Here is a 72,089-nt window from a genome sequence, read left to right as displayed (position 1 = left end):
GTCTGGTCCAGAGTCACATCTAAACAGGCAGCTGACACTGCGGAGGACAGGAAGGGACAGCTCAGGTCGCTCCAGGTAGAGTTACCAGTAAATAAAGATACAGGATGCCAGTTCAGTTTTAATTCCAGGTAAATAACAAGTCATGTTTAGCCTCTATAGGCCCCATGCTGGTGTGTCCTAAACACATGGGGGCCTGTGAGGAGGGGGATGGGCCAGGGGCCAGGGGCCGCCCCTTGTGATGCTCCCTGAGCCCTGAACGCAGACCACCTGAGTGGGGTGGGGGTGACCCAGTGCCAGGAGACCCTGGGAAGGAAAAGCACTTAGCTGACGCGTTAAAACATGCCGGTACTGCACTCCCCTCCCTGGAAGCTGCTCTGTGGGTGGAGAACAAAGAGGAGCTTGCAGTGAAGGGGTGAGTGAGGCAGAGAAATCCTGTCTTTCAGCTGGAAGCGCCTGGGGCAGGTGTCCCTGCTGAGGAGAAGCGGGAGAGAGGAGTAGGGGGAGAAGAGGGGAAGCGCAGGTCTCTGCAGGGCAGGAGAGGGGGGAGGCCGGGCCTCCATGAGCAATTCTTCTGAGTAGGAGGGAAGGTGATGGTGAGCAGACTTCTCTCTGGCATTCATATTATATGCGCAAAGGTCGTGTAACCTTGTATGTAAATGTATTAATGGATCTAATATTTAGCTCTTGAACAGAGAATTTGGGGTCAAAGTCTGTCGTTTTACCTTCTTGGCATCCATTTCCCAGCTGCTACTATTCTCAGAGAACCCATTGTTCTCTCCGGTGATCACAGGGTCCCCTTCCCGGGGGCAGGGCAGGTCACCCAGGGCCAGGCAGCTGTGCGTCTTGTCCTCTTGTAACGGGAAAGTGCTGGCTGGTTTAAGCCGGTGTGGGGCCTGCCCCCGCTGCCCCCCCTGACTGCTCTGGGGGACAAATGTGTGTGTTGAGGGCACCGGCGTGCAGTCAAGGGCAGGAAGCTGCTATGCTCGGGGATCAGAGGCAGCTGCTGACAAGCCCAGGGCCCTGAAATCAGCAAATGCTGTAATGGGTAACATTCACCCCAGGCGGCCCCCAGCCCCCAACCTCTTCGCTGGCCCTCAGGAGCAGGAGGAAGGTCCGCAGCCACAAACCGACTGCTGAAAGCACTGATGAGGTGTGCGAGCACAGCGGGGGTTCCAAACACGGGTCTCTCCATCCACAGGGACGATACCCCCAGACCTAGTTACAGGGGGTGACCCAGAGTGGGAGGGGGGTGTCTGCTCACAGCCACCACCAACAGTGTGCTTAGCAGAGTGCCCACCAGGGAGGCCAACCCAAGCTCACCCTGTGAACACCCATCCCTTCCTCTGGGGCCTGGGGTGGCTCCCATCTGCCTCCCGACACTGAGGGGGCAGAAGTCTCGTCACTGCCTTCCTGTTTGTCCTCGGGGCTTCCCCAGGCGGTGTGCAGCGGATGTGAATGACTGACCACACACTGGGTTTGAGGACAGACACCGCGGTTCTGGTCTAGCCTCTCCCTTGGCCTCGCTGTGAGCATGGGTGAGGCTCACCCTTCTCTGGGCCTCGGTGTCTTCATCTGTAAAATGAAGAAATTGCACTCGTTCTTGGTGTCCAGACCTCATTATCCACTTCCTGCCTTCCACGTTCCCCACGCGTTATGTATTCAGTATTTTTGTCATCTCACTTTTCAAATTAAATTCACGTAGAGAGGAGACTTCATTTCACTACTGTCAGCAGAAAACCATTCTCACCTGCCGTAAACAGCAGGCAGCTGGAACAATAAGGGAAGACAGAACAGTGTTATTGGCAACTAGCGAAAGCCGCTACCTGTCCAAGGCTGGGAGGCTGAAGTCCTCACACAGGGATAAAAGTTCAAACGCCCCGTGGGTCAGGAAGTGACATGAGGAGTGATGGGGTCCTTCCCATATCAATCATGTGATGATGACGATGGTGAGCTTTGTGCGTCTCTGAACTCACTCAGCCCTTCCCAGAGCCCTAAGAGGTAGGTGCTGTCATCATCCCTTTGTGCAGACGAGGAAACCGAGGGTCAGAGACCACAGCCACCTGCTCAAGTCACAGTGCGGGTGCAGCCAGGATGGGAGCCCAAGCACACTGGCGCTCAGAGTTGGTTGTTTTAACCGTGACATTTCCACAAACATGTGACAGTGTCCTCTCCAGGAGTTTGCGGGACACAGCCCTCTTGTTCTATTTTGTTTTCCCACTTCCAGTAAAAGCATGAACACAAACACACTGCCCTTTCCTCCTTAGTTTGTTCAAAGGAAGACTCAGCTCAAGTATGACAACAAACAGTAAGTGGCATCAGCCCCAGCATGGGGAGCAGTAGGGGGTGGTGGGGACTGTGGTGCCAGGAGACTGCAGGCCCTCCTGAGGGGAGCCACTGCCCCATCCACAGACGCTGCCCGCAAGAGCACGGGCCCAGCACAGGCTGACCGCCCCCTTGGTCGACAAAGCCGGGGTGCAGCTTGAGTGTGAGCCCAAGAGGGGATCCACATGTGGGCAGGGTCTTTGTTTCGTTCCTTCTGTGTCCCCAGCACCCAGCAGTGCCTGGTTCATTGTGAGGGCTCAATAAATACAAATGGAAGCACAAAATCTCCCAATTTTTAAATTGGGATTAATTTATTGGCAATTAATTCCACTTTTTAAAACCCAGGCTGGGCAGCGTTGCGCGGCCCTCCAGGTTTTGTCCTCTGCCGGGAACTGGAGGAGGTTGAGAGGTCAGCAGGGGTTTCTGGGCACTCCTCGCAGGCTCTGGCATTTGTCCTCTCACCTGGGCTCACGTGCACTTGGGTTTCCTGTGTGTAATTCAGCGGAGCAGTCAGTCCACGGTTTCATGGGAAAACCTGTCACTTCATCAGGTGCACAATAAGCCACAGGCATTAGATGGAGCCAACAGCTGAGCTTCCTAAATTCCCTGAAAATGAGTTTTCTTGGCAACGAGCAAATCAAACTCTGTGTTTTTCAGAATGTCTCAAGTCTCTGTTCTTCCCAGCTGAGATCCAGACAAGTGAAGGAGAGAGGGAGACACGGGCTGGAGATTTGAGAAGGTTAATTAAAGTCTCAAGATCAGAGTGACTCATCGCCTGAGGTCCTGGCTGCCCAAACTTCTGTGAGCTCCCGGGGCACTGCCGTACAAGGAGGCGGGCTGAGGCTGGGGGACTTCTGTGGTCGCCTGCCCTCCCTTCCTTGGGTCCCAGCAGGGGATTCTGCTTGGAGCCCACACCTTCCTTGTTAGATGCAGTTTTGATGAAGCCGCTCCTGCGTGTCTAGCCCTCCCTGACCAAGGGGCAGGCAGGTGACAAGCTGCCCAGTCAGTGCTCTCTCACTTGACTTTGACACTGGCAGTGTGGTAGAGTCTCCAGAGGTGGCCACCCAAACTCCCTGTCCCCCTGTGTACACATGCCACCCCTCCCCCTATCCAGAGGTGGAGTCTGTCTCCTTCCCGTGGGTTGACCTGGTGACTTTCTGTGGCCAACAGAATGCAGAGGAAGAGATATACAGGGACGTTCATGCCCGGAACTTAGGGCAACGGGAGCCTCCCCTTTCCGCCTCCTGGAAGCTCGCTGCCATGTCACAGGGCAACGGTGAGACCTCCGTGCCTGAGGAGCCCAAGGAGTGCCTGAAGAAGCCACATGGAGAGGCATGCGGAGGGGGCACACGGGAGCCTTCCTGAACCTCCCAGCTCAGCCTGCCAGCAGCTGGTTGCTGCTGAGGGAGTGACCCCAGCCAAGGCCACGGGGAGCTGAGGAGCCCCAGCTGGGCCCTGCCTGAAATACCACCCCAGGACTGCGGGAAATAATGAATCCCTGGTGTTTTCAGCCACGGCACTTTTGGATGGGTTGTTGTGCAACAAGAGATAACTGAGTCAGGGAGAGTGGCACGGACTGGAGAGGCTGGAGTCTGATCAGCCGGGAGAGCCCCCGACACGGCTGTCCACGGTCCCTGGACCCGGATCCCTGCCCCTGCAGTTCTAAGTCACAGGTCCTGTCATTTAGTGCAGCCCGACCCCGTGCACCTGCCGCCCTCTGCATTAGGCTCCTGATCCCCTCCTGGCAGGTCACTCTTTGGTTCCTATTCAGCTTTCATGAGTCCCCCTAACCGTGCTGGTGACAAGTACAGATTAATTTCTCGGCCTGACTTGGATGGTTTTCGTCTTCGATTCCTCCGTATCCCCAGGGCAGCTCCAGGCATGTTGGTGTCTTAATTCATCATCTGTGATTTTACAAAGGGATCCCCCAGCGTGGGGACACTTCCACGTCACACATCTCACGGCACAGGCCACCTGAGACATCTCCCTGCACTGTCCACACTGACCTAGGATGTCTCCCTAGTTCCCCTGCTGTGTCTACACTGATCCCAGTTGTCTCCTTTTTTCCCCTGTTTTTACGGACCTGGGATGGCTCGCTGCTTCCCCACATGTGTGCACACAGACCTGGTGGTCTCCCCAGTTACCCTGTTGTGTCTACACTGAGCCTGTGGTGTCTCCCTAGCCACCCCTGGCCCTACACTGGCCACATGAGCACAGTCATGTCTTGCTAGAGAAACAGCCTGCAGCAGGTGCTCAGCGCCCTCCCTGCCCATGAGCCCACTGTGCTCAGGCGGGAGCACCTGCTCCAGGTCTTGAGGCATCAATCCAGGACCCTTTCCTGCCTGTGAATCTATTTCAGACAAAACCTCTTACATCAGCAGCGTAATGAGCCACCCCTGCTCCAGGATCAAGCCCTCCAGGTGATGTTGACGCTGCTGTTCTCAGTTCAGCTTGTGGAGGGAGCGCAAGGCTGCCTGGGCCTGGAGCATGGCCGGTGGGGGCACTGAGCTGAGGGAGGAGGCCGAGCTCTTCTTCCAGGACCTGGAGAACAACCCCCTTTCTCCACGAAGGAACCTCAGTGCCCACGTCCAGGTGAACCCTGGAGACCGGCCCACATTGAAGAGGAGCGAGTGGGGCCAATGGTCACAGAGAAAGGCCTGCCGGAGTCTCAGACACTCCGCCCTGCATCTCAGGCTGCAGCCAGGAGAGGTTCAGGCACCTCCCACAGTCGAGGCCTCTGAGGCCCCCAGGTGAGGCCCCCCATGAGCTGTCCTCTGGGGTCAGAGCCCAAGGACTTGGTGCGGGGGCAGGCCTGGGCCGCGGGGCCAGCTGGCAGGGGGTCTGCAGTGTCCCCTGCTCTCCCCTCAGCCTGCTCCCTGCCTGTGGGAGGGGGCTGCACCTGCTCCTGCACCAACAATCAGAACCTGTCCTCTGTCCCCTGGGGAACTCAGGGCTGATGTGGGGCAGGGAGCACGCTCCGTCCATGGTTCACACTGCACGACTCACCAGGGGAGCGGCTTTGCAGTAAGTGCACCTGAGTGTGGCAGAGCCGCCCAGGGCTGCCCACACCTGCTGTGTGTCACCTGCAGCTCAGCCCCAGGAGGAAGGAAGGTGGGTTTGCTCTGCTCTGTGGCTGTAACTTCAGGTCTGAGCTACAGAAGGAGGAGAGAGGACATCAGGAAGGAGGAACTGAGCTTCTGTGGGAGAGGCTCAGAGGTTTCCAGATGCAGAGCAGGCCTCTGCCTCAGAGCAGAACCTGAGGTTGGAACCACAGGTGATTGGCTTCCTAAGTGCCAGCCCTGCGGGGGCTCCAGTTGAGGAGCAGCAGAGCCCCGACTGCAGGGGTTGCAGTCCTTTCTTGCACAGCAGATGCTGGTGCAGAGCTGGAGGCTGTGAGCGTACAAACAGCAAATACAGCATCTAAGGGAATCTCCCTGCACCTCAGTGGCTCCTATCTGAGCTGTCATATGGAGCCCTGACCCCTCACCTGAGCGGGCTGTGGGTGTCTCCTCTGCCCCGAGGCTGCAGTAGGGAAGTGAGGGGAGGTCTGATGGGTAGCAGCTGGAGCAGGAGTCCTGGGCACCTACCTGCTCAGGGGCCAGAGGGGCTGCGGGAGCAGGGGCAGCTGGGGGGAGGGGACAGGGGCTCAGCTGGGAAGGAGGACTCTCAGGAAGGCAGGAACCCTGCGGGGAGGTGGGCGTGCTGTCTGCAGAGCTGGGCTGAGGGGAGCGCTGGGGAGGCTGAGCTGGGCCAGCAGGGGAGCTGCCTCTCACAGTCCCATGGAAGGGCTGCTTCACAGGGTGGTGAGCTCCCCGTCACTGGAGGGTTCCGGCAGAGGTGGGGTGACGGAGGTGCAGTCAGGGAGCTCCCTCCTCGGGTCAGGTTCTCTGATGGTCAGTGTTTAAAATGGCATCTGGGGAGAGCTAACATTCAGGGCTGGCCCTCCCCACAGAGTCTGACTCAGGGTCTGGGGGGCCCAAAAACCCTCTGCCCCTTGCAGCAGCTTCCAGCTCTGAGAGTCGTGACTCATGGGGTCTGCGGGCCCCAGGCCTGGACCGGCCTCGCGTCCTGCTCCTTGTAGGTGGGGCTCCAGGAGGGCGGGGGTCTCCCGCCTCAATTCTCCACGGGATCCCAGCGCCTGGAAAGGCTCCCAGCTCCAGGTGGACTCTCACGGAGGGCCTGTTGACACAGTGAATGAACAGGGAGGTCTGCCCTTCCCTCTCCCAGCCCCTGGGCTAGGAGATGAGGAGCCCTAACCCGGGGCCTCGAAGGTCCAGCCTGTGGGGTGAGCCCTGGACGGTGACAACCCCAGCGCAGGAAGCCCCTGCAAGGAGCCTGGCCCGCAGCCCAGGGTGTCGTCCCTCAGGAGGGCTCTCCCCACTGTGGCTACTAAGGACACACTGTCCAAGTCCCTCCCTCCCTGGGCAGTTGGCCGATGGTCAGTGTTCTGAAATCAAACTCAAGCTGGGAGCAGCTGTCGGCACAGGGTGCTGTGTTTGATGACTGTTGTCAGGCACGAGGTTTGTTTCCGGTCGGGACTCATGTGGCCCCTGAGCCCCTAGTCCCTGTGTGCACACATGGGGGCCGGCAGAGGAGGAAGTCCAGGGAGTCCTGTCCACAGGGCAGCCCCCTGGGCATCAGCCCTCTGTCAGGATGGGGCCTGAGGGATGGTATTTGGGGGAGCAGGCACTCACGTTGGAGCAGGGTCCCCCTCAGGAAGCTGACACTGCTCCTCGTGCTGGGCCACTGGGAAGGATACAGAGATAGCAGAACGTGGTCCAATCCTCTGGGAGGGGTCCTAGCAGGACCCTGCAGCCTCCCTGGGAGCAGGCCAGCTCGCTGCACTCGGGAAGCTGTGCTGGATCCTCCAGATCCCACAGGAAGTGATCCTGGAGCTTGCTCTCTGCTGGTCACGGTGATGTCAGGGCAGGTGCGGAGGAGCGATGGCCCACGGGCTCCATTGACCAGGCCAGGTTTTCTCCCCTGTAATTATCCCATGGTGGGGATCAGGGAGCCTGGGGGTCGGTTCCTTCTGAGGTGAGATTCCCAGAACCCTCAGCGCCTGACTGAGCCCCAGGCAGGTGGTGACCCTGACCCCTGAGGTGTGCTTGAGCTCGGCGTCCTAGGAGCTGACTCTCCCAGGGGGTGAGAGCCACCCCACCAGCTGCTGCCCAGGGCTGCCCCAAGAGTCTCTGCCTGGGTGGTGAGCTGCACCTGCTGTTTGTGGACAGGACCCCAGGGCGCTGCTCTGGCCTGACTAGGAGCCAGGACTCAGCCCCAAACACCCCTCCTGGCACTTCAGTAAGCTCTGGGTGCTCCAAGGGCAGACACCCTCCGAGACCCCGCCTGGGCCCACGTGGGGTCCCCGCAGACCCTCCAGTCGGGAAAAGCTGCTGTGACTTGTGTCAGAACTTTGCTGAATCATCCCAAAGCTGCTTAAAAATATGGTCTTCCCAGAGTTTGCTGAACTTTCAGCAAAACAGGAAGATCGTGGGTTTTGTGTAAAAATTTAATATTAAAAAAGGAATGCAAGAATTGCTAAACTTAATATTTCCTGACAACTGAGTAATGCTAACTTAAATAATTCAGCAGGAAGCATGGAAATCAAGGTGGAGATATTTCTGCTTAGGACAACACCTATGGATCATTTATTCCTTTAATTTCCCCTCCAGTGCAACTGTAAACCCATATTCGATTTTTAATGAATATTAACTTCTTAAAGAAAATATGGAGAAGTTCTGATTTTTTTTTTTCTCCAGGTTGTTGAGATACAGGCAGCACAGGCCATTGGGTAAGTTTAAGATGTACAAAGTGATGATTTGATGCGAGTATGTACTGTGACATGATTACCACAGCTGGGCGGTTAACACTGCCATCACCTCGCATAATTACGTTTTTGAGGTGAGAATATTTAAGATCCCTCTCTTAGCAACTTTCAAGTATACAGTAAGGTATTGTTAACTATAGTCACCATGCTGTACTTAGATCCCAGAACTTGTTCATCTTGTAAATGAAGGTCTGTGCCCTTTGACCAACAGCTCCCCATTTCCCCCAGCCCACAGCTCCTGACAACCAGCACTCTGCTCTGAGTTTGGCTTTTTCACATCCCGCATAGAAGTGAGGTCACACCGTACTTGTCTTTCTCTGTCTGCCTTATCGCACATAGCATAATGCCCTCAAAGTGCATCTATGTTGTCAAAAATAGCAGGATTTCCTTCTTTCTCATGGCTGAATAATATTCCATTGTGTGAATAGTTACTACATATTCACAACTTCTTTATCCATTCTTCTGTGGCTGGACACTTAGGTTGTTTCCATATCTTGGCTATTGTGAATGATGCTCCAATGAAAATGGGAGTGCAGATGTCTCTTCAGGATCCTGTTTCATTTCCTCTGGATATATACCCAGAAGTCGGATTGCTGCACCATATGCTAGTTCTATTAACTTTTAGAGGAAACTCTGTACTGTTTTCGATAGTGGTTGCACCAATTTACCTTTCCACCTACACGGTAGGGTTCCCTTTTCTCCACATCCTCCCTGACACTTACTTTTTGTCTTTTTTATAATAGCCATTCTAACAGGTGTAGGTGATATCTCATTGTGGTTTTGATTTGCGTTTCCTTGATAATTAGTGAAGTTGAGCATCTTTTCATGTACGTGTTGGCCATTTGCATGTCTTCTTCACAAAAATGTCTATTCAGCTCTCTGCCCATTTTTTAATCAGATTGCTTGGTTTTTTGCTGTTGAGTTGTATGAGTTCTTTTATGGATATTAATCCCTTACCAGATAGATGGTTTGCAAATATTTTATCCCATTCTGTAAGTTGCTTTTTCATTTAGTTGATGGTTTCTTTTACTGTGCAGAAGCCTCTTAGTTTAATGTAGTCCCACTTTTATTTATTTATTTTTTTTACATTTGTTGTAGTAGGTATATGCATGGGTTAGTTTCTGGGCTCTCAATTCTGTTTCATTGGTCTAGGTGTCTGTTTTTATGCTAGCACCACACTGTTTTGATGACTATAGCTTTAATGTAGTTTGAAAGCAGGAAGTATGATGCTGCCAGCTGTGTTCTTTTTTCTCAGGATTGCTTTAGCTATCCGGGGTCTTTTGTGATTCCATACGAATTTTACAATTCTTTTTTCTATTTCTGTGAAAAATGCCGTTGGAATTTTGATAGGAATTGCATTGACTCTATAGATAACTTTGGGTAGGACACATTTTGATAATATTCTTCCAGTCCATGAACACAAGATATCTTCCCATTTGGTTGTGTCTTCTCGGTTTCTTTCATCAAAGTCTTGTAGTTTTCAGTATACAGATCTTTCATTTTCTTGGTTAAATTTATTCACAAGTATTTTATTGTTTTTGATGCTATTGTGATTTTTTTAAATTTCTTTTCCAGATGTTTCATTGTTTGTGTAGAGAAAGGCAGCTGATTACTGTATGCTGATTTTGTGTCTTGCAATTTCACTGAATTTGTTGATTAGTTCTAACAGTTTTGGGGTTGATTCTTTAGGATTTTCTACATATAAGACCGTATCATCTGCGAACAGAGACAAGTTTGCTTCTTCCTTTATGAATTGGATGCCTTTTATTTCTTCATCTTGCCTCCTGGCTCTGGCTAAGACTTCCAGTACTGTGTTGAATGGGAGTGGTGAGAGTGGGCACACATGTTGTTTCGGACCTTAGCAGGAGAGCTCGCGACATTTCACTGTTAAGTATTACGTTAGCTGTGGGCTTGTTGGGTATGTCCTTTATTGTGTTGAGGTATGTTCCTTCTATATCCAATTTATTGAGATTTTTTATCATGAAAGGATGTTGTATTTTTTCAAATGCTTTTTTGAATCTAGCGAAATGATGATTTTTATTTTTCATTCTATTAGTGTAGTGTCACATTCATGGATTTGCATAGATGGAGCTATCTGTGCCTCCCAGGAATAAATCCCACTTGATCGTGGTGTATGATCTTTTTAATGTAATGTTGAATTCAGCTTACTGATATTTTTTTGAGAGCTTTTGCATCTATATTCATCAGGAATATTGGTCTGCAGTTTTCTTGTAGTGTCCTTATCTGGCTTTGGTATCAGGGTAATGCTGGCCTCAGAAAAAGAGTTTGGAGTTTTCCCTCCTCTTCAATTTTTGGAAGAGTTTGAGAAAGACTGGCATTAGTTGTCCTTTAAATGTTTGGTAGAATTCACCAGGGAATCATCTGGTCCTGGGCTTTTCTTCGTTGGGAGGTTTGTGATTACTGATTCAAACTGCTTACTCATTATTGGTCTGTTCATATTTTCTGTTTTTTCCTGGTTCAATCTTGGTAAGTTGTGTGTTTTTAGGAATTTATCCATTTCTTCTAGGTTATCTAACTTGTTGGCTTATCCAGTTGTCCACAGCAGTCTCCTGTGGCCCTTTGTATTTCTGTGCTATCACTTGTAGTGTCTCCTCTTTCATTTCTGATTTAGTTATTTGAGTCTTCTTTTTTCTTTAGCTGGTTTGTCCAGCTAAAGTTTTGTCAATTTTGTTTATCTTTTAAAAAAATCAGTTCTTAGTGTCATTGATCTTTTCTATTGTTTTTCTGATCTCTATTTCTTTTATTTCTGCTCTGATCTCTGTTATTTATTTTCTTCTGATAAATTTGAGCTTAGTTTGTTCTTCTTTTCCTAGTTCCTTGAGGTGTAAAGTGTGGTTGTTTGAGATATTTCTATTATTTCTACTATTTCTATTAATATATGCATTTATCGCTATAACCTTCCCTCTCAGAAATGCTTTTGCAGCGTCCCATAGGTTTTGTATGTTGTGTTTCCATTTTCAGTGGTTTCAAGACTTTTTAAATTTCCTTTCGATTTCTTGTTTGACTCATTGGTTGTTCAAAATGTGTTCTTTGGTTTCCACATGTTTGTAAATTTTCCACCTTTCCTCCTGTTACTGATTTCTAGTTTCATACCACTGTGGTTGAAAAAGATACTTAGTATGATTTTGATCTTCTTAAATTTGCTAAGGCTTGCTTTGCAGCCTAGCATATGCTCAATCCTGAAGAATGTTCCATGTGTGCTTGATAAGAATGGTATTCTGCTGCTGTGAATGGAAGGTTCTATAAATATCTGTTAGGTCCATTTGGCCTTAGATGTGGTTCAAGTCCAACGTTTTTTGTTGACTTTCTGTCTGGATAATCTATCCATTGTTAAAGTGGGGTAATGAAGTCTCTTACTATTATTGTGGTTTTTTGTTTTTCTCTGTTAAGATCTGTTAGTATTTGCTTAATATATTTAGATGCTCTGATGTGGGTGTGTTTATATTTACAGTTATTGTATCTTCTTGATGAACTGACCCCCTTATCATTATATAATGACTTATATAATGACTTTCTTTGTTTTCTCCTTACCATTTTTGTCTTAAAGTCTATTTTTCTGATGTCACTATAGCTACCCCTGCTCTCTTTTGGTTTCCACTTGCATGGAATATCTTATTCCATCCCTTCACTTTGAGCCTGCATGTGTCCTTAAACAAGAGAAATGAGTCTCTTGTAGGCAGCATATAGTTGGGTCTTTTTTTTTTAATCCATCTAGCCACTCTGTGCCTTTTGATTGGAGAATTCAAATTATTTACATTTAGTTAATGGTTGATAGGTGAGAACTTACTAATGCTATCTTATTGATTGCTTTCTGATTCTTTTGTAGCTCCCTTGTTCTTTTCTTCCTCTCTTGATGCCTCCCTTTGTGGGCTGTGGTATTCCATAGTAGTATGCTCTGATTCCTTTCTCTTTATATTTGTAATCTACTCTAGGTTTTCGCTTTGTGGTACCATGAGGCTTACATAAAACACCTTATAGCTCTAACAGTCTATTTTACACTGATAGCAACTTAACTTCAATCATATACAAAACTCTACCCTTTTACTCCCTCTTTTTGTGTTTTTAATGTCACAATTTACCTCTTTTTATATTGTGTGTATATTAACAAATTATAGTAAGTATAGTTATTTTTAATACTCTTTTCCTTTCTTATGCTTTGGTTAACACGTTAGCACACCATCATATTACAGAATTAGAGTTTTCTTCATCTGACTGTATATTTACCTTTTCCAGTGCATTATATATGTTTGCATGTCTTCACGTCACTGATCAGCATCTTTTCACTTCAGCTTGGAAAACTCCTTTCACATTTCTGGTCGGGCAAGTCCAGTGGTGATGAACTCTGCCAGCTTTTGTTTGTCTAGGAAAGTCTTTATTTCTCCTTTCTTTCTGGAGGATAACTTTGCTGGATAGTGTATTCTTGGCTGGCAGGGTTTTTTTTTTTTCAGCACTTTAAATACATCATCTCTCTCCTAGCCTGTCAGGTTTCTGCTGAGAAATCCACTGATAGCTAATGTGGGTTCCTTTATAGATCACAATTTTTTTTTCTCTTGCTGCTTTCATGATTCTATGCCTTTTATTTTTGACAGTTTCATTATAATGTGTCTTGGAGAAGATTGTCTTGGTTTGAAATAATGATGTGATCTATTAGCTTCGTGAACTTGGCTGTCCAAGTCTCTCCCCCAATTTGGGAAATTCTCAGTCATTATATCTTTAAATAAACTTTCTGCCCCCTTATCCCTCTCTTCTCCTTCTGGAACTCCAATAATTCTGATATTGGTTCTTTTGATGGTATTCTATAGATGATGTAGGCTTTCTTAGCTCTTTTTCATTCACTTTTCTTTTTCTCTTCTGATGGGATTATTTCAACGTTCCTATCCTCTAACTCACTGATTCTTTCTTCTTTCTGATCTATTCTGATGTTGATGCTCTCTGTTGCAGTCTTCACTTCATTTGTTGAATCCTTCAGCTTCAGATTTCTGTTTAGTTCTTTTTTTATGATTTCTATTTCTTTGTTAAATTTATCATTTTGTTTGTGTGTTTTTTTCCAATTTTGTTGAATGGTCTCTGTGTTTTCTTATAGCTCACTGAGATTCCTCAAAACAGCTATTTTGAATTCTTTACCAGATAAGCCACAGATCTCCATGTCTGAGTTCGGTTACTGGAAGACTATTGTGATCTTTTCGTGATGTCCTGTTTCCTTGATTCTTCATCTTCCGTGGAGTTTTGTGTTGCTGTTTCACATTTGATGTATCAGTCACATTCTCCAGGCTTTACCAGCCGCCTTCAGGTGAGAGATGCTTCCTATTGGTTCTGCTCTATACTCTGTGGCTTTCTCTGACCTTGTATGGATATACCTGCCCATGCTTCCTTCTCCCTCTTGTGGCAGAATTCTTAAGCTTCTATGTTTTCTCTTGATCTTACAACACACCAAGCCAACTGTTGGAAACCTCTCTTTTGTTTTCCTGAAGGTGGTGCTAGAGCTCGAGATTGTGGTTTCTCCCTTGCTCGCAGACCCTGGTCTGTTTTCTGTGCCTGCTCCCTGTCTACCTGCTCTTGCTCTCGCTGCTGCCCACAGGGACACGCACAAGGAGCTGACTGCAGAGTTGGGGGAGGTGTGAGTTTGGCACTCAGGGCATTGGGGATGCACAGTCCGGTTGGAGGGATCCTTGGGTGAGATTTTCCCAGTGGCTTGTGGGTGGGCTTCCTGCTGGAGTCCAGAATGCAGTCAGCAGGAACTGCATCCCTTTAGTGCCCTCTGATATTCTTATATGCCTCTTGCCCTCCTTCAGTCATGGAGCTCGTACTTTAATACTCTGGGTGCTGTGAGAGAGAAGTGGGTTTCTTTATCAGAGTCCTGCACAGCTGGGGAAGCCAGGCCCTCACCACTCTTCCTTTTCCCTGTAGGAGAGACCACCATCTCCTGCAGCTCTAAGCTGTACCACCTTGGGAGGAGGGTGATGCTGGCAGAGTTCCTCTTACCCATTCCAGTGCATTCATACTCATTTATTCTCCAGTGGAGTGCTAGAACTTCTCTGGAAACCTGGGTTTCTACAAAGAATCTCTCCAAGGGTGTCTACTAAAGTCATCATTCTCCAGGTGCTCCCTGATTGCAGCTGAGAGGGGCTGGACCTGGTTCATGGGATCCTGCCAGTTCCAAAGCCCATGCTGTGGTCTGTCTGCCTATTTCCCAAAGCACCAGTGGGCAAGACTCCTCCTGGGTCCCTTGGTACGTGGTCCTGGGTCCCACAACTCCCACAGAGGCACTTTTGTTCATGGATGGATGCCTAATTTTAGTCGTTAAAGGGGACATAAAATGAGGGACATCTTATGCTGCCATGATGCTGAGATCATTCTATTGGATGTGTTCATTGACCTTGTGCTAATCGTTTTGCAACATATATGTGTATCACGTCATCATTGTACACCTTAAATCTATGCAAATTATATGTCAATTATATCTCAATAAAGTTGAGAAAAGAAAACTGAGCTGAGATACCTCTCTAATTCTCAGGTGTGTACATATGAGCTGGAAAATCTCTTTTATTCCCCAAGTCTTTCTACACTAATCTGTGATGCCACTCAAATTTTCTGGGTGTCTACTCTGATGTGAGATGTCTCCCTAATTCAAATAGTGGCTTTCCGACCTGGGAAGGATACCTGTTTTCTCAGGTGTGTCTCCTCTGACCAGGAATGTTTCCCTAATACTCTAGGCGTGCCTACCCTGAAGAGCAAAATCCCTCCAATTCCCCCGGTGTCTACTCTGATATACAAGTCTCACTAAATCCACAAGTGAGTCTCCATGGACCTGGGATGTCCCCTCCGAGCCAAAGTGATTCTCTACTGACATAGGATGCATCCCTAGTCCCAGTGACCTGAAATGTCTACCTATTTCCTGAGGTGTACACACCCACATGGAATGTTTCCCTAATTTCCCAGGTGTGTCTTCTCTGACCAGTTGTGTCCCAAATTCCCCAGGAGTATCTATTCTGACTTGGAACATCTTACTAGTTCACCAGGTGTGACAACCCTGACCTGGCAGACTTCTTTGTCTCCGAGGTATGTCTATTTGACCCTATGCATCCCTCGTGCCCTAGGTGTTTATACACTCCCCTGAGATATCTCCCTTTTTACCCAGGTTTGTATACCTTGATCTGGGATGTCATCCTAATTCCCCAAAGTGTTAGATTGACTTGAAATATCTGTTTAATTACCCAGGTGTGTCTACAGTGACCTGAAATGTTTCTCTGTTTCCCCAGATACGTCTACCATGAATTTGAATGCCTCTATAATTCTCCACGTGTCCACACTGACATGGGATGTCTCCCTAATTACCCAGGTCTGTCCACTCTGAAATGTGATGTTTCCTTAGTCCCTCAAGTGTCTCTACTATGACTGGGGATGTCTCTCTAATTTCTCAAATATATCTACTCTGACCTGAGCTGTCTCCCTTATTCCCCAGGTTTGTAATCTTGAACTAGGTTGTCTCCCTCTTTCCAGATGTATCTGCCCTGTACTGGATGTCTCCCTAATAACCCGTGTGTGTCCACACTGACGTGGGGTATCTCTCTAATTTCTCAGGCATTTCCACTCTGACCTGGGATGTCTGCTAGCTAATAAACCAGGTATATCTACACTATACTGGGATATCTATTTCCCCAAGTGAGTCTACCCAGATCTGAGATGTCCCCTAGCAAACCAGGTGTGTCTACAGTGGCCTCAGGTGGGTCTACACAGACCTGGGATCATTTCCTAATCCTGAGGTGTCCCTACTCTGAGCTGAAAGTCTAATTTGCCAGATGTGTCTATACCGACCTTATATAGCTCCCAATTCCCCAGGTTTATCCTCTCTCACCAGGAATGTCTCACTATTTCCAAAGTGTGTCTACTGTAACCTGAGATGTCTCCCTAATTCTCCAGTGTGTCTGAGTTGATCAGGGATGTGTCCTTAGATACCCAGATGTGTCTACACTGACAGAGTACATTTCTCTAATGTCACAGGTATTTCTACACTGGTATGGGATGTCCCCCTAATTATACAGAAGTGTATACACTGACCAAAAGTATGTCTTTCATTGCCTAGGCATGTCTACTCAATCCTGGGATATCTTACTAAATCCCCCAGTGTGACTAGCCTGACTTATGTCTTGCTAATTCCCCAGGTGTTTCTACTATGCCTTTGGATGCCTCCCTAATAAGCCAGTTTTACCTGTACTGACCTGATGTCTCACTAAATCCTCAGGTGTTTATACCCTGACCCCAGATGTCTTACTCCTTACATGTGTCACCTTGATCTGGAATGTCTCCCTATTTCTACAGATGTGTCTACTCTGCCCTAGATGTCTCCCTAATAACTCACATGTGTCTACACTGACCTAGATGTCTAATTCCACAGGTGTCTACATTGATCTTGAATGCCTCTCTAATTTCCTAGCAGTGTCTGCACTGACATGGGATTGCTCCCTAATACTCCAGGTGCGTTTACCATTACCTGGTATATCTGCCTAATTACCTGGATGTGTTTACACTGACCTAGGATATATTCTTAATTCCCCACTTGAATCTGCTGTGAACTGAGTTGTCTAGTTCCTGAAGTGTGACTACTCTGCCTTGAGTTGTTCCATAATTCCCCAGATGTGTTCACACTGCCCTAGGATGGCTCCCTAATTCCCCAGGTGTGTCTACTCTCACCTAGCTTGAATCTATAATTCCTTCCTTGTGTTTCCTGACCTGCAATTCCCAACCAGTGTCTACACTGACCTAGGAAGTCTCCCTATTTCCCCCAGGGTGTTTACCCTGACCTGGGATCTCACCTTATTTCCCCATTTGTGTTTATCTGAGCTGGCATGTCTCCCAAATTCCGCAAGTGTGTCTGTCCTGACCTGGGATACCTCCTGAATTCCCCCAAATTGTCGACCCTGTCCAGGGTGGTCTTCCTAATTCCCTAGAGGTGTCTACCTGACCTGGGTTGTCTCTGAATGACTCAGGTGTGTCTACACTGACCTGGGATGACTCTTTGATTCTCCAGGTTTTTCTACCCTGACTTTGGATAGCTCCCTGATTCCACTCATGTGTTCCCTGAACTGGAATGTCTCCCTAATTCCCAGTTGTTTATACACTAGCATGAGATATATCCAGTTCCAAGATGTGTCTGCCATGACCCATGTTTTCTCTAATTCCTCGAGTGTGTCTTCTTTGTCCTAGGCTCTATGCCTAATACCCCATGTGTCTATGTTGACCTTGGATGGCTCCCAAATTACCCAGTTGTGTCCATTCTGATCTGGGATGTTTTAGTTCCCAGGTGTATCTACTACGAACTAGGGTGTCGCTCTCATTCTCCAGGTGTCTCTAATGTGGGTTGCCTACTTCTCCGGGTGTGTTTACTCTGACGTGGGACATCTCCCTATTACGACAGAAGGGTCTAACCAACAGGGGCTGTCTCCCTGATTCCCAAAGAAGGTCCACACTGAGCTGTGATGTCTCCCTAATTCTCCAGATTTCTATCATAACCTGGGATGTCTCCCTAATTCCCCAGGTTTGTCTACTTTGACCTGGGATGTGTCCTTACTTCTCTAAGTGTGTCTACCCTAACCTGGGATGTCTCTCTATTTTCCCGAGTGTGTCTAACCAGACCTGGAAAGTCCCCTAATTCCCTATGTATGTTTATATTGACCAGTATTATCTCCCTAATTCTGCAGCTGTGTCCACGTTTATCCGGGATGTCTCCCTAATACCTCAAGTGCATCTAAAAGGACCTATGTTGTGTCCCTATTTACTCATTTGAGTTTACAGTGACCTGGGGTGATTCCCTTGTTCCCAGGTGTGTATACCCTGAACTGCAATGTCTCCTTTGTATCCATGTGTGGTTACACTGTCTCAGGATGTCTCCCTAATTATCTGAGTGTCTACTCTGACTGGGTGTCTCACTAATTACCTGTGTGTCTAGGTTTTCTCCGTAATTCCCCAGGTGTGACTACGCTGACCTAGGATGTCTCCCTAATTCCACAGGTTTGTCTACAGTGACCTGGGAGGTCTTAATATTTCCCCAAATGTGTCTACAGGGATGTTGGATGTCTACCACTTCTCCAGGTGTCTCCACTATAAACTAGGATATCATCCTAATTCAAGAGGTGTGTCTGCCTGACCTGGAATGACTCTATTGTTATGTAGGTGTGTGTGCTTTGACTCAGAATGTCTCCGTAATTACAGAGAATTTTCTCCTCTCCCCGGGATATCCCAATGTTCACCAGGGCTGTCTACTTCTTCGTAGTATGTCACCCTAATAACCCAAGTGTGTCCACATTGACCTGTGATGTCTCTCTAATTGCCCAGGTTAGTCTGCTCTGTTTTCCAATATCTCCCTAATTCCCCCAGTTTATGTACACTGACATGGGACATATCCATAGCTCTCCAGGTTTGTCTACCCTGACCTAGGCCTTCTCTCAGATTCACTTGTTGTGTCTATCTGCCCTGAGAAGTCTAATTCCCCAGATGTCTATCCTGATCTGAGATATTTCTTTAATTCCCTAGGTTTTATACTCTAACCTGCTATGTCTCTCTAGTATGCAGGTTTATCTACTCTGACATGGGAAGTCTCCCCAGTACCAAGATGTGCCTAATTGACCTGATGTGTCTCCCCAGTCTCCCAGGTGTGTCTACACCAACACTGTATGTCTCCCTAATTATCACAGTGTGTTTTCCCTGACCTGAGAGGTGTCCAGAGCTACCCTGACATGGCGACATGGGATGATTCTGTAGATCCCCATTGTGTCTACTCTGACATGGGACATCTCCTTAGATCCCTAGATGTGTTTAATTGACCTGGAATGTCTCACTATTTACCCAGGTTTGACTACCTTAGTCCTGGGTGTCTGCCTAATCCACCATGTTTGTCTATGCTGATCAGGGATTGCTCTCTAATGTCCAAGGTGTATCTATTCCGATCTGTCGCCCTGCTATTCTTGGTATGTCAACTCTGACATACCATTTCTAATTCACTAGTTGTGTCTAATCAGACCTGGGATGCTCCTTACTTACCCAGGTGTGTCTCCTTTGACCAGTGTTTCCCTAATTCCCAGCTGTGTCTATATTGACCCACGATGTCTCCCTAATTGCCCAGGAGTGTCTCCCTAGTTACCCAGGTTGTCTGCTTGGACCTGGGATGTCTCCTCAAAGGCTCCACTGTGTCTACGCTGACCTAAGATGTCTTCCTTATTCCCCAAGCGTGACTTCCTTGACCTGGGATGTCTCCCTAAGTGCTCAGGTGTGCCTATCCTGAAGTGAGATCTCCTCCTAAACACCCAGGTATGTCTACCCTGCCCTGTGATATCGAATTCCCCTGGTCTGTCTACTCCACCCTGAGCTGTCTGTGTCGTTCCCAGGTGTGTCTATACAGACATTGGATGTCTCCCTGATTCCCAGATGTGTCTCCACCCTCACCTTGGAAATCTCCCTACCAAAAACAGGCTTGTCTACCCTGACCTGGGATGACTCCATTGTTCTTCACATCTGTATACTGTGATTTAAGATATCTCCCTATTTCTATAGGATCCTCTCCTCTGAGATGTCCCCCTATTTTACCAGAGGTCTACCCTGACCATGTGTGTCTTCCTAATCAACCAAGTGTGTCCATATTGACCTGGGATGTCTCTCTAATTCTCCATGTGTATCTACCCTGATTTTGGATGTCTCCCTTATTCATCAGGGTGCGTGTTTTCTGATCTGGAATGTTGTCCTGATAACTTGGGTTTGTTTACATTGCTAAAAGAAAGTTTTTAACAGACAATTTACTGATCTTATTGGCTTTTTTTTTTTTTGAGGAAGATCAGCCCTGAGCCAACATCCGTGCCCATCTTCCTCTACTTTATATGTGGGATGCCCACCACAGCATAGCCTGCCAGGTGGTGCCATGTCCACACTCAGGATCCAAACTGGCAAACCCCGTACCACTGAAGTGGAATGAGCACACTTAACCACTGCCCCACCAGGCAGCCTTAATCTTGTTGGCTTTTATTTAGCAATTCATGAATTGGGCAGCATGTAATCTGGCAGATAGAAAGGAGCTCCACAGAGCAGTACAAGGTGAGAAATTTTTATAGACCAAAGTGAGCAGGAACAAGGAAGTTATACGGGGCATTTGCTGATTGGTTAGAGCAGGGTAACTGTCCTCACAGGGAGCAAAGGGAAGTTTTGGAGCCGAGTCAGGTAACTTATGCTGAGCAGGCAAGTGCTAGTTGGCCGACCTAGGCCGTCCTTTTTTGGGAGAGTCAACCATAGAAACTTAAGTTTTGGTTTGCTGATGTGGGGCTTAGCATGAGTGACTCCATCTTGGACCTAATCTGGTTACTTTAACACTTCCCCCTTTTGAGCAGACTCTCATCTTACTGAGAGGTGTGATCAAAATCTAAGGCTAAAGTGATACTCAGTCACCACTTTTGTCATCTATGTTGGGTCTCCATGTAATATTTGCAAGTCACATATTCTTGTAGATGACCATTTTCCTCCTTTTTCTTTTGGTGTTCCAATCTCAGTGAAGTCATCTGTCGGTGGGCCAGTGTTTGTGAACATATATTTGAGAGCTTTGAGAAATTATAACACATTGGGAAGACTACAGTGATGACTATGAGAAGAATAACACCCAAAGTTTGGAGCGCACTCTGAAGCCAAGGTCTTCATGTCCCAAATCAGCTGAAATCAAACAGGTTGAAGAATGATTCAGGGTTAAGTTTAACCTGCTTAAGGCAAGTGGCTTGTTTAACTATTTCATGCAATTGTGTCTTGATTCCCCAGAAGCGTTTATCTGATTACAAGAGGTATTGTCTATAGCATACCTACCTGCTCAGCAAGGAGATAGTCAAGAGCTGTTCTATAATCTAAGACAACTTTGGCAGGTGAGTCCAATGATCTATTCTGGGAAGCTATAGCTTTGGCAGAGGACCCTCTATTTCCCCTAAAGCAAGCAACAGATTTCTAATCATTGTTTTTTTGGCACCTACTTCCAACCAAGGCAGTAAGGACTGCCGAAGGAGGCAGAGCCTGAGCCACATACGCGTCCTGGTAATTCTAATGTGAGTCTGTAACTCAGGTTGAGAGGTGCAGCACAGTGTGAAGCCTCAGTCTGGTTGTGGACAGAGACATGACTAGGTAGCCCAGACCACAGCTTCTTACCGTCTTCCATCTATGTAGACGTTGAGTTACCTAGGGGCTTTGAGATTTTCCAGGGGCCCTCTGGGAAATATTCACAGAAGAGTGGCAGTCCTCTACAGATAAAGATGTATCTGGCAGGAGCACAGTTTATGCCACCAAAAGAGGTATTTCCCATAGTGAAGGCTGTCAGAATAGTGGAGTTCAGGGTGATCAGCCAAGGCTCCAGACTGAAAAGGTGACAGCCCTGGAGGCCAGTAAGATGTAGGGGCCTGTAGCCCTCACAGCTGTTTTATCCTGGTTCCCCTTGCCTTATGTCTCTTTCTTTTTACAGAGCCTAGAAGCAAGGTTCCCTAGGTTTGGCGTTGTTAACCAGAGACAGGGAAATTGACTCCCACGATTACGGAGTCTGGCACAATAGAGAGAGGGCTGAGTCTGCTCCAGAGAAACTGAGGCACTGGAAAGCAGGGAGAAGTTTGTGACGGGCAGAACTACAGGATCATCAGCCTCGTGACAAATCCAATGGTCAGTTGCATGACCTCCTTTGTGATGGTATGAAAGATGAGAACAATGTCATTATCTTTCCAGAACAGAGCAAGCAAAAAAGGTGGACAAAAGAATCATAAAGACCTTCATGATATATAAATTAAGGCAAGAATTAGGAAAAAGATAATCAAAGAGGGGAGGAGGAATGGAAACAAACTTTCTTGATCCAATGTCATTGGAGGAAGCAGTCTACCACGTGGTGTCAGCTGCTTCTCTTCCTGGTCAAGTTAGTTTTGATTCTCCGCCATCAATGCAGGACCAGAGGGCAGATCGTTCCACTTGTGAAACGTGCACCCAAGGTTTGACACCTTGTAACTTGGCAGTGGTGTCAGCATTCAAGAGCGCTTGGTAGAATCTTTCCATGAATCTCTTTGAAGACGAATCCCTTTTGCAAAAGCATCAAAGTAAATCAATAACTGTCTGTAAGTGACAAAACCTGATGAGAGTTCATTGATTAAGGAAATCTAGTCATTTCTGTGGCATAGGTTTTAACCTCATAACTGGGATTATGATAACATTCTACCTGGATATATGAGACTCCTAGGAATTTCATATAATTTCTGGAACATTTATATTAATAACATGTATCCATACAAATATAACCTAAGAAGCTTTGGCATCCCTTCTTATTTCACAATGCTTTCTATATAATTTAACATATCAAATAAATCTAATTAGTTTAACATCTTACCAGGTAAAAGACATATCCTTTGAGATTTTTCCAGGGGCCCACTGGAAAATCTCAAAGTTAGTTTGAAGTCAAAAAAGGCCTCCATTTAGAATTTGATCTTGACAAGTTGTGAAAAATGTCAAAACATTTGATTAAATTGGATCATGGATTATTATGAAATAATACTTAATTATCTATTTAACCAACGTGACAATAGAAGATTTTCAAGGCAAATAAAGAAGGTTACAGTTGTGAACAAAATTTAGCTCTTTTAATATTGAGAAGACTCAGCTCTCCCAAGTGATCAAAGACCTGATAAAGATAACATGAAGCACAAGAAATTCTGGTAAGATACAAAAATCTTTGCTTTCCAGATAGATTGCCCAAAAGGCAAAGAAAAACCTTTACAATTTCTTATCAAGGGCAGACCCATAGTCCAAGAAAATTTTGCCCTTTTCACAGAGAAAAAACCAAATTCTAGTTTTGCGTTAGTGTACTTTTGGTATTAAAACTCATTCTTTAAAAATTTCATTCCAATCTAAGCCAGCTTGACCACATATAAAATTCCTTTCCCAAAATTGCTTTTCCACAAACCTCCTACAACATTTCATATCCATTCAGGTTTTGTCCTATATTTTCTTCTTTCCAATTCTGGAACAACCAGTCCTTCTACTTTAGGATAAAAGTACTCTCTTTTTTCCTTAACAAAAAAACACGTCCTTCACCTTTCCTTATCCAAAAACACATTCTACTTTCCTTATCTACTTTTCATACACACTTGTTTCTTTTCATCTTTATTATTTCTAAGTAGTTTTAATTACATATATTGATTAGAATTCTTAACCTTAGAATCTTTAACTTCTAGTTAAAACTACAAAGTAAGCAATTCTGGACTGTTACACTAGCGTTCTGTGGACTGGCAAATTGATAAATATGTTTAATAATTTCTAGAAGTACAGTCTTCCTCAGAGTAAAATTTCAATAAGGCACAAAACACGTTTACTAATAGACCCAAATATTTTTAGTTCCTCTGTAATAAGCCAAAAGTAAATAAAACTGTGTTCAGTAATTAATGTTTCAGTATTTTTTCTTATTCATAAATCATCTAGATATTGAATGATATCCATCCTTTAACTCAATTCAGTATAACTTTAAGGTTTCAAGTTACTAAAAAGGTTTTGGAAACTATTTTTAAGTATACATTCCATAAATCATAATGATTGAAAAGTTCATTTATAAACTTTTCTTACTTACATCTATTTATTTGTTCTTAACCATTATGTTTAGCTTACTCATGAAAATTCCATGAGACATTAAACAGCTAACCATCTTTTTTGCTGACAAATTCTGTAACAGCGATAATGAGTTTATTTTTTTAGTAAACTTATGTAGAATAAAAGTTGTATGTCCACATTATATTTAATATTGATAACTCTGAAGACATGCCTGTTTTAATTAAACCAACAAACTTGAACTAGCTTTTATTTATGGAAGATTAGCCTCAATCACATGAACTTAAAAAACATTTGGATTAGTTTCCATATTTCTGAGAGTATACTTAATTTATACAAGCACTTATTTAAGCCAATTAAATAAATCTCTTTATAAATTAATTTTGGCAATACAATCCAGAAGTAGAAACATCACACATCTATAATATGCATATATATATAGAAATAAACAGATGCGAACAGAGATCTTATAGCTTTCATTTTAAAATTTTACCCATGAGACAGATACAATAATGCAAAACACACTAGTTTATAAAAGAACAGCTGGATACAGATTGTGTTTCTGGCAGATGGAATAAGTTAAGGTTACCTACTCAGACGGCTTAAACTTTTCACTAATATTTGTGGAGAAGACAATATTTTTCATAGGCCTAGCTTCCGAATAGCCTTTCTTTTCTCTTCTTTTTTTGGTCCTGATAAAACCTCCCTCCCTGAAGTTTGCATCTCAAAGAGATAGCTCTGGTTTCCTTCCCTCTAGGAGGAACATTTACATCTCAAAGCCGCAGAGAAACAATGAAAGTTTCTCCAAGAAGGACTTTTGTTTCCGAAGTCCAGATCTTTAGCAATATCTACAAGGCTTTTGATATGAATAGGGGAAGTTTCAGGATTGGTAAAGATGATATGTAGGTTTCAAATTGTTTCCAGAGCTACATTTCTGTCCTTGTAAAAACTCAATTTGTGGGGTGAGCCCCATGGCCTGGCGGTTAAGTTCAGCACAGTCTGCTTCGGTGGCCTGCATTCAGTTCCCAGGCACAAACCTACACCACTCATCAGCCGCCATGCTGTGGCAGCAACGCACATACAAAACAGAGAAAGACTGACACAAGATGTTAGCTCAGGGCAAATCTTCCTCAAGCGAAAAGAGGAAGATTGGCAAAAGATGTAAGCTCAGGGTGAATCTTCCTCAGGAAAAAAAACAAAAACAAAAACTCAATTTGTAAGACAAAGACAGTTATTTTTAATTCCTTAAAGAATTGGGTTGCAACCTGAATGCTGTCCAGGAGCTGATGCACCCATCCAACCACATTATCTTCAGTTTTCTATTTTATATCAGGGAGACTTTCAACTAAGATGGAAATCAAAAGATTCTTATGTTCTAGATTTAGAGCTGTGTGTCTTTGGAGTCTTTTAGTAAAGCCTTCCACAGTGACTTCAGAATGTTTTTCTTTCCCTCTGGGTACACAGTTTCATTTTAGTTTAGGAATTTTTTTAGACTTTCTCCCCTATCAGGCTCTTATATCAGCTTCCAATTTGGCCAACTTTTGACCATAGAGCTCATTTTGAAAAAATCCTTTCAAATATCTTCTTAACAGGTTTTCGCTGGGACAAACAATAAATATCCCTGGCGATACTGAACTCCCTTCTCTTCTTCTTTTAAACCGAAGGTATACCTATATATAAAGTGATTCAACCAAAACCAAAAGACTTTTGTGACATATCCGTGGACTCAAGATATGTCCCCTAAGAAGATGCAAAAGATGCACTCCTCCCAAGATTCAAGACCACTCCCAAAGATAGCCTAAAGAAAGACTTAGACAATTCCTCTGAGAGCTGGCAACAGTCGGTAGGACAATAGCCATAAATGGGGTATAACCCACATTTCTGTCCAGCCATACCCCCTCCTGAAAGCTGAGCTGCCCAACAACCTCTGTGCCCCAGGCAGGCAGAAGGCCAAGCCAAGTTCTCAGGACACAAAACAAGACAGACAAGAAAGCAATAGCTGCCCCAGGGAGGGAAAGGATTGATAACCAATGGGCACCCCAATACTAAATTCATAAGAGTCTGAATTTGGAAAGGGAGAGACAACGTGAAATTTTACCTTCCTCTCTCGACCAGGCACTACAGACTGACTGTAATATTGGTAAGTATTAATATTTATGTAATAAATATATAACATTTGGTCAGTATTCTTACCCTTTGCCAACTTCTGCCAGTTTTCCCTGGATCCTGTCTGCAGGCTCCAGAGCAAGTGGGGTGGGTATCCCAGCAGGTCCCATCTGGGTCACTGGGAACTGTAGAGGAGGAAAAAATTCTCCCTCCACCCTTTACAGTGAGTTCTTGGCCGAGACCCTTTTTCTCTAAGGCACCTTGTAAATAAATAAGCTTATCTAGGTTAAAAGTTTCCCACTGCGACCGCTGTAACTCAAGATTATCCTTAGTGAGATCTTGCCATTTTTGAAAATATATACAACTTCAGAACCATAGTTTTTAAACATATAAAGAGCTGGTGTACTGGAAGGTGGAGCACTCAATCCTTTAGAACCTGAGGATCCTATGTCTCCTCAGCTTCTGTTAGACAACTTTGTCACTCTTATCGTAGGTGCACACCACCAAAACCAGCAAATCCGAAAGTGAAAGTCTGGACTGAGCCAACAGAAGCCAACAAATTGGGCCTGTGGACTAACCAAGGCAAGGGACTCCAGGCCTCCAAATGGAACCGTCTGTTAGTTCAAGCTGACCTGCTAAGGCCTAGACTGGAACCTCAGACTAACCAAGGGTGAGGGACGCAAGTTCCAGGCAGAACTGTCTGCCCGCTCAAGCTGACCTACTAAGCCTGGACAGGAAAAGCCGTAGATCCGAGAGCTCAGATGCAGAAAGAACAGAGCTCGGATCTGAGAGGAACTTACCCATGGTCCTCGGAAATGGCGAGAAAGACAGAGAAGTCAAATGGTTCAGCAGATACTAACACCTGCATATCTTGTTGTCCCCAAAGTCATCAGCAATCTCCTTTGGATCCCATCCTTGTCCCCAAAGCTGTTAAAAGAAAATTTTCCATAATTTATTGATCTCGTTGTCTTTTATTTAGTGATTCATGAGTTGGGCAGCATCCAATCTAGCAATAGAAAGGAGCGCCGAAAAGCTGTCCAAGGCAAGAAATTTTTATAGACCAAGTGAGCGGGAACAAGGAAGTGACACTGGGCATTTGCTGAGTGGTTAGACAGGGTTACTTCCCATATATGGAGCAAAGGGAAGTCTTGGAGCCGGGTCAGGTAACTTGTCCAGAGCAGGCAAGCACTGGCTGGTTGACCTAGGCCTGCCTTTTCTGGGAAATCAGAGCATAGAAACTTAGGTTTTGGTTTGCTGACATGGGGCTCAGCATGAGTGACTTAGATCGTGGACCCAATCCGGCTACTTTAACAAAGCTGACATGAGATATATCCATAGTTCCCCACATGTCTGCCCTGATCTAAATTCTCTCTCAAAGTCCTCTGGTAAGTACACCTGAGCTCGGATTTCTCCCTAATACCCCAGATGTCTATTCTCAACTGGAATGTCTCCAGAGTTCCCTAGTTGTATCTAACCTTATCTGGATATACTGTGTATACTCTGACCTGGGATGTCTGATGTTTCGTGTCTCCCCAGTACAGAGATGTGTCTAAATGGCCAGGGACCTCCCCAGTTCCCAGGTGGGTCTACACTGACTTTGTGTGTCTCCCCACTTCCCCAGGTTTGACTGCCCTAATGTTGGAAGTCTTCCACTTTTCCCATGTGAGTCTACAGTAGTCAAGGATGTTTCCCTAAATCCCAAGAAGTGTCTACTCTGACCTGGGATGCGTCCCTAGTTCCACAGGTGTGTTAACCCTGAACTGGGATGTCTCTAATTCCCCAGGAGTGTCTTCCCTGAACAGGGATGTCTCCCTAGTTCCCCCAGTGTGTCTACTTTGATGTAGGATGTCTCCCAGGATATACGGATGTCTCTACACTGACATGGGACATCTCCCTAATAGCCTAGTTGTGTCTAATATGACATGGGATGTTCCCATAATTCCCCTGCTGTGTCTACGCTGACCTAGGATGTCTCCCTTAATCCTCTGTTCCGTCTCCATTGACCGGGATTGTCTCCCTAATTAGCCAGGTATGTCTGCCCTGTCCTGGGATATCTCCCCAGTCCAAGCATGTCTACCTTAAACTGGGGTGTATCCCTTGTTCTCCAGGTTTGTCTACACTGACCTAGGAAGTTTCCCCTTTTTCACAGGTGTTTCTACCCTGAATAGGATGTCTCTCTCATTCCCCAAGTGTGTCTACACTGACATGGGATAAATCCCTAATACAAACTTGTCTCCAGTATGGACTGGAATTTTTCTAATTCCCAATGTGTGTCTGCTCTGTCTTGGGTTGTCTCCCTACACTCCATTGTGTCTACACTTACCTGGGATATTTGTCTAGTTGCTCAGTGTGCATGCGCAGACCTGGAACGCTACCTAACTCCCCAGGTGTGTCTGCCCTAACCTGGTATGTCTCCCTAGTTCCCAGGTGTGTCAATTCTGAAATTGTTTGTCCCACTATTTATTCAAATGTCGCTTACAATGCCTCCCATTTTTTTTCTCTGACCTGGATTGACCCCTTCAATCCCAGTTGTGTCTGTCATAACCAGTGATCTCTCTCTAGTCCCCAGGTGTGTGTTCACTGACCTAGGATATCTCCCTAAGTGTCTCGCTAATTTCCCATGCGATGGTGCATTAATGTTAGATGTCCTATTTTCCCAGGTGTGTCTACCCTGACCTGAGATGTCTAATAACCCAGGTGTATCTACACTGGCCAGGGTTGTCTCCACAATTCCCCATATATGTCTGAGCTGACCAGGGATGTGTCCCTAATACTCCACGTTTGTTTACTCTGATCTGGCTTGTCCCTATAATTCCCAAGGTGTCTTCCCTGAACTTGGATGTCTCCATAATTCACCCTGTGTTTCTACACTGACTTGGAATGCCTCCCTATTTCCCCAGATGTGTCTACACTGACTTAGGATGTCTGTCTGCCTGTCTGCTCTGTGTGTCCCCAGTGTGTCTGCTGTGATTTGGATGTCTCTCGAATTCCTCAGGTATGTCTACAATGACCTGGGATGTCTCCGTAATAACTCAGGTGCATCTACTCTGGCCTGTGTTTCTACTTTGATGTGGGATGTCTGCACTAACCTGGAATTTCTCCTTAATTCCCCAGGTGTGTCTGCCCTTACTGGGATGTCTGTTTAATAACTCAAATGTGTCTAAACTGGCTGGAGATGTCCACTTTATTCCAAAATAAGTGCATCTATTTTGACCAGGGATTTCTCCCTAATAGCCCCAGTGTGTCTACTCCGACATAAGATGTTTCTTTGTTTCCCCAGGGGAAGCTACCATGACCTAGGATGTCACCTGGTTCTCCAAGTATTTCTACACTCACCTGGGAAGTCACTGTTAACTTGAATGTCTCTCTAATTCTGCAGCTCTGTCTACTCTCATCAGGGATGCCTGCCTACTAACCTTGATGTGTATAACCTGAACCTGGATGTCTCCTTAATAATCGGGTGTGCGTTCCTTTACCCGGAATGTCTTTTTTCCCAGGTGTGATTACTCTTACCTGGATTGTCTCTCTACCCAGGAGTGTCGATCCTGACCTGGGTTGTCACTCTAATTCCACAGGTGTGTCTCCATTCAACTGGATTGTCTAATTCCACAGGTGTCTGCATTTAATGGGGATGGCCACCTAATTTCCCAGGTGTGTCTACATTCACATGGGATGTCTCCATAATGCCCAACGTGAGTTTAATATAACCCAGGATGATCCCTACATCCCAGATATGTCTACCCTGACTAGAATTCTTCTCTAAACCCCAATATTACTACTTCTACCTGGGAAGTGTACCTTGTTCCCCTCGTGTGTCTACCTTGACCAATGATGAGTCTCTATAACACAGGCGTGTCCACTCGGACCTGGTATAGCTGCCTAATTCCCCACATGTATCTTGGTGACCGAGAGTCATGCTAACTAGTTGGCCACTCTCTCAGGTCAACTGAGAGAATGATCAAAAGGGAGGATGGTCAAAAAAAAATGAAAAGGAGGCCACAGTTTGAATAAACCCCTGGACCAAAGACTCAGTCATGTGACCAAAACTTAAAACTGTCCTGACTCCCAAAATTCTGACTCTGATTTTAAACAAAACTTAAGCTTTCCTCCTGTCAGCGTGACATGGCAGCTTCCAGACTAATCAGCCACAATCAAGGAGGCTAATGTGATGAAAAGGAATGTGAGTTTCTCGTAGCCGGTCAGGATAGAAAACAACGCGCTTGCACATCCATGCTCCGTACCCTCAGCTGGCCCTGCTGAGAGCCCAGTTCTTCACCACTTTCAGTTTGGATGTTCCTCTGTTCCCAAAAAGCTTGTTTCTCACTCAATAAAATATTCATATCACGTAAAACTCACTGAATTTTCTTTTCATAGTAGACACATCTGGGATTAGAGGGACATCCCCGGTTAGTACAGACACGCCAGGCGAGGCAGAGAGACGTGGGGAACCAAGGGGACACACCCTACAGTGATGTGGACATTCTTGGGGAACTAGGGAGACATCTCGGGTGAGAGGTGACAAGCCCATAGAATTAGATATTCAAGGTCAAGGTAGACACAGCTGGGGAGTAAGGAGACACCTCAGGTCAGAGTAGACACATCTGAGGAGTTAAGGAGCCATCCTAAGTCAGAGTTGACAAGCCTGGAGAATCAGCAAGACATCAAAGGTCAGAGTAGACACACCTGGGGAATTAGAACGACATCCCAGGTAAGGATAGAAACTCATGGAGAATAAAGGAGACATCCCACACCAGTGTAGACAAACCCTAGGAACTAAGAAGATATACAAGTTCAGTGCAGACCTACGTAGGAGACATCTCTGGTCGGAGTAGACACACCTGAGGAATTAGGTGAGACATCAGTGGTGATGCAACTAGGGAATGAGGGAGACCCCCCCCCAGGTTAGTGTAGACATACCTAGGGAATAGAGAGACATCTCTGGTAAGAGAAGAAATGTGGGGGACTAGGGAGACATCAAGGGTGAGAGTAGACACTCCTGGAGAAATGGAATGAAGTCCTGGGTCAGAACAGTCACAGCTGGTGAGGTAGGGACACATCTCGGATCAGCTTGTATTCATTAGGACATGAGGTATATACCCCAGGTCAGTGTTTCCACAACTGGGGCACTGTTGAGAAGGCCAAGTCGGGGAAGATGCACCTGGAGAATGTGGGAGACATCCCACGTGAGAACAGTAAACCCGAGCACTTAGACATCACAAGACAAGTTAGACACAGTGGGGAACTAAGGAGGCATCCCAGGGTAGACACATGGGGAATCACCTGGAGAATTAAGTGACATCTAGGTCAGAGTAGTCACACCAGCCTTAGACAAAGACCAGGTTAGTGTAGACAAAGCTGAGAAACGAGGGAGACATCCCTGGAAATGAGGGACTAAATCCCCTGTAGTCACACCAGGGGGAAAAGGGAGACATCTAAGGGCAGTGTAGACACAGTGGGAATTAGGGAGACTGCACAGGTCTGAGCAGACAGAGCTGGGGAATTAAGGAGACACCTTAGGCCATTGTAGATACTCCTAAGAATTTATGGTGACACCCCAGGTCTGTGTGCGTAGGCCTGGGGAATTAGGCAGATGAACAAGATCAAGGAAGACGCACTCAGGGAATTAGGGACATACTCTAGGTCATAGAAGATGCATGTGGGAACTTAGTGAGACTTCCAAGTGAGTGTGCTCTCACAAGCAGAATTCGTGAAATGTTCCAGTTCAGAGTAGACACACTTGGGGATTTAGGGAGACATTCCAGGTCCAGGTAGACATGCCTGGGAATTAGGAGACATCCCAAATCATAGTAGACACACCTGAAGATATATGAGACATCAAATGACAGTGTTGACACACCAGGGAATTAGGGAGCTATCGCAGGTAGTGTAGACACAACTGGGGAATTAGGGACACATGCTGGGTCAGAGTAAAATCACTTGGTATGTAGGAATCATCCCAAGTTTGAGAAGAATGTTTGGGCAATTAGGGAGATATCCCAGGTCAGTGTAGATACACTCGGGGACATGACCTCCCATGTCAGTGTAGACTGTGGAAATAGGAAACATCCCATGTCAGAGTGTCATATCTCAAGAATTAGAGAGACAGCCTAGGTCCGTGCAGACATACCTGGTTAATTAGACTTCCCAGGTTAGAATGACCCTTGTGGAAAAGTGAGAAAATAACCCATATCAGAATAGACACACCTGGGGTATTACTGAAACCTCCTAGGACAGTGTAGACACACCTGGGGTATTCTGGAGACATGGGTCATGAAGTAGACCCATGTTCCAAAGTCAGAGTAGACATCCATGGGGGAATTAGAGGGTAGTCCTAGCGTAGACACAACTATTTTATTAGGGAGACATCACAGGTAGTGTAGACACACATGGGGGACTTAGGGAGACAACCCATTTCAGTTTAGACATACCCGCACTATGAGGCAGTCATCCCAAGTCAGTGTAGACACACGTGGGGATATACAGAGGCATCACAGGTCAGGGTAGTCACTATTGTGGAATTAGGAAGACAAACCCTCACAGTGTCAACACATCTAAGAATTGGAGATCTATTCCAGCTCAGTTTAGACACACCTGAGATATTACAGATTTCAGGTCAGAGTAGAAAATCAGAATAGGGAGACATATGAGGTTTGCATAGACACGCCATTAGAATTAAGGAGATGTCTTGTGAAATACGTACCTGGATAATTAGGGAAACATCCCAAGGTGGTGTAGACAGACTGGGGATTTATGGAAACAAGCCAGTTAAGCATAAACGCACCTGGGGAAGTAGGTTGCTATCCCAGGCCAGGGTAGACACCCCTTGGATATTAGGGGCTATCCTGGATCAGGGTAGACACACCTTTACACACTTACACCTTTAGAGAAAAAACAGGTTAGAGCAGAAATACTTGGGGACCTATGTAGATATCCAAGTTCAGAAAAGAAACACGAAAGGAAACGGACAGACATCCCAGGTCAGTGTAGACTCGCCTGAGGAAGTAGGGAAACACCCAGGTCAGGGTAGAAACACCCGTGGATCTATGAAGATATGTCATGTCAGAGTAGACACACCTAGAAAATAATGGGACATCCTGGGCAGTGCAGACATATCTGGGAATAAGAGAGATGTCCTAGGTCACAAGTGACACACCTAGGAATTTAGGGAGATAACCCACGTCAGTATAGACATGCATGGAGAACTAGGGAGACAGCCTGGGTCAGGGTGGACACTCTTGGGGAATTGGAGAGACATCCTAGATCAGAGGAGACACATCCGGGGAACTAGGTAGACATCCCAGATTAGACACAGCTGGGGAGGTATGGAGACCACCCAGGTAGTGTACACACTCCTGGGGGAATTAAGAGACATCCTGTGTCACAATAGACTCACTGGAGAACTAGGAAGACAACCAATGTCAGAGTTAGACACACCTGGGGAATTAGTGTCTCATCCTAGTTCAGAGTAGACACGTTTCAGGAAAAAGAGAGACATCTCATGTCAGTGTAGACACTACTAGGAAATAGGAAGACACACTAGGTCAGAAAAGATGTACCTAATGAGTTTGGGACACGTATAATATCAGGGTTGACACACCTGGGGAATGAGGACCTCCCAAGTCAAGGTAGACCAAACTGGGGAATTAGAGAGAGATCCCAGGTAAGAGTAGACACATCTGGTTTGTTATGGAGACATACTTGGTCAGGGTAGACAAACTAGGATGTTAGGCAGACATCAATAGGCATGCCAGGGAAATACAGACACTCCCCAGGCATTCAAGAGTCATCCTAGTTCAGCATAGGCACAACTAGGGAATTAGGGAAACATCTCTGGTCAGTGTAGGTATTCCAGAGGTTTTAGGAAGACATTCCAGGTCAAGCAGACAGGCCTGGAGAACTAGAGAGACTGGCTGGTTCAGTGTAGACACACCTACACCTAGAAAATTAGGAGACATCCCAGGTCTGGGTAGACACACCTGGGGAATTAGGGAAACATCCAGGTCATAGTAGAAACACCTGAAAATTTAGAGAGACAGACATCATCAGGGTAGACAAAACTGGGGAATTATAGAGACATCCCAGGTCAGGTAGGAAATACTAGGGAATTAGGGAGACACACCTGGTCAATATAGACAAAACTAGGTTATTAGGGAGACAACCAATATCAGGGTAGACATAACCCAGGAAGTTGGGGAGATATCTTAGACCAGTTTGGACAAATCTGGGCAATTAGGGAGAAATCTCATGTCTGAGAAGAGAAACCTGGGAAAATAATGAGACATTGTAGGTCAAGGTACACCACCTTGGGGATGAGGGAGATAACCTCAGCTCAGAACAGACACACACTCTGGGTAATTAGGGACACTCCACTAGTCAGGATAGACACAGCTGGTGAATCAGGAAGACATCCCAGTTCAGCGGAGACACATATGGGAAATTTGAGAGACATCACTACTCAGGGTAGACGCAATTGGGGAACAAAGGACACATCTCAGGTTAGAAGAAACACACCTGTGGAATTAGGACTACAACCCAGGTCAGTTTAGACACACCTGGGGAATTAAAGCGAAAACGCAGGTCAGAGTAGACACACCTGGGGGAAAGGGAAACATCACAGGTAAGTGTGGAAACACCCATGGAATTAGGGAGACATCCAAGATCAAAGTAGACAATGAGAGAACTAGAGAGACATCCTAGGTAAGAGGAGACTTACCTGGGGAATTAGGGAGACATTGCAGGTCAGTATAGACACAGCTGGGGGATTTGGAAGATATCCCAGGTCAGTGTAGACACAACTGAGGAATTAGGCAGACATCCCAGCTCATGACTGACATACCTGGGGTTCTAGGGATTTGTCCCCATTCTGCACAGAAGTTCCTGTGAAATTAGGCAGACATCCTATGTCAAGCTAGGCACATGAATAATTAGAGATGCATTCCAGGTCAATGTAGACACATCTGTGGAATTAGGGAGCCATCCCAGGTCAAAGTAGACACATATGAAAAATGTGGTTGACATCACTGGTCAGGGTAGACACATATGGGGAAGACGGGATACAAGCCAGGTCAGAGTAATAACCTGAGGAATTAGAGACATCCCTCATCAGTGTAGACAAGCCCAGGGAATTAACACACAACCGGACTGTGTTAGACACATGTAGAAAATAGAGAAACAGCCCAGGTCAATGTAGATATAACTGAAGAATGATGGAGACATCCAAGGTGAGCGCTGACACACCTGGGTGATTAGGGCGACATCCCATGTTTGGGTGGAGACACCTGGCAATTAGGGAGGTATGCCAGGTCAGGGAAGACACACCTGAGGAACACTGGAGACAGCAGATTCTGGACACACCTGTATATTAGGGTGTGTAACCCATTCAGTGTAGACACATCCAGGGAGTTAGGGAGACATCACTGGTTAGTTTAGACAAAGTGAGGAGTCAGAAAAACATCCAAAATCAGGGTAGAAACCCTTGGGGCATTATAGAAATATACCAGTTCAGTGCAGAAACACCTGGGAATAAGGGAGATATACAAGATCAGTGTAGACAGACTCACCCCAGGGTATGGTAGAAACACCAGGGGGACTAGGGAGACATCTCAGGACAGGGAAGACACACTTGGGGAGGATGGGAGACACTCCAGGTTAGAGTAGACACTTGAAAATTATGGAGATAACCACGTCAGGTTAGACACAGCTCACAACGAGAGGGACTTCCAGTATAGACACTTGGGGAGTAAGAGAGCTATGCCAGGTCATAGTAGACACACCGGGAATAAAGACCACGCACGTCTCAGTCAGGGTAGGCACGCCTGGAACCAGGGAGACATCCCAAGTCAGTGACATCTGGGGAGTCACAAACACTTCTGGGGAACTAGGGAGACATGCAAGGGCAGGACAGATGTAGCTGGGGAAGTAGGGAACATCACAGATTCCGGTAGATACACCTGTGGAATTATACACGCACCCCAGTTCCCTGAAGACAAACCTGGGAAATGGGGAGACATATCAAGTCAGTGGAGACACACTTAGAGAATTAGGGAGACATCCCAGGTCGGTGTAGACACGCCTCGGGAACTAGGGAGGCATCGCAGAGGTGGACGAGTTGGGGAATCGGGGAGCCTTCCAGGTCAGAGTAGACTCTGCTGGGGAATTAGAGAGGCATCTCAGGTGAGCTTAGACGTGCTTGGACAACTTTGCAGAAATTCCCATTCAGGGGAGACAAAGGATGGTATTAGGGCAACATCCCAGGTCAGGGTAGACACGTGGGGGGATTATAAAGACATCCCACGTCAGGGTAGCCGCACTTCACATAAGGGAGACGTCCCAAGTCAGAGTAAACACACCTAGGCAATTAGGACGGTGTCCCAGGTCAGTGTCAACACACTCGTTCTGGTTCGTCCTGCACTGCTCCCTCTGCAAATAGGTTTTAAATTCTCCTCAAGTACATTGTCCTTTTTAAGGGTAACATCTGGTCATCTGGGATCTTTGAAACTTCTGGAAGTTTATAATGGCTGGAGAATCTAATTTTGAAAGACTAAAGTAGATAAAGCTTGCGGAAGACAGAGACCATAAGCTGCCCCTTCAGCTCCTTTATTCGTGGAACTCGCCTGTTACAATATGTACAGTGTCATGGTGACAGGGGGTGGGGACAAAAATCCTAAAAAGCTTGGAAAAGATAAATTTATAAGTTTGGACTCTTGGCTGCAAGTGACTTGAACCTGATTCTTGCTGGCTTGAGGAAACAGGGCTCTTCTTTTTTCTTCTTTTCCTTATTTTTTTTGCTTGCATGCTTGAAAAGGCCGTGAGAGCCCTGAGTCCAGGCACAGCTGCAGTCAGGGCTCAGCGGCATTGGGACCACAGTGTCTTTCTCAGGTGGCTCTGCCTTCTGAATTAAAGTCATTGTCAAGCTCCACATGGCTTCACCCGAAAGGCCCAAACTCAGATCCTCATTAGCATTAGCAGCCCAGACTTTAAACAAACATTTACCAGTCACTTTATGAAAATACCACAAAGCGAAAGTCCTGAAACAAGACGTTCGCTAAATCGGGGGTGTTGTCAAAAAGTTTATGAGGACGATACATTTAATCCAAGACCTGAAGATTAAATATCAACTGAACCAAAGAGATACGGGGAGAGCATTCCGGGCAGAGGGAGCTGCCAACGCATAGCTCTGGATCTGGAAAGATCCCGGCCCTTTGAAGAACTGATTCCAGGTCAGGGCAAGAAACGTACGTGACGAGCTTGGGTTGTCTGGTGTTTCACAAAGCAAGGCAGCTGCGAAGGGCTAGTGGAGTGATGTCAGCAGGACACAGGAACCAGCACGACGGGTTTCTCACTAGACAGGGAGGGGTTAATTCAAACATCAAAAAGAATCACGGCTGTAATGGATTAAAAGACATGGGGCATGTGAAAAAAATCAAGTCTACAAATCAGAAGTGAGAGTGTGAACATGACTACGTACCTCACAGAGATAAAAGGATTAAAAGAGAAACCGTGAACAACTGTACACCAACGATTAGATACCCCAGGGGAAGTGGACAAATTTCTAGAACACACAAACTACCACAACTGACCGAAGAAGAAAATCTGATCAGACCACAACAAGTGAAGAGATTGAACAATAACAAAAACCTCCCAGCAAAGGAAAGCCCAGGACCAGACGGCTTCACTGGTGAAGACTGTGAAACATTTCAAAAGTGACCACGGCGCCCAGTGACCTGTTTTACAGACAACCCCCGCGGCTTTCACCGCTGAGGAACCAGCAGCCAGCACAGCTGCCTCAGAACCCCTGCACATTTCACCAGCTTCCACACGGGTATTTGCATTTTCTGATGCTAGCTGCCTGAGTCCCTCTCTGCCCCTTTCCCATTCCACCCCTGCCAGAGCCCAGCCCTGGCAGCCATCCCACAGCTCTGCAGCCACACCAGTGCAAGACACAGCCTAGGTCCCGTGGCTGATGCCCACTGCTGTGTGTGCACTCAGGGCTAGCCTCTGCATCTGTGCACTTGCACACTGCCAGCCTGATGCCCTTCACGGGCCTCCACTGCCATGCACATGCCCGGGCGAGACTGTGTAGCCACAGGAGAGCATACTGACAGCCGGGAGCCCTCAGCTGTGAGAGCACCCACAGTTGTCCCTGTCCCTTGCTGCCTACCCCAGCCCCTACCACTACATATCTGTTTGCAACTGGCCCCTGCCACTGCACATGCCCTTGTAGCTACACCCAGCAACTGTGTGTGTGCACATCACAGGCTATGGCCACTACTACTGCTGCATCCCCTGGTCCCTAGCTGATGGACCTGGAGGTGCTGCTGGGGACCCTGACAGCCCTCGCAGCCTCTGTGGACCCCACACACATTTGCTAAGGACCACACAATTGTCAATACTGTGGACCCCACCAACATAAGTCAGTGAGTCACCACACCAGTCCAGAACCACTGCTGCCACACACACCCCTATCTGGTGCCCTGCACCACTTATGCACCACAGTATGCTCCCACTTGCAAGTGAAGGTCTTTCCATACTGAAGTCAGCCCATGAAGTCTGGAAGCGGTGACAGCTTCTTCAAATGTGCAGACACCACATAAAGCTACAGGGATCATGAAGAATCAGGGAAACATGACTCCACCAAAGGAGCATGGTAAATCTCGAATGGTTGGCCCCAAAGAAACGCACACCCAGGAAACGCCTGACAAGGATTTCAAAATAATTGTTCTAAAGATGCTCAGAGAGCTACAAAAGAACACAGAAATAATTTAACAGTATCAGGAAAACAATACAAGAACAAAATGAGAAGATCAACAAGGAGGTAGAAAACATAAAAAAGAACCAAACAGGGGCTGTCCCCATGACATAGTTCAAGTTCATGGGTTCAGATCCCAGGCATGGACCTACACCACTCATCAGCCATGCTGTGGCAGCAGCCCACATACAAAATAGAGGAAGACTGGCACAGATATTAGCTCACAGCTAATCTTCCCCAACAAAAAAAGAAGAAGAAAAGAACCAAACAGAAATTTTGGAGCTGAATAATACAGTGACTGAACTGAAGGAACTCAATAAAGAACTTCAACATCTAGACCAAGGAGAAAAAAGAATCAGGCAGAGGAGTAAAAAGAAAAAAAGGATGAAAAGGAATGAAGAAAGCCTACGAGTCTTATGGGACACTGTTACCAAAAGTTCACTCTCTGATCCTGATGCCAATTCAAATAATGAGAACAGAGTCTTGGGAGAAAAAGGAAAGGCTTTACTTTACCAGGCAGAGGGAGCAAAGCAAAGGGCCAGTGCCCCAAAAGTTGCTTGCTCCCTGTTAATAAATGGGTAGGGGTTCTTACTTTGGGTTTTAGGTAGGGGAGGGGGCCATAGCCTTCTCAGTCAGTGTTTTCCCATCAGCCTGTGTCTGGAGCTGCTTCCAGCAGAGGAGACAAAGGATTTCTCAGATGAGTGTCCTTAGCTGTGTATCTCCATGGTGGAAGGCAGACTCTGCCGTCAGGGAGCTGAGGAGTTGGGCCTGAGGAGCTTCGGTTTCTTGATATTCTCTGGACACTAGTTTCTCTGAGAAAGAACTTCAAGGTCCTGGGATCAGCCACAACTTTAGTGGGAGCCCAGAGTGAGGTCATCCGGACTTTAACAATTTGTGACTTCTATTTGGCTCTATAGCTCAGGGGGTCAGAGGTTAAAGAAACAAGCATCTACATTTGAGTGTGACTAAGGAACCAGGGACCTGGGAATGTGTGCTTTTAATTTTAACCCATATATGCTGGGTTCACTGTAGGGGAACCAATATCAGGTCTGATATTAACTAAGAGCCAGTAACACCACCATAAAGAAAAACAATCTACACAACCTTGGGGTCCCAGAAGGTGAAGAGAGGGAGAAGTGGGTAGAAAGCTTATTTAAAGAAATAATGACTGAAAATCTCCCAAACCTGGGGAGAGATTTGGACATCCAAGTTCATGAGGCTAGCAGGCTGCCCCAAAATTTATCTTCTCCAAGATATATGATAAGACAGCCTAAAATCAAACACAGAGAAAATTTTAAAAGCAGCAAGAGAAAAAATTCTCTCATACAAGGGAACCCCTATAAGGCAATCAGCAGATTTCTGAGAAGAGACTTTGCAGGCCAGGAGAGAATGAGACGATATATTCAAGTGCTGAAAGAAAGAAACTACCAATCAAGAAAACTTAACCCAGAAAAGTTGTCCTTCAGAAATGAAGGTAAGATAAAGACTTTCCCAAATAAACAAAAGCTTAAGGACTTCAGCAACTCCAGACCTGCCTAACAAGAAATGCTGAAAGAAGTTCATCAGATGAAATGAAAGGACACTAACCAGTAACACAAAAACATATAAAAAGAAACAACGCACTGGTAAAGGCAAGAACACAGTCAGATTCCAAATGCTCTAATACTGTAATATGGTAGTGGAGGCTAGCCATGTAACTCTAGTATACAGGTCAAAGGGCAAAAGTATTAAAAATAGCTATAGCTACAATAATGTGTTAAATGATACACAATATAAAAAGATGTAAAGTGTGACATCAAAACAAAATCAGGGGAAGAATAAAGAGGTAGAGTTTTTGTATGCTATTGATGTTGTTATCAGCATAAAACAGATTTATATCACACAAGATAAATAGAAGGGAATCAAATTATACCACTACAGAAAATCATCAATTCACAAAGGAAGAAAAGACAGCAAGAGAGAGAGAAAGGAACAAAGGAACTCCAAAACAGCCAGAAGACAGTTAACAAGATGGCAATAGTAAATACTTACCCATCAATGACTACATTAAATGTAAATGGATTAAATTCTATTCTCTAATGAAAAGGCATAGGTGGCTATATGGATTAAAAAACAAGACCCAATTATGCTGTCTGTGAGAGACTCACTTCAGCTTCGAGGACACTCATAGCCTCAAATTGAAGGGATGGAAAAAGATATTCCACACAAATGGAAGCCAAAGTGAGCAGGGGTAGCTATACTTACATGAGACAAGATAGACTTTAAGTTAAAAAAAGTAACAAGAGACAAAGACTGTTATTAAATAATGATAAAGGAGTCAATTCATCAAGAGGATTTAACAAATGTAAATATGTATGCACCCAACATCAAAGTACCTAATTATACTAAGCAAATACAGCTCTGAGGGAGTAATAGACAACGATACAATAATAGTAGGGGAATTCAATACACCACTTTCAACAATGGATAAATTTACAGATGGAAAATCAATAAGAAAATGCTAGACTTGAACTTTAGAACAAATGAACTAACAGACATATATAGAACACTCTAACAGCAGCAGAATGCATATTCTTCTCAAGTGCACATGGAAAATTCTCCAGGATAGATAGGTCATAAAATAAGTCTCAGCATATTTTTAAAAATTGAAATTATACCAACTACCTTTTCCAACCACAGTGGTATGAATCTGGAAATCAATAACAAAAGGAAAGCTGGAAAATTCACAAATATGTGAAAATGAAACTACAATGAAATCAAAAAAGGAAATAAAAAGTATATTAAACAAATGAAAATGGAAACATAACATATCAAAACTTATGGGGTGCAGCAAAAGCAATGCTAAGAAAGAATTTCATAGAGATAAAGGCCTACAGTAAGAAAAAAGAGAGATCTTAAATAAACAACCTAACTTTACACCTCAAGGAACTAGAAGAGTAAACTAAGCCCCAAGTTAGCAGAAGGAAGGAGACAACAAAGATCAGAAATGAATGAAGTAGAGAATAGAAAATCAATTGAAAAGATCAACAAAACTAAAAGTTTGTTTTTTAAAAGATAAACAAAGTTGACAAACATTAGCTAGACTGACCAAGAAAAAAAGAGGACCCAAATGAAAGTATAAAGACAAATGAGACATTACAATTGATACCACAGAAATACAAAGAATCATGAGACTTCTGTAAATATACACAAAAAAATTGGACAACCTAGAAGAAATGGATAAATTCCTAGAAATATACACCCTATCAAGTATGAATCATGAAGAAACAGAAAATTTCAATGGACCAGTAACAAGTAAGGAGATTAAATCACTAATCAAAAACCTCTCAACAAAATAAAGCTCAGGACCAGATGCCTTCACGGGTAAATTCTACCAAATATTTAAAGAAGAATTAACACCATTCTCCTCAAATTCTTCCAAAAAATTGAAAGGGAAGGAACGTTCCCAAACTCATTTTACAAGGCCATCATTACACTGATACAAAAGCCAGATAAGAATACTACAAGAAAAGAAAACTAGACTAATATTCCTATGAATATGGATGCAAAACTTCTCAACAAAATACCAGAAAACTGAATTCAACAGCACATAAAAGGATCATACACCATGATCAAGTGGGATGCAAGAATGGTTCAACATACAGAAATAAATAAATGTGATACACCACATTAATAAAATGAAAGACAAAAATCATATGATTATCTCAATAAATGCAGAAAAAGCATTTGACAAAATCCAACATCCTTTCATTATAAAAACTCTCAAGAAATGATATATAGAATGAACCTACCTTAAAATAATAGAGGCCGTATATGACAAATCCATAGCTAGTGTCATCCTCAATGACGAAAATTTAAAAAATTTCTCTCTAAAATCAGGAATGAGACAAGGGTGTGCATTCTCACCACTCCTATTCCACATAGTACTGGAAGTCATAGCCAAAGCAGTTAGGCAAGAACAAAAAAATAGACATCCAATTTGGAAAAGAAGTAAAATTGTCGTGTTTGCTGATGACGTGATCTTGTCTAATAGAAAATCCTAAAGACTCCAACAAAAACAAAATTTTAGACCTAATAAATGAATTCAGCAAAGTTTAAGGATACAAAAACCTACATATAAAAATCAGTGGCATTTCTATACACTAAGAATGAACTACCTGAAAAAGAGATGAAAGCAATTCCATTTTCAATAGCATCAAAAACAATAAAATACTTCGGGATAAATTTAACCAAGGAGGTGAGAGATCTATACACTGAAAACTGTAAGATATTGATGAAAGAAATTGAAGACAACAAAAATAAATGGAAAGGTATCCCATGTTCACGGATCTGCAGTTAATATTTTTTAAATGTCCATACTACCCAAAACCATCCACAGATTCAGTGCAATCCCTCTCAAAATTTCAACAGCACTTTTCACAAAAATAGAAAAACCAATCGTAAAATTAGTATGGAACCACAAAAGACCCCCAATAGCCAAAGTAATCCTGAGAAAGAAGAACAAAGCTGGAGCCATCACATCTCCTGATTTCTAACTACATTACAAAGCTATAGTAATCAAAACAGTACGGTATTGGTGTAAAAACCTGCAAACAGACCAACAGAACAGAATCAAGAGCCCCAACATAAACTCACAGATATACGGTCAACTAATATTTGACAATGGGAAAAGGATATTCAATGGGGGAAATGGAGGATATTCAATAAATAGGGTTGGGAAAACTGGATAACCACAAAAGAATGAAATTACACCCCTGTCTTAGAACACTCACTAAAATTAACTTGAAATGGGTTAGAGATTTTAACATAAGACCTGAAACTCTAAAACTCTTGGAAGAAAACATAGGGGAAAAGCTCTTTGACATTGTTCTTGCAAATGATTTTTTGGATATGATACCAAAAGCACAATCGACAAAAGCAAAAAGTCAACAAGTGGGACTACACCAGACTAAAAAGCTTCTGTGCAGCAAAAGAAACAATCAGCAAAATGAAAGGCAACCTACAGAATGGGAGAAAATATTTGCAAACCATGTATCTGAAAAGAGATTAATTTCAAAATACACAAGGAATCATATACCTCAACAGCAAGAAAGAAAATCTGATTAAAAAATGGACAGAAGACTTGAGCAGATATTTTTCCAAAGAAGACACAGAAAAAGCCAACAAGTACACGAAAAGGTGCTCCACATCATTAATCATCAGGGACATGCCAATCAAAACTACTATGAAATATCACCTCACCTCTTAGAGTGGCTATTATCAAAAAAGACAAGAGAAAACAAATGCTGGCAAGGACATCAAGAAAAGGGAACCTTTGTACACCGTTGGTGGTAATGTAAATTGGAACAACCAAAAAAACAGGAAAACAGTATGGAGGTTCAACTCTTCAAAAAATTAAAAATAGAGCTACCATATGATCCAGCAATCCCACTTCTGGGTATTCTGAAGAAAGTGAAATCACTATCTCAAAGACATGTCTGTACCCCCGTGTTCACTGAAGTATTAGTCACAATAGCCAAGATATGGAAACAACTGTGTCCATGGGCAGATGAATGGATAAAGAAAATGTGGTAGGTATATATAATGGAATATTATTGTCACAAAAAAGTAAATCTTGACATTTGTGACAGCACGGATGGACCCTGAGGGCATTATGCTAAGTGAAGTAAGTCAGAGAAAGACAAATACTGTATGATGTCACTTATACATGATAAAAACATCAAACACAGAAACAGAGAGTAGCATGGCAGTTGCCAGGTGCTGGGGGGTGAGAGAAATGGGAAGTTGTTGATCAAATGGTACAAACTTTCAGTTATAAGATGAACAAGTTCCGGGAGCTGACGTACAGCATGCTGACCATGGTTAAGAACACTGTACTGTACACTTGAAAGTTGCTGTGAAGCAGAGCTTTGACGTTCTCACCACCACAACAACAAAACGGTAATTATGTGAGGCAGAGGGTGTGTTAGCTAAGCTGACTGTGGTAAACACTTCACCGTATATATGTGTATCAAAGCAAACTTACACAATGTCATATGCCAATTCTATCTCAATAAAGCTGGAAAATAAAGAGAACTACAAACCAGTACCCCTTATGAACACTGATGCAAACATCCTCAAAAAAATACTATAAAACCTAACCAGCAGCATAGTAAAAGAATTCTGCACCACGTCCAAATGCTATTTACCCCAGGAATGTCAGGATGGTTAAACACACAAAAAATAATTCAATGCAAAACATGTAATTATTAGAATTTTAAAAATCATGATCACATCTATCAATGCAGAAAAAGCATCTGACATATTTTAACACACTTTCATGATTTAAAAAAATACTCAACAAACTAGGAATGAAAGGAAACTTTCTCAACTTGACAAAAGACATTTATGAAAAACTATTTCATTTAAGTGAGAGTAGTAATATTCACAGAGACAGAAAGTAAAATGGTGGCTGCCATGTGCTGTGGTAAGGGTTAATGAGGAGTTATTATTTAATGGGCATAGAATTTCAGTTTTGCAAGATGAAAAGAGTTCTAGAAATGGATCTGGTGACTATTACATAACAATATGAGTGTTCATAATATCACTGAATTGTACATTTAAAAATTAAGATGGTAAATTTTATGGTATATGTATTTTACCACAATAAAAAAAATCAATAATCTAAAAGAAAGCTATGGACAACAGCCTACTCAGTGGTTAAAGACTAGAAGTTTTTCCCCTAAATTCAGGAACAAAACAAAGACGTCTGCTTTTGCCCCTTCTATTGTACTGGAATTCCTAACCAGAAGATGTAGGGAAGAAAAAGAAATAAAAGACATATAAATCAGAAATGAAAAAGAAAAATTATTCCTATTTACAGGTGACTTGACCTTATATATAGAAAATCCTAAAGAACACACACAAATACACACACAAAATCTGTAAAAGTTAATGAAGGAATTCAGCAGTTGCTGGATGCAAGATCAACATCCCAAAATTAGTTGTATTTTTATACACTAGTAATGAACAATTCAAAAATTAAGAAAATAATTCCATTTACAATAGCATCAAAATAATAAAATAAAACACATAGGAATAAATTTAATCAAGGATGTGCAAGACTTGTACACTGAAAATAAGCAAATTGCTCAAAGAAATTTTAAAAGACCTAAATAAATGGAAATACATCCTCTGTTTGTTGATTAGGGATTTAGTACTGTTAAGAAGTCAAAACTATGCAAAGCAATCTACGGATTCAAGGCAATCGTCATCAAAATCCCAACGGTCTTTTTTTGCAAAAATGGTAAACCAGATCCCAAAATTCATATGGAATTGCAAGTTATCTCAAATAACCAAGACAATCTGGAACAAGAACAAAGTTGGAAGGTTCACACTTCCCTCTTTCCAAACTTATATAAAGATATGGTGACCAAAGGAGTGGCAGAATGACAGACATATAGACAAATGAGAACTGAGAGTTCAGAAATAAACCTGTATATCCATGGTCAATAAATTTTTGACAAAGATTCCAAGGTCATTCTATGGGAAAAGAATATTCTTTTCAACAAATGGTACAGGAACAGCTGGATAACCATATGCACAAGAATGAAGTTGGAACCCCATCTCACTCGACATACAAAAATTAACTAAAATGGGTTAGAGACCTAAAGTTAAGAGCTAAAACTATGTATTTCTTTGTCGAAAACTTAGGGGTAAATCTTCGTGACCTCGGATTTGGTAATGAATTCTTAGATATGACACCAAAAGCACAGGCAACAGAAGAAAAAATAAACTGAACTTTATCAAAATTAAAACCTTTTGTATATCAAACGACACTATCAGGAAAGTCAAAAGGCAACCTACACAATGGGAGGAAATACTTGCAAATTATAAATCTGATAAGGGTTTAGTATCCAGAATATATTAAGAACTCTTACGTCTCAACAACAAAAGACAACCCAATTAAAAATTGAGCAAAGGACTTGAATAGACATTTCTCCACAGAAGATACACAAATGGCCAAAAGCACATGAAAATATGCTCAACATTGGTAGTCATTAGGGAAAAGCAAATCAAAACTACTCAGAGATCCAGTTCACAGCCAGTAGGATGGCTATAATAATAATTTTTGAAAATGGAGGATAACATGTGTGGGCAAGGATGTGGAGAAAGTGAAAACCTCAGACATTGCTGATGGAAACGTAAAATGCTGCAGCTGCAGCTGCTGTGGAAAACAGCTGAGTATTTCCTCAAAATGTTCAATATAGAATTACCAAATGACCCAGCAATGCCACTCCTATGTATATACCCCAAAGAATGGAAAACATGTATTCAAAGAAATACTTGCACGTGAATGTTCATAGCAACACTATACTTAATAGCCAGAATTTGAAAGCAACCCAAATGTCTCTCATTCAATGAATGGATAAACAAAAGTGGTCTATCCATACAATGGGATCTTATTCAGCCACAAAAATGAGTTGAGCACTAACACACACTACAACATGGATGAACCTCAAAAACATTTTACTAACTGAAAGAAGTCAGAAACAAAAAGTCACATAGGGGCGTAGTGGTTAAGTTTGCACGCTCCACTTCAGCAGCCTGGGATTTGCCTGTTTGGATCGCAGGCGCAGACCTACGCACCGTTTGTCAAGCCATGCTGTGGCAGCATCCCACATACAAAAAAACAGAGGAACATTGGTATGGATGTTAGCTCAGGGACAATCTTCCTCACAAAAAAAAGTCACATATTATATGGTTCCATTTATATGAAACGTCAAGCAGCTGCAAATCTCTAGAGTTAGACAGTTGATTAATCATTGCCAGGAGCTGGGTTGGAAGAATGAGGGGTGATCAAAATGTTTTGGAACTGGACAGAAGCGATAGCTGCACAGTATCATAAATGTACTAAATGCCACTGAACTGCACACTTTAAAATGCTTAATTTTATGTTAAGTGAATTTCACCTCATTTAAAACAAAAGCCATGAGTACAATAAAGGATGTAGGGGGTAACAAAGACAAAAATACATACAAAATTCATCATACTCCACGAGAAGTTACTAGGATGCCAATTCATTACTCTGAAAATTGATAAATAAAGGGAAAAATTAAGCATTTATCCTGCCTTTCTAGTACGAATTGTACTTGATGGTAAATCCATAGTCCTGGTGGATGTGGAATAGCTCGTCTAAACAAAAGAACTCAAGCAAATAATTTCAGAAGAAGTGAGAGAACGAGAAGCTTCAACACCTTATTAAAAAAATCAATTCTGATAATTTCAGGGGGTGTTAAAACTAGTAGGTGGAAGATCGATGGGAAAATTTACACTGAGGGGTACAGTGTCACCATTTGAAGTCACTGATCCATCAGCACCATGAAAAGTGAGACGGGCAGTCACATGCGCCTCCTGATATGATACAGCATAAAGAGCTCAGCTTCGCCTTTGACATATTCATACACACTAACGAAATATAATCAGGCCTTGATTTCATTCCAAGCCTGCAGCAAGCTGGGAGACAGGAGAGCAGGCGAAGCAACAGCCAGGGAAGCAACTCAGCTAAAATCCAAATACAGGGCGTTCTAACAAAGACGTGTGACGCGGTTCTCCAAGTGGTCGACATGACAACGGAAACCCACAATGTGGGGGAGGGACGGGACCCACGCTGGACTCAGAGAGACTTAAGAGAGACAGCTTTCATACACAATCTGTAGCATTTTTTTGGATCTGAGTTCAAAGGAAACAACTATTAAAATATAGTTTTTTTAGACAGAATTTGCACATGGACTGGCGTTAAATTAAGGAATTGTTTGCTTAGTAAAGCGTAATAATAGCGTGGTATTTATGGGAGATGAGAGTATTAGGATGCATGTTGAAGTATTTAGGAGAGAAATGACATGACGCACAGAATTTGCTTTAAAATCCTGCAGTGCAGACGAAGGCTGTGCTGTCTCGTCTTTTCCTCCTCCAGACCCGCTCCCACTTCTCTCCCTGGCTCTGTGCCCAGGAGGCTGATCCCGATATCCTGCAATAAAGGGACCGCTTTCCTCTGGAGCGCTCTGGTTCAACCAAAAGGCAAGTGGGAGTGTTTAGAGCATTTCTTTCTGGGCTTCCTGGCTGCTAGGCTGGAGGTTGGCACTTGTCCCCCCTGCTCCCCTCCTCTTTGCTGCAGCCCTTGTCACACAGCCCATCCTGCAGAGACAGTCACGGCTCTTGTGGTTGGAGCAGCTACCCTCGCTGCCAGCTCGGGCTCAGAGGTCTGAGCTGCTCCCTGCTGGTGCTGATCCCAAAGTGCCTTGCCAGCCCTCACCGACTCCTGTCCCCCTGCCCGCTCCTGCGGAATCGGTCCCTGCAGGAACCTCTCTCCCGTTACCCTGTGTGGGTGGCATTTGTTACCGGTGGGGACTCTCGCTGCTTTTGGGGTGGCAGAGTGCTCACGGCTGTTGATGTTGGGCGATGGGTATCTGAGAGTTTTACGTCTCCTCCAACCTTGTGTATGTTTGTCAATTTTTTATACTAGGAAAGCAAATACAAATCCGTATGCATGTGTATACCCTATGTTTCCATTTTTAATATTATAAATTTACGTTTGTGCACAGAGGATGTTTGAGAAGGATAAACACCCGGGTTTAATGTGTGGCTACCTCTGAGAAATGGGATCAGGAGGCAATGGAGCAGGAGGGGACAGAGAGGAGAGGACTTACACTTTTACTTCATGCTCTTGGGTTTTTCACCCCCGGGCCCCTCTCACTATCCCAGTGCATCTTGTTCTGTGCTCCATTCTTCACCTGACACAAAGCCTTTGCAATGCTGTTCCACATTGCCAGAATGCTCCACCTTGCTCCCACTCACCTCCCCTCCGACCACCACCACATTCCACATGCAGTGAACTTGCATTCATGTTAGAGCACAACTCACCTCGTACTCCCTCCAGGAGACGGTGACCAGGGAGATGAGGTGGGGCGCCCTCTTGCACAGGCAATCCGTGCCGCACAGCTCACCTGCAGACAGCTCACCCCACACAGCTGTGCACATACCCGTGTGATATTTGTGGATTCACAGGGGTGGTCTCACATTTATTTTGCGAGTTTGTGAATTCCCAGCATTAATTTTACATTTACTTGTGTGATCATTTGAGCTCAAAGAGCCCCAACTTTTCACAATATTCCCAGCACAGCGGCAGGCGCATGAGAAGTCCTCAAAAATGTACTTTGCTGAATTCTTGAAAATTTATGCTAGAACGTATTAAATTTTTGTCATGTAAAATGAATTAATTTTAAAATCTATATACATTTTTGAGGAAAATTTAGTCTAGTAATCTAAAATCTTGAGGGTAAGGAAGGACTTTTTAAGCATAATGCAGACCAATAGGAAATAATAAACAAAAGATAGGTTAATAACAGATTTTAAAGTTTCTGAGTGTAAATAAGACATCATAATATAAGGCAAATAAACTGGATGAAAATATTCGAAGAAAATATGAAAACCAACAAGTTCACACCCTTACTATCTGAAGCGTGTACTCAGGTCAATAAAAAGGAGCTTCCTAGACGCAGAGGGAGGGCACGGAAAGGGCATCACAAAGACCCACACGTACACAACACGGCTGCCCAAGAAGCCAGCATCTCAGGTACCAAGGCCGTGCAAACGAGGAGAAAAGATTTTGGTTCACTGGGTTTAGCAAAGTGGAAAACGAGCAATAATAATTGACGCTGACGAGGGTCCAGGCACTGGTCACTCCAAGGCCCTTCTGGGCTGGGAAAGGGTCAGGTGCACAAACTTCCGGGGCCAGGGTGTGACACGTGTCCCAACCTGGCACATATCGGATCCACGAACGAGATCCTACAAGGACAAGCTCTCAGGGCGTGCGCACGGGGACACTCACCAACAGCATTTTACGCCAGAAGCTGTTGACAGCTAACCAGGCTCCCAGGAGAGAAGACGGCTTCACAGGTGGGGGAGCACCCACACAGGAAGCACCGGGCTCCTCTCTAGGAGACGGTGTCGACTGTACTCACCGGGACAAGGCCTGGTGTGATGAGAAATTAGAAAAGAATTTTTTGTACATAATGACCAAATTTTGTTTCAAAATATATGACATTAATATATGAAAAATTTAAAAGCTGAAAGAAAACCAACAGACGGCTCACTGGGTGGGGTGTGGAGGGCACCCTGACTTCCTCCTTCGTAGCTTCCTGTTTTATCCAAAACGCTTTACATTGTTTCACTTCTTTTTTTTAACAAGGGGCACATACCACTCTGACAAACAGCAAAGCAAAGCGTCAGTTCTGAGTTGGAGAGAGAAAACGGCCCTCCTCCTGGATGGCAGGCCCTTCTCTCAGGTGGAACAAGGCTCTGGAGCTGCCTGGGGACAACAACGTGCCCAGGAGGCACCCGCCACCCACCGGCCAGGGGACTCCCACGGCCCCCGCAGAGCCAGGAGCTGTCCGGGGTTTGCTGGCTGGGCCACATCTGGCGTCAGTGAGGGCCACAGCCTCAGCTGGCCTGGTGGTGTGGCCCAGCAGGAGTCCCCCGGTGGCTGCTTGGCGGGGGTTGATGCTTGGTCAGGTGACGGAGGATCGTAATGCTTTGCTTTTCTTTTCAAGCCTCCGTCAGTCCGGGTCCTGGGGACATAGAATTCCACGCAGAGGTTCAAATGAAGAAACTTAACTGAAGGGGCTCTTTACAGAGGGACAGACACAGAAGATGGGAAACTCAGGGAGGGTCAGTGGTGGGGAGTAGTTTCTGCCCCTGGCCTGAAGGGCAGGAAGGGAATGATGATGCTGGGGCTCCGTGACAGGGGCCATGGGCTGAGGATCACAGCTCCTGCCAGCCCCGAAGCCCCCAGAGGGAGGACATGAGGAGTAAACGCCCCAACCTCTCTCTCCACCTGCCCCCTGACCTCCTGGGAGCCTCCTGTTGGTGGAGCCCAAACAGAAGGCAGGAGGCGAGGGAGCCTGGGTGACACTGTCCCCCAGGTCATCTGGTGGGGATGGAACAGGGTGAAAGAGGGTGGGGCGTGGATCTGGAGGGCAACAGAGGTGTCCTGCACAAAAGCCACCTGTAGACATCAGGAGCTCGCACCTGAGGACACGGATACCTGGATGCCCTTGAACAATCGGAAGTTTGGTCCACACTGGACCCTCTGTCGCACCCAGCAGTGATCGGTGACCCCATTAGAGGGGGGGGATGCACTCCGGTGCCCAAGCCCCCACCTGGGTGCCCTCATTTACGTCTCCAGGCAGCCCACTGCCATCTGAGCCTGGACTTTCAATCCATCCTCTGTGTTATTAGCATGACGTTGATGAGCCACATGGCAGAGAGGTGGAAAATCAGATTCTCTGTCCCCTCAGACGGCTCAGGTTCCACTGCGACCAGCAATAAAGAGGAAAAGCAAAAATAAATCTGCCAGCAGAAAACTCATAAGAAATGGGGTTTCATGCCTTTGGCAAGCAATAATTTTTTTCCTCGAACATCATATCCACAGGCTCTTGTGAAGGACGTATCTGTTCAGGCCCCAAAATGAGCAATTATGAGAGACTGCTGTCTGAGTGAAAGCCTCTGGCAGAGGAATTTAATTCTGGAAAATGCGATGTGTCGAGACTTGGGGCGTGGCCGCTTCCCAGGGGCAGGAGGCTGGTGCACCAGGGAGAGACAGTTAGGGGAGGGGACCCTGCTGCAGAATTGACCCCAGGGGCGCAGTCCAGAGAGCACCGCAGGCTCACCCCATGTGGGTGCAGACGCCTTGGCCCTGGAGTGTCCCTGGGATTGGGGTGATGCCTGGGGAGACAGCACTGGGGCTGTTTCCACTTTTTGGCTGTTGTGAATAGTGCTGCCATGAACACTGCGTACAGATGCCTTTTAAACCCCTTGCTCTCTGTTCCTGTGGTGTACACCCAGGAGAGGAATTGCTGAATCACATGGTAATTCTATGCTGAATTCTTTCAGTAACTTCCACAGTGTTTCCACGCAGATGCCCCATTTTACATTCCCATCAGCAATGCACACAAATTCCAGTTTCTCCACATCCTTGCTAACATTAGTTATTTTCTGTTTTTTGATAATAGCGGTCCCAATGGGTGTGAAGTGGTATCTCATTGTGATTTTAATTTGCATTTAGCTAGTGAATTCTGAAGATGAATATCTTCATTTTTGTGTGTTTATCAGCCATTTGTGTATCTTCTTTGAAGAAATGTCTATTCCAGTCCTTTGTCCATTTTTTAATTGGATTATTTTCTTGCATTGAGTTGCAAGAGTTCTTTATATATTCTGGATATTAATCTCTTATCACATATATGGTTTGAAGATATTTTCTCTCATTCTGTGGGTTGTCTTTTAACTCCCTTGATAGATTCCTTTGATACCTAAAAGTTTTTAATTTTGTTGAAGTCCAATTTATCTATTTTTTCTTTAGTTGCCTCTGCTTTTGGTGTTATATCCAATAAATCATCAACAGATGCAATGGCATGAATCTTTTCTCCTATGTTTTCCTCTAAGAGTCTTATAGTCTAGCTCTTACATTTAGGAACTTGACCCAATTTTAGTTCATTTTTGTGTGTGGTGTGAGGTAGGGGTCGATCTTCCTTCTTTTGTATGTGGACATCAGTTTTCCCAGCACCATTTCTTGAAAAGACTGTCTCTTCCCCATTGAATGGTCTTGGCTCCCTTGTTGAAGATCACTTGACCACATACGTGAGGGTTATTTCTGGGCTCTCCCTTCCATCCCATTGGTCTGTACCTTTGTTTTTATGCCAGTGCAACATGATTTTGGTTACTGTATCTTTGCAGTAAATTTTGAAATCAAAAAGTTTGAGTCCTCCAACTTTGTTCTTTTTCAAGATTGCTTTGGATATTCTGGGTCCCTTGAAATTCTGTGTGAAATTTTGGATGTCTTTCTCTATTTCTACAAAAAAATGTCTTTGGGATTTTGAGAGTCATCACACTGAATCTGCAGATCACCTTGGGTAGTACTGACATCTTAGAAATATGAGGTCGTCCGATCCACAAACACAGGATGTCTTTCCAGGTACTGACACCTTCTTTATTTCCTATCAGCAACATTTCGTAGTTTTCAGCGTACAAAACTTTTGCCCCCTTGGTTAAGTTTATTCCAAAATATTCTATTCTTTCTGATGCCATTGTAAACGGAATTATTTTCTTGATCTCCTTGTTGGATTGCTTATTGTTAGCACATGGAAACGTATTTTTGTACGTTGATTTTGTATCCCGCCACTTTCCTGAGTTCATTAGCTCTAACAGTTGTTTTTGTTTTCAGAGTCCTTAGTTTTCTACGTAGAAGATCATGTCTGTGAACAGAAGTAACATTACTTGCTCCTTTCCAGTTTCTACACCTATTATTTCGTTCTCTTCTCTGCTGGCTCTGGCTGGAACTCGCACATTGTGTTGAATAGAAGAAGCTAGAGCAGGCGTCTTGTCTTGCTCCTGATCTTAGAGGAAAGCTTTCTCTCTTCACCACTGAGTGTGATGTTGGTTGTGGGTCTTTGATATACGACCTTTATTGTATTGAGAAGTTTCCTTCCATTCCAAGTTTCTTAAGTGTTTTTATCATGAAACAGTGTTGCATTTTGTCAAAGGCTTTTCTGCACCAGTTGAGATTATCATGGTTTTCTTTTTCCTTCATTCCATTAATGTAATGTATTACACTGATTTTTGTATGTTGAAGCATCCTTGAATTCTCTTTACCGACTCCTCCTCTTTGGGGAGTGCTCCCCGACACAAGGCCTCTGATAAAGGCTAGAGCGGGGTCCTGTCCCCAGGGCTGACCTACATCTCTTAGTTAACCCCCTTAGATGTGCCATTGGCTCCCTCCGGATAGTGGGAAGGGTCCTGGTGAGTGTCCTGTTACACACCCTTCTGAGGATAAAATATCAGACAGCATGTTTGAGTTTTGTAGTTTCCAAAGAAGTGACAGTCGTGTTTAATGCAGTGGGGCTAGGACGGGAATCCACACCGTCTAACCCTGAGCCTCCCGTCTCTGTCCCTTTACAGGAGCAATGAAGCATGTGAAGCGATTTCTCCAGGTCTCCATTCCTTCTCTGAGGCTCTTAGGATCCAGGCCCTGGGTCTGGTGCTAATGTGCTCGCTGGCTGAGCTGTGCTCACCTGCCCGGCTGCCACTGAGTTCAAGGTCAGATGTAGTGAAGATGATAAAGGGGCCCCATGAAGTCATTCTATGAACAGATGGAAGGAGTGTGCACAGCACCTAATATTTCTGTTCTTACCATGTGCCCAGGCAGCTTCTCTGGGCCTGACTTCAGGACAGTGCTTCTCCCCTCCCCACCTCCCTTTGCCAGAACCCAAAGCTGAAAACTCGGGTTGGAGGGTGGATGGGATGATCTGCCCCCGTCCCACCTTCAATCACGGGCTCCAAACGCGAATATAAACTTTTAAGGAACCTTCGCACAGATGCCTAAACAACTCACCAGCCCCTAGAATGTTCCCATGGATAACCCTGATTTCCTGTCACTTGCTCAGCTGTTCATTAAACGTCCAGATGTCTTCAGGGCCAAGGAATCGGTCAGGAGGAAGGCAAATTGCCCATTTTCCAGGCCCTGCCTCCCTTTGACCATCAGTTTGTCTACTGGATGCCAGGCAGCAAACCAACAGGCCATCAAACAGCAGTGCCCATCATAGCAGTACCCATCACCCCTGTGCCCACCACAGCAATGCCCACCACAGCAGTACCAACCACAGCAGTGCCCACCAGAGCAGTGCCAACCACAGCAGTGTCCACCACAGCAGTACCAACCACAGCAATGCCCACCACAGCAGTGCCCACCACAGCAGTGCCCACCATACCAGTGCCCACTACAGCGGGGCTCGATTGTCACTGGTCATGGAATCTGAATTAATGAGGATAAGTTAGGGACCAACCTCCTGATCTGTGTGAGAGGACAGGACATGGCAGATGAGAGAGAGGGCAGGGACCCCAGGGAGACAGGAGAGAGCAGCGTTGGGAACCATCCTGGGTTCAGATGCCTCCTTCACTGTAAGAACGAGAGGCCTGGGGATGCGCAGATGGAGGCAGACGTGGGCGCCAGGGTCCAGTGTGGCTCTGAAGGGTGCACCTCACCCAACAGAATCAGTGCTGTGAGTGAAATCTCTGTACCTCCAGGGGCACCTGAGTGGGCCCTCAGCCACCCAGGGTCCCAGAGGTAGATGTGGGAAGACGGAGCCTCGCCCAGGAGACTGCTGCCTAAGCAAAGTGCCTCTGCTGAGACTCTGAGACTCCAGTACCCGCCCTCTCTGAATCTGTGGGGGGAGGAGATTCTACTTAGGTCGGCCAAAGTGACCACCTGGTTTGGTCGGCAGTTGTGTTTCACACTGTAAGTTAGCAATCGGGGGCTCTGCTCCGACAGGCAGGACGTGTAGTGGTCGAGGGCACGGATCCTGGAGACAGCAGCTGGGTCCTACCCCCGCTCTGTGGTCTATGGCCGTGGGCAGTGGGGAAGCTGCTGACTCTGGGTCTCCACTTCCTCACCTGCAGAGCGGGCGTTTGTGTGGACTCAGTGTGAACAGTGCTGGCACAGTGTGTGCCCCGTGTTATTATCACGTTTCCGTCCTTGAACACGGAGCTCACAGACGTCTCCTTCACAAATGCGTCATTTCTGCCGAGAAGCTCTTCCTGTGCCTAACCCCTTGGCGTGAGTTTCCACGCGCGACCCCAGAACTATGGAGGGTTCCCTCAGGCAGTGGGTCCCTGAAAAACACTTCACACTCTTTTAACGGAACAGGGCAGTCACATCTTCTTCCGAAGCGAAGTTCTACAGTCAGTACCTAGGATGAAATTATGAACAGCCAAAATCGCCCTTGACAGCAGACCTTTCCTGGCCCCTGAGTTACAGCGTAAGGACGTGGCATTCTCGGTGCACCCCCACCCCCCACCCCCATGGGCGGCTTGTCCTGCAGCGATGGACCAGATCCCTGTTTCTCCAGCTGAGCAGCAGACGAGGGAGGCAGCTGCACTTAGGGGCCGTGTTGTATGAAAGACACAGATCTCCATGCTACCAGCACGCTCAGCAGAGCGCAGTATCCACACTGTGAGCCACCCGCACGGCGAGGACCAGAGACGGAGCAGGGTGAGCAGGCTCATTTCTGCATCTCACACAGTTTGCTGCTGAGTCTCCCAGCGCTTCCCTGTGATGGACCGATCGTCTGGCTCTCTCCTGATCACCAGCGTAATCACCTCCCTTCCCGCGTGACCTGTGCTGCCCTCACTGAGCTGGGGGCCCGGGACTGCCCTCCCGCAGGACCCCACACGAGCTCCCGTCCTCACACAGTCTGCTGAGCACGGCCACGGTCCTGATACCACTTTCCACTTTTTGAGGCAACAGAGTGCAATTTGTATTCCAGAGGTTTTCCTTAGACGTACTCACTGTGCTCAAAAATGGACTGTGGTTTGCATTTTTCTTTCCAGTCTTTCTGGTCACAAATTGTCTGAGCTCACCACTGTCCACTGGAATTCAGGGCTTTCCTTGCGGATTGAGTGTGAACTGGGACAGACCCTGAATTCCCTGAGGAGGCCACTGAAACGTCTGTTTGTATTCTCTGCAAAGGTGCAAAACAACGCACCCGCAGGAATCTGGGACACACTGTCCTGTCCCCGCAGAGATTCAGCGCACAAGTCATGAGGCAACACTTCGGTTTACCTCCCACAAAACACACCTCAGACGATGCTGCCCGAGACCACCTGTGTCCTGCACCAGGACAAACCCCCCGAAGGGGGACCTGATGGAGCAGAAGCACCCAGTGCTGGGACAAAAGGACAGCAACCGAGGAGGGGGCTGCATTTAGCATAAGTGCTGCATGTTTCCACGGAAACAACACAAAATCTGACCCAGGAAATGGATGCTGAATGTAAAGTGTTTGTTTAATTTTAATGTGAGCAGACGTTAAGCTGTTTATTCCCAATGCTGTTGAAATGTTCACATCGTAACAGTAATTGCCTTTAATCTCTTTTGGTTTTTAATTGGTTTTTCTGGCAGGCTGATTCCTTCTGAATAAAGGGGGACATGAAGCAACGGAGACAAAGCCCAAATCACAAAGAATGAAGGGCCGATGGAGATGGGGCTCCAGTGGGTTTGTAATTAGCACCAACCGCCTCAGGTGCGGACCCACAGACGCCCTGCAACAGGTCGAAGCTGTCACTTTCCGTTGTATGTGTCCGATTGACCAGTAGTTTCTCCAGTTAACCTGCCATCGGCTGGATGTCAGAGAGAGGAGCGAGGGCAGGAGGGTCCTCTGCTCCCCTGGCCAGGCCGTCTCCTGGTTGAGCGCACGTTACCCGGGTGTGTTCACCTCATGAAATCTGCTGGGCTGTGTACCCGCAATTTGTAAATTAAACTCAAGAAAAGGAAAAAATAGGGCATCCCCTGAGGCCACCAAGGACACTCTCCTTTAAGAAAGGGACTGTGCTGGGTCCCACTGTCTTCAGCAGCTTCTCATCCCTGGGAGAGGACCACGCATTCCCCACCCGCCCAACCCAGGAGTGCTCAAGGGCTAGTGAACTGGCTTTGGCCAAATAAGTGCGGGAGGGAGTTCCGTGTGTCACTTCCGACCAGAGCTTTAGGGGCCCTCTCTCCCTCCATTTCTCTCCCTCCTCACTCCCTCCCTGTCTCTTCCTCCTCCTCTGGCTGGTCCTTTGGTTGGTGGTGTCTTTGACCTGTGCCACTGGATGGCATCCCATGGGGAAGGGGCAAAGGGGAGAGACAACAGCAATGGGGTGTGTTAGAGAGGGCCTGGACCAACAGGGCAGGGGGAGGAGGAGGGGAGAAGGACAAGGAGGAGGAGGAGGGAGATGGGAGAAGTAGGGGTGAGGAGGGAGGAGGGAGGCAGGAGGAGAAGGGAGGAGGAGGGAGATGGGAGAAGGAGGGGTGAGGAGGAAGGAGGGAGGCAGGAGGAGAAGGGAGGAGGAGGGAGATGGGAGAAGGAGGGGTGAGGAGGAAGGAGGGAGGCAGGAGGAGAAGGGAGGAGGAGGGGGAGGAGGAGGAGGTGGAGGGAAGAGGGAGGTGGGAAGAGGGAGGGAGCCAGAGCGACACAGTGAGGAGCTGGGGCTCCTGCTGGGCGGGAGAGCCTGGGAGTGAGGGAGTCGGGAGGAGGCGGGTCAGTGAGGTGATGGACTAGTTAGGGATGTGCTCACCACATGGATGTGTCCAGCGCACTCGACAGGTGGCTGGGGTGGGATGAGACGATTGCACATCTGCATCCTCCTCAAAGTCAGACCAGCCTCCCACTTGCATACCATCCCTCATGACTGCCTTTGCTAATACTTTCTTTTCACTTTTCATAGAAATGACTCACTTTTAACAAGTGGAATTTGAAACACAATATCAGTTACATTAGCAACCAAAAAGTGGAATATTTGGGTATAAATCTAACAAAATATGTACAACATATATATGAAGAAAACTATAAAACTCTGACAAATGAAATCAAAGAAGAACTAAATAAATGGAGAGATGTTCCATGTTCATGAACAGGGAGACTCAACATGGTCAAGATGTCAGTTCTTCCCAGACTGATCTATAGATTCAGTGAAAACCCCAGAAAGTTATTTTGTGGATATTAACAAACTGACTCTAGAGTTTATATGGAGAGGCAAAACACCCAGAATAGTCAACATGGTACTGAAGGAAAAGAACAAAGTTGGAGGACTGATGATACTCGACTTCAAGCTACCGCATTAAGACAGTGCGACCTTGGTGAAAGAACAGACGAGTAGATCAATGGAACAGAGCAGAGAGCCCAGACACAGGTCCACATAAATACAGTCAACTGACCTTCGACACAGGAGCAAAGGCGATACAATGGAGCAAAGATGGTCTATTCAACAAACGGTGCTGGAACAACTGGACATCCACATGCAAAAAACTGAATCTAACACAGACCTTACACATTTCACAAAAATTAACTCAAAATGGATCATAAGCCTAAGTATAAAATGCAAAACTCTAAAACTCCTAGAAGACAACGTAGGAGAAAACCTAGCTGAACTTGGGTATGGCGATGACTTTTTAGATATGACACCAAAGGCACGGCCCATGAAGGAAATCATAGATGTGCTGGACTTGATTAAATTTTAAAATTTAAAATTTTTAACTTTTAAAACTTCTGTTCTGGGAAAGACACTATCAAGAGATTCAAAACACAAGCCACATCTGATACAGGACTGTTATCCAAAATATACAAAGAACTCTTAAAACTCAATAATAAGAAAACAAACAACCCAACTTAAAAATAGGCCAGAGACCTAAACTGACACCTCACCAAAGAAGATATATAGATGGCAAATAAGCATAAGAAAAGATGTTCTATGATATGTGTCATCAGGGAATTAAAACAACAATTAGATACTCCTACACACCTATTAGAATGACCAAAATCCAGAACATTGACAACACCAGTTTCTGGAATTGGAGCCTACCTTATACCACTCACAAAAATTAACTTGAAATGGACTAAAGACTTCAACATAAGACCTGAAACCATAAGATTCCTAGAAGAAAACAGAGAAAAAGCTCCCGGACATAGATCTTGGCAATGATTTTGCATGACACCAAAAGCACAAGTAACAAAAGCAAAATCAACAAGTGGAACTACATCAAACTAAAACATTTCTGCACAGCAAAGGAAACAACCAACAAATGACAAGGCAACCTATAGAATGGGAGATATTTGCAAATCATCTATCTCATAAGGGGTTAATATCCAAAATACATCAGAACATACAACTCAATAACAACAACAACAAAGCAATCTCTCTAAAAAATGGGCAGAGGAACTGAACAGACATTTTGCCCAAGACGACATTCAAATGGTCAACAGGCACATGAAAAGATGCTCAACATCTCTAATCATCAGGGAAATACAAATGAAAACCACAAGATATCACCTCACACCTGTTTGAACAGCTGTCAGAAAAAAGACGAGAGATAAGTGTCAGTGAGGACGTGGAGAAAAGGGAACGCTTGTGCACTGTTGGCAGGAATGTAAATTGGTGCAGCTGCTATGGAAAACAGTACGGCAGCTCCTCAAAGAATTAAGATTAGAACTACCGTATGATCCAGCAAGCCCACTTATGGGTATACATCCAAAAGAAATGAAGACAAGGTCTCAAAGAGATGTCGGCACTCCCAGGTACCTTGCAGCATTGTTCACAACAGCCAAGATATGGAAACAACCTAAGTGTCCATCAACAGATGAATGGATGAAGAAGTGGTATGTATGTACAATGGAACAGTATTCAGCCATGAGAAAGAAGGAAGTCCTGCCATTTGCGACAACATGGATGGACCTCGAGGGCATCATGCCAAGTGAGATAAATCAGAGAGAGAAAGACAAGTACTGTATGATCTCACTTATACATGGAATATGAAAATAACAAACTCATAGAACCAGAGAGTAGAATGGCGGTTACCAGAGGCTGCGGGGGAGCGAGGGAAATGGGGAGATGTTGTCAAAGGACACAGACTTCCAGTTATGAAACAAATAAGTTCTGGGGTCTAACATACAGCAGGGTGACCATAGTTAACAGTACTGTATTGCATACTCGAAGGTTACTAAGGGAGTAGATCGTAAATGTTCTCACCAGGAAAAAAAATGGTAACGATGTGATGTGGTGGAGGTGTTAGCTTTTGCAAATGTGTTTCAAATCAACACGTTTACACCTTAAACCTGCACAATGTTATGTCAATTATATCTCAAAGCTGGAAAAATAGGAAACGAGTTACCACACCATGAAAACATGGAGGAAGCTTAAATGCACATCACCACGTGAAAGAAGCCAACCCAAACCTGAAAAGGCTGCATACTGTACGATCTCAACTCTGTGACATTCCAGAAAAGCACAACTATGGAGACAGTAAGATCAGTGGCTGCCAGGGGGTGGGGAAGGAGGGATGGCAGGAGCACTGAGGATTTTTAGGGTAGTGAACATACTCTGTGTGATCCCATAATGATGCATACACGTCATTACGCATTTGTCCAAGCTCACAGCACGTCCAACATGAGAGCAAACCCTGATGTCGGCTGTGGACTCTGGGTGATGATGACAGTCCCTGCCGGTTCATCAGTCGTACCAAATGCCCCATCTGGTGGGGAGGCCAACGGGGGAGACTGTGCATGTGCTGGGGCAGGGGGTACATGGGAAATCTCTCTACCTTCCCCCTCAGTTTTGCTGTGGACCTAAAACTGCTCTAAAAGCATAAAGTATTTTAAAATAATGACATTTTTTCACTTAGCTAAATGCATGGAAATACCTCCACTTTATCAAATGCTGATCAAACACTGGCCAAGGGCTCTGAGGCTCAGACCCCTCTCTCCTTGTTTAAAGGAGGACCAGCAAGTGTTAGAGCGAGCCCTCAATCAAGCCAGCCCCCAGCTGGGACTGCTCTTTAATCGGGGACTGGAGCAGCCTCCCCAGCATGGGGACCCCGTGGTCCCGCCTCCACAAATCACCACCTGGCAGCCCAGAGGAAACGCTGACCCTGAGGCTCCGCACCACAGCTTTCTTCTCCAGGACGTGGCTGTGGGCGGAGGGGCCTCTCCCAGCCTCCCCGTTACTGGTTTGAGCTGAAGTAACACGGCCTCTTGACCCCCCTTCTCCGTCTAAAGTGGCCCCTCCCTTCCCGTCACCCCTCCCCCTGCAGTCTCTACTGAGCACGTCTCACTTCTGGGCCCCCAGGTCCTAGGACTTCACATCAGCAGAGCCTGGCCCTGTGGGGACAGCGGGGCCGGTGGAGGGGGCCTGCCTGAGCCCAGAGCCCTGAGCAGGGAGGGGCCGGAATAAATGCCCACCTCCCTCTCCTCACTCCCTCTGATGTCCTGCTGGCGCCCCAACGTCCAAACCGGACAGCAGCCAGAGGAGGAGGGTGGCGGACCCTGTCCGTGGAGGTCAGCTTCTCAGCACAGCGCAGGGGCACGTGGGACGCAAAGGGAAGGAAGCTCAGTCCCACGCGGAAGGGCTGGACCCTCTGCCCGCTCGTCCTGCGCAGCCCAGCCCCGTGGAGCCCGCGGCCAGTGGGGGCATCTGCCAGCCTCAGCCCCGCCAGGTCCTGCCTCCTGCTCCTCCTGGGTGAGGGGACGGAAGGCCCGCTGACAATGAGGGAGCAGGTCCTCCTGCGCAGGGGGCTCTGGGAGAATCTGGGACCCGTCCCTGTCCCCGGAGGTCAGGGCCTTTAGAGCCCCAGGAGAGCGGCCTCCCTCCCGCCCCTGGCCTTTCAGTGAAAACTGAGAAACCCGGGTATTTCATGTTAGAAGTTAATAGTCATTAAAAATCTAATAATACAGACTGAGGGTTGCATTCGAGGGGAAATTAAGGGAATAAATAATCCATGGGCCTTTAAATGTGTTGTCCTTAAGCAGAACATCTCCAGCTTGATTTCCACCTTCCTACTGAATCATTTAAATTAAGATTGCTCAGCCTCCTGGGGTCCTGTCCGTCCGCAAACAGCAGGTGCAGCTCGCCGCCCCGCCCAGGGCAGCCCTGAGCAGCAGCAGGTGGGGTGGCTGTCACCCCCTGGGATGCCAAGCTCAAGTGCACCTGAGGGGTCAAGGTCACCACCTGCCTGGGGCTCCATCAGTCCCCCCGAGCATTCTGGGAATCCCAATTCAGAAGGAATCTGACCCCTAGGCTCCTAGCTCCCCCGCTGACAGGATAATTACAGGGGAGAAAACCTGGCCTGGTCAATGGAGCCCGTGGGCCATCGCTCCTCCGCACCTGCCCTGACATCACCGTGACCAGCAGAGAGCAAGCTCCAGGATCACTTCCTGTGGGATCTGGAGGATCCAGCACAGCTTCCCCCGAGTGCAGCGAGCTGGCCTGCTCCCAGGGAGGCTGCAGGGTCCTGCTAGGACCCCTCCCAGAGGACTGGACCACGTTCTGCTATCTCTGTATCCTTCCCAGTGGCCCAGCACGAGGAGCAGTGTCAGCTTCCTGAGCAGGACCCTGCTCCAACCTGAGTGCCTGCTCCCCCAAATACCATCCCCCAGACCCTGTCCTGACAGAGGGCTGATACCCAGGGGGCTGCCCTGTGGACTGGACTCCCTGGACTTCCTCCTCTGCCGGCCCCCATGTGTGCACACAGGGACTGGGGGCTCAGGGGCCACATGAGTCTTTTTTTTTTTCTGCTTTATTGCCCCAAATCCCCCCGCTACATAGTTGTATATCTTAGTTGTAGGTCCTTCTAGTTGTGGCATGTGGGACGCCGCCTCAACGAGGCCTGACAAGCCGTGCCATGTCCACTCCCAATATCCAAACAGAAGAAACCCTGGGCTGCCGCAGCTGAGGACAAGAACTTAACAACTTGGCCACGGGGCAGACCCCAACACGTGAGAATCAGAAACAAACCTCGTGCCTGACAACAGTCATCAAACACAGCACCCTGTGCCAACAGCTGCTCCCAGCTTGAGTTTGATTTCAGAACACTGACCATCGGCCAACTGCCCAGGGAAGGAGGGACTTGGACAGTGTGTCCTTAGTTGTCACGGTGAGGAGAACCCTCCTGAGGGATGACATCGTGGCTTGGGGGCCAGGCTCCTCCCAGGGGCTTCCTGCGCTGGGGTTGTCGCCGTCCAGGGCTCACCCCACAGGCTGGACCTTCGAGACCCCCGGTTAGGGCTCCTCATCTCCTAGCCCAGGGGCTGGGAGAGGGAAGGGCAGACCTCCCTGTTCATTCACTGTGTCAGCAGGCCCTCCGTGAGAGTCCACCCGGAGCTGGGAGCCTTTCCAGGCGCTGGGATCCTGTGGAGAATCGAGGCGGGAGACCCCCACCCTCCTGGAGCCCTGCCTGCAAGGAGCAGGACGCGAGGCCGGTCCAGGCCTGGGGCCCGCAGACCCCACGAGTCAAAACTCTCAGAGCTGGGAGCCGCTGCAGGGGCAGAGGGTCCTCAGGCCCCCAGACCCTGAGTCAGACTCTGTGAGGAGGGCCAGCCCTGAATGTTAGCTCTCCCCAGATGCCATTTTAAACACTGACCATCAGAGAACCTGACCCGAGGAGGGAGCTCCCTGACTGCACCTCCGTCACCCCACCCCTGCCGGAACCCTCCAGTGACGGGGAGCTCACCACCCTGTGAAGCAGCCCTTCCATGGGACTGTGAGAGGCAGCTCCCCTGCTGGCCCAGCTCAGCCTCCCCAGCGCTCCCCTCAGCCCAGCTCTGCAGACAGCCCGCCCCACCTCCCCGCAGAGTTCCTGCCTTCCTGAGAGTCCTCCTTCCCAGCTGAGCCCCTGTCCCCTCCCCCCAGCTGCCCCTGCTCCCGCAGCCCCTCTGGCCCCTGAGCAGGTAGGTGCCCAGGACTCCTGCTCTAGCTGCTACCCCCCAGACCTCCCCTCACTTCCCTACTACAGGCTCGGGGCAGAGCAGACACCCACAGCCCGCTCAGGTGAGGGGTCAGGGCTCCATCTGACAGCTCAGATGGGAGCCACCGAGGTGCAGGGAGATTCCCTCAGATGCTGTATTTGCTGTTTGCACGCTCACAGCCTCCAGCTCTGCACCAGCATCTGCCGTGCAAGAAAGGACTGCAACCCCTGCAGTCGGGGCTCTGCTGCTCCTCAACTGGAGCCCCCGCAGGGCTGGCACTTAGGAAGCCAATCACCTGTGGTTCCAACCTCAGGCTCTGCTCTGAGGCAGAGGCCTGCTCTGCATCTGGAAACCCTTGAGCCTCTCCCACGGGAGCTCAGTTCCTCCTTCCTGACGTCCACTCTCCTCCTACTGCAGCTCAGACCTGAAGTTACAGCCACAGAGCAGAGCAAACCCACCTTCCTTCCTCCTGGGGCTGAGCTGCAGGTGACACACAGCAGGTGTGGGCAGCCCTGGGCGGCTCCCCCACACTCAGGTGCACTTACTGCAAAGCCGCTCCCCTGGTGAGTCGTGCAGTGTGAACCGTGGACGGAGCGTGCTCCCCACCCCACATCAGCCCTGAGTTCCCCAGGGGACAGAGGACAGGGTGCGGTGGGGCCCCAGGCGTGCTTCTGACTGTTGATGCAGGAGCAGGTGCAGCCCCCTCCCACAGGCAGAGAGCAGGCTGAGGGGAGAGCAGGGGACACTGCAGCCTCCCTGCCAGCTGGCCCCGCGGCCCAGGCCTGCCCCCGCACCAAGTCCTTGGGCTCTGACCCCAGAGGACAGCTCATGGGGGGCCTAACCTGGGGGATCTTCACCTGGGGGGGGACTTACCTGGGGGTCCTCAGAGGCCTTGACCGTGGGTGGTGCCTGAACCCCTCCTGGCTGTGGCCTGAGATGCAGGGTGGGGTGTCTGAGACTCGGGCAGGCCTTTCTCTGTGACCATTGGCCCCACTCGCTCCTCTTCAATATGGGTTGGTGTCCAGGGTTCACCTGGACGTGGGTACTGAGGTTCCTTCGTGGAGAAAGGGGGTTGTTCTCCAGATGCTGGAAGAAGAGCTTGGCCTCCTCCCACAGCTCATGCCCCCACCGGCCATGCTCCAGGCCCAGGCAGCCTTGCGCTCCCTCCACAAGCTGAACTGAGAACAGCAGAGTCAACATCACCTGGAGGGCTTGATCCTGGAGCAGGGGTGGCTCATTACACTGCTGATGTAAGAGGTTTTGTCTGAAATAGATTCGCAGGCAGGAAAGGGTCCTGGATTGATGCCTCAAGACCTGGAGCAGGTGCTCCCGCCTGAGCACAGTGGGCTCACGGGCAGGGAGGGCGCTGAGCACCTGCTGCAGGCTGTTTCTCTAGCAAGACATGACTGTGCTCATGTGGCCAGTGTAGGGCCAGGGGTGGCTAGGGAGACACCACAGGCTCAGTGTAGACACAACAGGGTAACTGGGGAGACCACCAGGTCTGTGTGCACACATGTGGGGAAGCAGCGAGCCATCCCAGGTCAGTAAAAACAGGGGAAAAAAGGAGACAACTGGGATCAGTGTAGACACAGCAGGGGAACTAGGGAGATATCCTAGGTCAGTGTGGACAGTGCAGGGAGGTAAGTCATTGTAGACACAGCAAGGTAACTGGGGAGACCACCAGATCCGTGTGGACACACGTGGGGAAGCAGTGAGCCATCCCAGGTCAGTAAAAATAGGGGAAGAAAGGAGACAACTGGGGTCAGTGTAGACACAACAGAGGTTCTCTGGAGACACCTTGGGCCAGTGTAGACCCAAGTACCTTAGTGTCACCAAGGAGATATCCCAGAAAAGTGTAGACATAGAAAGGGAACAAAGGAGACATCGAAGTCAGTGTTCACACATGAGGACAACTAGGAAACATCCTAGATTGGTGTAAACACACAGCGGACTGAGGGAATAATCTCAAACAGCATAGACACTGGCGAGACATTCTAGGCCAATGTAGACACCCAAGGGGAAATAGAGAGATAACCAAGTCAATAAAGACAAAAGTAGTTAAATAAACATAATCCCAGATGTCAAAATTGACATTAGTGGAGCCATTTTAAAACGGAGTCAGAGCTGCTTTTCAGAGAAACCACCTTGCTGTCTTGAGCCTTGGACTGGGCCAAAATGGCAATTGTTTACAAGCAGTTGTTTGAGAAGTTGGCAGGAGAATGGACATCCCAATCACAAAGACTGAGGATGGTGGACTTTCTGAAGATAGAGTCAACAGTCAATCAACGTTTAGTCAAGACCAGCTCTCTGCCTCCACCTCCAATTCACGTTCTCTGTAATACAGCCTCCCTTCTCTGCCTTGAAAAGCCCTGACTTTTACTCCCAGGTGGGACACTGTTTGGGTTTCTACCTGAATCTTTGTCTCCTGAATTACAATTCTAGTTGCCAAAATAAATATGTGCTGTTTGAATTGTAGTGATTTTTTCTCAGTTGACGAAGGTCAGTGCTGGGAGCACAGTCAGTGTAGACTCAGCAGGGGAGCAAGTGAGACATCCCCGATCAGTGTGCGCACACCAGGGGAAGGAAAGAGACATCCCAGGTCAGCCATGTAGACACACTGGTGGAACAAGTAGACACCCTAGGTCAGTGCAGGCTCACCTGTGGAACTAGGAGGATATTCTGGTTATTGTAAACACACCTGGAGTATAAGAAGACATCCCAGGTTAGCAGTGTAGACACACTTTGGACATAGGTGGACATCCCAGGTCAGTGTTGATACACCAGGGGAACTTGGGAGGTACCCCCAGTCAAGGTAGATACCTCAGGGAACTAGGGGAACATCCCAGATCAGTGCAGACATATGAGAGGGATCAGAGAGACACAATGGGAACTCCCCACAGAGGGAGCCACCTCTGGTCAGTGTGGACCCACCTGGGGCTGGCTCAGGTGCAGCATGACTCATCCTGAGGGGTTTTCTTGGTGTCTCAGGTCCTTGTGGTCTGTTCTCAGGACTCTGCTCTCTGACAGCCCACCTCCTCCTGCCAGCTGGCCGTGGCTCTCCCTGCGGGTGCCTTTCCCTCCCCCTGGTGTGCCTCGCGTGCTTTCCCTCCTCTTTGTCTGCTGAAACCCTCCACCTCTGTGCAGAGTTCTGTTTGCTCCTCCTTCTTTCCATGGAGCCGCTCACCTGTATGTGCTCCAACAGTCAAAGTCCTTTGCCTTTTGGCTTCTGGTCAGGTTTAACCAATAGGGAGCCTGGTGAGAGGCTGGGAGGGAGGGCAGGGGTGTTTGAGTACAAACCTCCCGGCTCCTTGTGGGATCACATGTTTGGTGCAAGTTGAATTCCCTTTCTCTCTCCCTATCCCTCTGTCTCTCTCTGTCTCTCTCTCTCTGTCTCTCTCCCTCACCCCAGGTTCTAGTAAACATGGTCAGCCCTCGTCCTTTCTAGCCTAGGGATCCTGGCATTAGCTCTGCGTTCCCGCGCCTGCTGCCTGCACCTCTGCGGACCGTTATTCTATTAACCAACCCCCAGCTCCCTCAGCCGGGGTGTGCCGTCTGTTTCTGGTTGGATCCTGACTGACACCATATCTTTCAGGGTCTGGTTCAAGCCCCTACCTTGGAGTTACTCTCTCTTCCTGTGGCTCCTTTATAGAACTCGTACAAGACTACTCTGGATTTGGATGGATTCCTTCCATTTCTGCCTCCTGAGAACATTGGCAACTTTGTCTCACTTACTGCATGTGCCCCACATACTGCCTTACACACAATCGGAGCTTAATAACAAGGCCGGATTCACCGAGCTCGAGCTTTAGAGAACCAGGTGTTTCTCCCTGGCTGGATGCGTTCAGGACCCTGGAGAGGGCCAAGCAGGTCAGGGAAGCTGGAGGCCGCTTTATTCTGGGCTGGAACAGAGCGAGGGAGCATTGCCTGTGACAGCTCTAGGACGGATGTGTGGTTTCACTTTCTGCTCTGAACAGCTGGCTCTTGATGTCTGCAAACTCCACAGTGAGAACCAGAGTCCAACCTGGAAAAAGCTCCACTATGGGATCTGGGGGATCGGCGTCCTCTGCTCTGCACCGCCCCCCGGCAGTCACCATCACTAGGGATGGCTTCTCTCCCTTCTCCTCTGCCTTCTCCTCCACCTCCTGGCCATTTGGATCTCTGTTCTAGGTTTCCTTTCATCTTTACACAGAGATGTGTAAAAAAAAAAAAGTTCCTTGTGACCTTTTTTTCCAATTCCCACTTTATAAGAACTGCACTGAAATGGAGCCACCATTTCTGTATTAATGACTCAATACTCTCTGTCAGGCCAAGCCATTTATAACAGAGGGGAAGCACATGCTGCCTCACCAGTGGATCCTGTTCTGTTTTGACTCTGAAGCCTTCTTGAAGTAAAAACACTGTCCTTCCTAACAAGAGCTGTGACTGTGGACGAGGCTATTTAACGCTCCAGGCAAATGTGACAGCGTGAGGAAAACCACTGTGATGATAGCTGTCCTTGCCACTCACAAATTCCCTGGATGTTTACCATATAAATATGCCCAAGGACACCACCTCCTCCTGACAACCTGGGTGATGAGCAGCTCTTGTTGGGGAGCGCACGGCAAACCAGGGACCTGTTTCTCCAGGTGTGGGTTGCAGACTGTCTCTGTCAGAAACAGCCCAGGGGACAGCGGGCTCTAAGTGCAGATTTTTGTTCCCTAAACCTTTGCTCTGAGTACTCAACTAGGAAGGTTCTGGGAGTCCCCATGGTTAATACTTTCCACGGTGCTAATGAGTGCTTATGTCCTGTAGCTTTGGGGAACGTCCAAGCAAAGGCAGACAGCCCAGGCCAGGACTCAGGGGACTTGGGTCTGCTCTGTTTCTGCAGACTCTCTTTCAAGTCTGCTCATCTCTCCGTGAGTCGTGGCATTTTTTATTGTGGGTACCTGTCAATCACAACTTATCTCTGGGAATTCAGGCAATTCTGAGCCCACTCCTGGGGGATCCAGGAGTATGGCTTTGGGCAGAAAGGGGCAAGTGTGTCCCCAGGCCACATATTCAGGAGTGCACAACAGGAACTCTGTGTCGGTGAGTCTGTGTAGGTCCTGCCTCAGGTCTCCACTCCTCCCGGGAGTGAGAAACCTCATCTCAGTCCATCAGTGCATCTCTGTCGGTGCAGACTTTCTTTAGGGCACCAGTCGAGGTCCTGAGGGAAGGGAATCCAATTCAGGTGGTTCATAGGGATGGTTTAATAAAGAGCTGTCGTCAGAGCTGTGGGCAGGGTACAGGGAACCCACCAGGGAGTTGGACACACCAGGGACAAGCAAGGGCAGGAGGCCATCCTGTCCCTGAGGCCTAGGGGACAGGAAGGAGAGAGCGCCGTGGAGCCCAGAGAAGGCAGTGGTCCTGGAGGGAGGCAAGGCTGCCAGGACCGCAGACACAGCAGGAAGGGAAGGGGATCACTTAGCCCCACCCCCCTCCTGCCTCCCAGTCTCCTACTGGGTCCGCCCATTGGCAAAACTCAATGGAAGCGGGTGTCAGTGGCATCCTTAGGATCTGGTCCATGGGTCAGACTCCTGGATCAGAGAGCAGGGCTGAAAGGCTAGCGAACAGAGAATGACCAGTTCCCTGGGTCAGTCAAAGGGTCCCTCCCCAACTCCACCCTCAAGTTGCAGTGGGGAGGGAGCACGTGTAGGGCCAAGGCCTGGGGGTGGGGGGGTGGACGTGCGGCCCGATGCTGAGTCCATGGGTCCGCGATGATTGGTCACTCTGTTCTGTGTTCACCTTGGTCACTGGTCTATGCAGGTCACTGCTTCCAACTTACCATCTTGATTATGATGTGCACATAGGTCTCTCTCTACCTCCTCCAGCCTAGGACCCCCTTGGGGTCACAAAAAACCATCTTCACTGACACTCTGGGAATGTGGGGGTTCTGTGCAGCTTTCTCCATTGACACAGGCCCCTCTGCAGGCACCAGGGACACAGGAGACTCCTTGTCTCCAAAGCTCCACTTTGGAGGAAGGCCAGGTCCTCCTTCCTCTCAGACGCTGCCACCTTAGTTACTTGCTGCAGGGCCAGTGTACAAGGCCCTTCTTTCCTGCTTCCTGTCCAAACCTCATCTTACCATCATCCAGATTGGCCAGTGTTACTTAATTTGGAGATGGCAAAAACTGCCCGAAACTAACCGAACAGTCCTCCAAATCTGCACTGCGAATCTTTCAAAGTAAAAGCAAAACATGTGTCAATTATTGCACAGAGTCAGCTTTCCCCGGAGGCAATAGGTTTGTAAAGTCAATGTTGAGGGAATGGCGAAAGAGCTATGGGGTAGAAAAAAGAAATGTCACATGAGTTAATTTATTAAAGTTTACGTGGGATCATTTCTGATAACTGAGCAAGGTCGGCCAGCAGCCAGGCGATGGGCAGGAACACCCAGTGGGAAGCAAAGGGCCAGGCTGGGAGCCCTGGAGCTGCAGGGACACGCTGGGTGCTCTTGGGCAAACCAATTTTTTCCTGCCTCCCTCCCTCCCTGCATTCCTTCCCCTTTCTTCCTTTCTTTCTTTCATGGAAAATATGGACTAAGGCTCAATCCCAAATCTGGCCTTTTATGGGCAGAACAGAAACAGGGCATATGGGTTGATGAATTGAGCATAGTGAGGGGAGCTCCAGGCCAGAGGAGACCATGCACCCTGAAATCTTGGAGAGTGCGTTTGACTTCCACAGCACGCAGAAGACAAGTCTGAGGAAAGCTCTGCCTCAGTTGTTGGTACATAAGCTCTGCAAGAGTATTAGCAATCAACAAATAAATATCTAGAAAAACAAAAGCATTTTATGAATGATGACTTTTGGTTGCAAGTATGAAAGAGATATTTCTCTTATTTTCTTTTTCTGGATTAGTAGAATATTACTAATAACACATAAGCTGAATTCCCATTGCAATCCAATGCGCTGAATTTTATGAACAAAATAATCTGGTTTCCTGTCTTTGCCAGGCACTGTCAAACGGTTACTCCTTCGCCCCGTCTCCCCTGTGGCCTCCAGGCAGACAGGCGGGAAAATCGAGCGCTGAGTTTTCTGCCCTCCTTTGTAGTTCTGCGTGGCCTCAGGACGACTCACGAGTCAGCTCCCACACCCCTCTGCCTCGCAGAGCCCACAGGCAGAACCCAGAGCCAGGCTTCTCTGCCTCAGAGCGCAGTGC

General features: G+C 46.7%; 1 long non-coding RNA gene across 1 annotated transcript; it reads right to left on the bottom strand.

Annotated features, from left to right (window-relative positions):
- Positions 1-20,169: 20,169 nt before the first annotated feature.
- LOC123288158 (uncharacterized) lies at positions 20,170-50,905 on the bottom strand. The gene is made up of 3 exons (XR_011505288.1): positions 50,485-50,905; positions 25,955-26,794; positions 20,170-22,244 (listed from the first exon to the last, which is right to left on the bottom strand). It is a non-coding gene; the product is annotated as an uncharacterized lncRNA (long non-coding RNA).
- Between the last annotated feature and the right edge of the window lie 21,184 nt (positions 50,906-72,089).

The sequence above is a fragment of the Equus asinus genome, chromosome 8 (assembly GCF_041296235.1).
Source record: "Equus asinus isolate D_3611 breed Donkey chromosome 8, EquAss-T2T_v2, whole genome shotgun sequence".
Classification (NCBI taxonomy): Eukaryota; Metazoa; Chordata; class Mammalia; order Perissodactyla; family Equidae; genus Equus; species Equus asinus.
Note: the sequence above shows the minus strand (reverse complement) of the source record. Positions and strands in the feature narration are given on the sequence as shown.